The 72,089-nt window shown below is 39.3% G+C and overlaps 1 long non-coding RNA gene across 1 annotated transcript; it reads right to left on the bottom strand.

The window, feature by feature from the left end:
• Positions 1 to 22,440: 22,440 nt before the first annotated feature.
• Positions 22,441 to 42,722, bottom strand: LOC116764121. Its single transcript, XR_004352732.1, has 4 exons — positions 42,606 to 42,722; positions 36,009 to 36,013; positions 34,462 to 34,473; positions 22,441 to 22,455 (listed from the first exon to the last, which is right to left on the bottom strand). It is a non-coding gene; the product is annotated as an uncharacterized LOC116764121 (long non-coding RNA).
• Between the last annotated feature and the right edge of the window lie 29,367 nt (positions 42,723 to 72,089).

Genomic DNA, 72,089 nt, shown 5'->3' with positions numbered 1-72,089 from the left:
ATCCCAGGAATGCAAGGATTCTTCAATATACGCAACTCATTCAATGTGATAAACCATATTAACAAATTGAAGGAGAAAAACCATAAGATCATCTCAATAGATGCAGAAAAAACTTCTGACAAAATTCAACATCCATTAATGATAGAAACCGTCCAGAAAGTGGACATAGAGGGAACCTACCTCAACATGATAAAGGCCATATATGACAAACCCACAGCAAACATCATTCTCAATGGTGAAAAACTGAAAGCATTTCCTCTAAGATCAGGAACAAGACAAGGATGTCCACTCTTGCCACTATTATTCAACATAGTTTTGGAAGTCCTAGCCACGGCAATCAGAGAAGAAAAAGAAATAAAAGGAATACAAAAATCGGAAAAGAAGAAGCAAAACTGTCACTGTTAGCAGATGACATGATACTATACATAGAGAATCCTAAAGATGCCACCAGAAAACTACTAGAGCTAATCAATGAATTTGGTAAAGTTGCAGCATACAAAACTAATGCACGGAAGTCTCTTGCATTCCTATACACTAACAACAAAATATCAGAAAGAGAAATTAAGGAGACAATCGCATTCACCACTGCAACAAAAAGAATCAAATACCTAGGAATAAACCTACCTAAGGAGGTAGAAGACCTGTACTCAGAAAACTATAGGACACTCAAGAAAGAAATCAAAGATGACACAATCGGATGGAGAGATACACCATGTTCTTGGACTGGAAGAATCAATATTGTGAAAATGACTATATTACCCACAGCAATCTACAGATTCAATGCAATCCCTATCAAATTTCCAATGGCATTTTTTACAGAACTAGAAAAAAAAATCTTAAAATCTGTATGGAGACACAAAAGAGCCCAAATAGCCAAAGCAGTCTTAAGGGAAAAGCAGAGCTGGAGAAATCAGACTCCCTGACTTCAGACTATACTACAAAGCTACAGTAATCAAGACAATATGGTACTGGCACAGAAACTGAAATGTAGATCAATGGAACAGGATAGAAAGCCCAGAGATAAACCCACGAACCTATGGCCAACTAATCTATGACAAAGGAGGCAAGGATATACGATGGAGAAAAGACAGGCTCTTCAATAAGTAGTGCTGGGAAAACTGAACAGCTACATGTAAAAGAATGAAATTGGAACACTCCCTAACACGATACACAAAAATAAACTCAAAATGGATTAAAGACCTTAACGTAAGACTGGACACTATAAAACTCTAAGAGGAAAACATAGGAAGAACACTCTTTGACATAAATCACGGCAAGATCTTTTTTGACCCACATCCTAGAGTATTGGAAGTAAAAAGAAAAATAAACAAACAAAAAATAGCTAGTACAAAGAAACCAGGAGATTACCAAAGTAAACTCTGAATTATATAGCCTACTCTCTAAGAGCAGCAGAATTTGAGAGAATGTAACTTAATTATAATTCTCAAGTGTGAAAAGTGTTTGAATATAAAGAACAACCAAATGCTTTCTCTCTAACAGAACAGGAGATGCTTTTAAATTGCAGACAAGATCGTGTCTAGTTTAAGAAAGGGTTTCAACATTCATTTGGACTTAGGGGCATAGGTTGTCTTGAAGACTTTTAACATAGGGTGTTTTTTTAATATGATTCTACTCAAAGGCAGGCCATTGGACTGAGTGACACCCTCACGGCCTCTCTCAGGCCGGGAATTGTGTGACATGCATTGGAAGGCAGACAGCTCATCACTGTGAGGAAAACGAAACAGCTAATATGTTTTGCTAACTCAGACTGCTGGCCTCCTCCAGACCATCTCTACAAAGTTGCCCTAAGCCATTAGAGCACCTTTCAATTCTGGTCCCCAACAGCAAAATTCTGAAGAACAATAGTGCAGTATCTGAGAATAAGAACTCACTCTACCCAGTACTCACCACAGCGAAACCATCTGTCTAAGTATCCAACGTTATTACAAGTGTGCACCCCTTCAGAATAAGTAAGTTAGACAAATGAGGCTGAGTGAGCAGTGTCCCATAGATGGGTTTTAAATGAGTGGTAGGGATCCATGCATGTGGGGAAGTGTGTGCAGTCCAGTGGGAATGATGAATAAACCAAAGGAGGTGTTACTGTGGATGAAAACAAGGAGCACCCTGGGCATCTTGAATGTAAATGGTGAAACAGCAGAGTTTCAGGACGCTCCTCATTTTCACCAGCATTGCCCCTATTGTGAGAGTATGATTCCTAATCCATGCCACTCTCCTCTCACTCTCACTCTCACTGCTGTCCTCTCCCTTATAAGAGCTGGCCACCTAGTACCAAATGTGCTAAGAATACACAGGAAGGGCGGCAATGACTGCCAAAGGAAGGCGTGGGAGGCAAAAGATGAGGAATATGTATAGGAAATGACTGTAGACACATCTGATCAAAATGTAAAATCTGACATTTATCTGTTTGCAATGCTGCAGAAAGGTGGTCTTGCCAACCACGGATGGGCCAGGAGGCAGTGGTTTTTCTATTAAGGGTAAATAAAGTGAGGGTAAAATTTAAAGTTGAGAAATTTTTCTGTTGCGAGAAGGCAAATTACTACATGCAGTAGTACAAAAGAACAGGGGTAAACAATACAATATGCTGTGAATTGCGAACGCATGTGTGGTAATGTCATGAATATATTAACTTCCTTCATTGTCAAGGCGAGTGACAGAGGCTGCCTGAAATTCAGAGAGGAGCCGGCTGTCACTCTGCAGCTCAGACACTTGGAGTCACATCTCTCCTAATAACAAAGTCTATTCTGTTTACATTTGACATAGCGAGCAAGGGGTGGCAGGTGGCTTTTTCATAAGGAAATGAATGAAGGCATGAATGAATGAAGGAGTGAATGAGAAGATGGAGTCTCTCTACCCAGTCCATCCTGAAGCCATCAGTCCTCCTTGTTTGGATGAAAACAAATCATCTCTGACAGGAGCACATTTAGATGAATTTTTAAATATTTCTGGCAATGGGCTGTATTTATTTATTTTAACTATGTCAACATACTGCACATTTCTGAGTCTGGGTCCCAGTGGTGTTTAATAAAAGAAACCTGCAAAGCACTACAGTGTCAGAATCAGGGAAGGAGGAGACTATACAAACAAATGGAATTTGAGGGAATTTGAGGGTGATGCCAGTGAGGGCTGGTGACAGGTTAACATTAGTTCTACTTGGGTTGGGGGGTCTGGCTATCTGGCTGTTTCCCCCTCCTAAATGCATAACTGAGGTAGGAAGGTAAATATCCCATTGTGCTTAATAGCAGGATCCAGAGAAATGTTCTCAGAGTGAGGGAGGGAAAAGAGCCGGAGGCATATTATTAGGTTGGAATTAAAATGCAGACGAGATTCATTAAATTGTTGACCCTCCTCCCCACTCCAAAAAAAAAAAAAAAAATTCAGGTTGCCATCTTAAATTGACAGCATTAGAGAGGAATTATGTGCGCTGATTAATAAGTGAATGTTTTTACCATTATGATCGCGGCACCTGCTAGTTATGTCGACATTGAAGAGGCTCTCAAACTACAGTGTTTCCAGTAATAAAGGTACCATCAGCTGAAAGTTGTGCGCAAGTGTCAGTGCAGGGACACATCATTTTCTTATACGGTTGTGATGTTTAAAAATATTGCCACGATTTCTCTTGCTAGTTTCCTCCGCACCCTCCCCCCAACTCCTACCTTTGTATTGCGTGCAAAAGCACATCACTGACTCACATCGGTAAAGCAAAGGAAATTTAGGGTCCAATCAGAAGATGCCAAAGTGAGTGAATTCCAGAGCAAGACTAACATTCAGCTTACCATTTAGAGCCACACGATAGGAAGTGATTTCAAAACATGTGTTATTCTTTCCAGGTTCCAAGAAAAATGGCAATTTTATCCAGTTTGGGTGGTTGCCAAAGGTGCCATTTCACCAAATGTAGCTACGGTCATAAAAAAGGAAGCCTCAGAGCAGATTAACTGGTTTTGCTGTACTATAATGGTGCTTTAAATGAGCAATTTGAGACAATTAACCTGGAACAGGCACTTCTGAGCGCTTTATCCCTTTAACAGTTTTGGTTCTTCAAACAAGAACAGAGAAAATGAAAATTGGCTCCTTCCCATCGTAGAATCTTCTGTATAACTCTGTGAATATGCATATGATCCGTAAGGAGCGTGTAATGGGAAATCTAAACTATGTAATTTGGAGATGTAATACTCCATCAACCAAATAAAATCATTAAAAAAATTAATGGGTATTTATGTGGCTGACTTAAGATAAAAATGTTCTCCATCTTTTGGTAATACTTAATAGCTCTTTCCTTGGATACAAAACACGTATTTCTCATCTATGTGCTTATTATTTACTGTAAAGTATGGGAGGGAAAAGATCATTTCGAATTATATGGAATTATTAAAGTATTAAAATGCTTTCATACACTATCTAGAGATACTGTTCTCTCATTATATTTAAAAATAGCTAGGCAGAGAGAACAAAAATAAAATGAATCTTACTAATCAAAAGGAAGCGATTTAAGAATGCACTTTTTAAAATTACCTAATTTCAAACCACATGAGAAATATTTGGGTGCCTATTATGTGCATGAGATTAAGGAAGATAATATAGAGTAGATTAATTATAGCTATTACCATTATGAATGCATTGTTCTGGAAAGGTTAATCTAGAGATTGTGTACAGGATGGAGTAGAGTCAGAGTGATAAAAGACTTCTACCGTGATTGAAGGTCCCTGACTATGTTGTGGGGATGAGTCAAGCTAAAGAGAACTGTCTTAGGGAAAGCGAGTATTTAAAAATCATTGCTGGGAGATTTGGAATTCTTAATAGAAACTCCAGGAAGCCTGAGGCACCTTTGTAATATGGAAATGGGAGGGAAAAAATAACAATTTATGCCTGGGAACTGACCTTTCCTTAATGATGTGTGATCCTTGCTTCAGTTCCTTGAGGTTTAAGCCCCCACCAGAAACATGGGGAAGTCTCTTCACTGCACAGACTGAAAGGGTGGTACTCAAGGAAAAAGCACAACAGCTAGAAGGATGACTTATCAAAAAAAAAAGAAGTCAATTATTATGTATTCTGTAATAAGTAAACCATAGTCATCTAAATTTTGGAATTTTTCCACACTGCTCAATCCAGCATTTAATTCTCAGACCTTATCTCACTTGACAATTCTGCAGCATTTGACACAGCTGATCACTCCCTCCTTGGAACTTTCTACCTCAATATCACTCTCTCCTACCTTATTGATTAATACTTCTTAGATTCCTCTGATGGACTTTTCTCTTCCTCTCAACCTCTAAACTTTTTCAGTGCTCCAGTTCTCAGCCTTACACACCTCCTCTGTCTTCACGAAGTCCGTAGGTCATCACATCCAGTCCTATGGCTGCAAACGCCATGTTACTGACACCCTGATTGACATCTCTAAACTTGATGTCTCCCGTGAGCCCCAGATTCATGTAGCCATCTGTCTACTCAGTATCTCCCTTTGAATGTCTAACAGATGTCTCAGAATGAACATGGCCAAACTGAACTGAACCCCAACTATTCTTCTCCTCGTCTTTCCATTTTGGTAACTACCACCGTGTATGCTCGGTCATTCAGGATAAAAACCTCAGAGTTAGTTTCTCTTCCCATGGAGTTCTATTTCTGTTGTGAATTTGGGAAACGTAAGGACTCAAGATCATTCTTTGCATAAACAGAATCTGAAACACCATACCCACCCAACAGGTTATTTTCTCTCTTCTCAGTAATAGGTTACCTAACCCACACGTGCATTTGACAGTTGTTCGGCATGGTTCACATGGTAGATTCAAACCCAGATGAATTAGACATAGATCTTGGTTTCATGGAGCTTACAATCTCGTACCTGAAGAGACAACCGTATGCCCTGCTAATCCAAGGCCTGGCAAGACAGTTCTTGAGTTCTCTAACTTAATAAAATCTCTGAAAAGGCAATATCTCAAAGATAATGGTCTCTATCCACACCTTATCCCATCAGATTCTAAAGCATATAACTGTGAGGGCCCATCTACAGATCTCTAATTCAGTGGGAGAAAAGAAGGGACAAAGGAAAGGTTGTTACTCCAAATGCTTATTGTAGATAAACAAGGAGAGTGTCGTGGCTCAGTTACGTTTTTCAGCTGACTATTTAAGGCTGGGTGAGGTTTTCTATGTTCTTCTCCTGGGATCCTTTTAAAGACTTTTCTTTCTAATCTTTTACATTCACTCAACATTCACTGAGTGTTTATTTGCATGGATCTAGATGCTAGAGATAAAACAGCCATTAAGACAGATTTTCTATTGTAGAGGAGTTTAAAAGTCTAATAAAGGGAGAAAACCAAGGAAATAAATTGTGCAATACCGGAACTCAGATGTGTTGAGTGATGATGGCGGACACATGCTGATGGTGTGCACTGTGCCACCTGGTGGGCTTGAGGCAAGTCTGTAACGAAAATGATGTTTGCCCTTCGTCCTGGACATCCAGGAAGCAGGGACAAAGGCAAGAAGGTGTGAAGCAGCAGGGTCTGTTCACAGAACTGCAATTCTCAGCTTGAAAGTGAGGAAGGCATGTTCAGAGGTGAGGTGAGGATTAGATCACAGGGATCTGTTGTGCCAAAGCTAAAGGACTTGGCCTTTATCCTATACAAATGGGGAAGCCAGTGACAGCTTTGACGGAAGAGAGAATGTGATTAGATGGGCAACTTCTGCAGCTCACTGTGACAGCTGTGTGCATGTGAACTGGACATGATTAGTAGGGGGACGCCTTCCTCATAATGTGACTGAGCATATCCAAACCTAGAACTAGGTGTTGACGTTTCAACATATGTAGTAAGCCTAAGTCTTCGTCTATTTGCTTTTGGGCCTTTATATATTCTCATATTGTAAATGTGCTCACGAGAGTTAAAAATCTATGGTCTCTTATTTATGACTTGACTGCGACCAAGTTACATAGTGTCTGCTTTGATTTACTCATCTATAAAATGAATATTAACTCTTTTGTAAAGTTTTTGGGAGGACTAACGTTTTTACACGTAACAGGCTTAGCCATGGCATGTATACAGTGCACAGTTAAGTTCTTGTGGGTATTATTTTAAACAAACAATGAGGCTAATACACAAGGACATTTTTTTGCTCCACCCAGGGCTGGGGACATGACTGTGTTTATGTTTTTTAGGCCACTTCGTGACTTAGTACTATAGTAGATTGTCAATAATTTGAAGAAAAAGAAAATAAGACGTAATTAGCATTGATAAATCCCAATGTTAACTCTCAGCCCTGAGCTGGAAAGGAAATTCCCGATTGAAATTTTTAAATGCTGTTAATGGCGAAGTGCAGTTTTGGATTGGTCCAATCATGCCGTTAAATGAAGTAATCATGCTTTTTGGTGATGAGTTATGGAAAGACTGTGGACTCACCCAGAGATATTGAGTGACACTGGTGTCCTTGAAGTAGACGCCCTCTTACTAGACATTCACCTTTGCTTCCCTATTCCAGGATTTGAAAAACTCATTCCGAAGCCTGTTTTCCAGTAATAACAACACGTACTGCACTATCGTAAATACTTACTATAGCAATCACCATATCGCATGCTTTATATCTACTCTTTAAACCTCACTACAACTCAGTGGTAACAGTTATATAGGTATGGCCATTATTATTTCCATTTTACAGATGAGGAAACTGAGGCAGAACACGATTTTTGATGCCTATTCATCTGACTTCAAAGCGCTAGGGAGCTTAATCACTGTGTTATAAAGCCTTCATTAAAATAGTACTGGACATATACACTAGCTGCTCAAAAATTGTATATTATTTCATTTATGGGTTAGCTGATTGAAGAATGGTCATCTTTTATTTTAACATGGAGATACTCCTTTGCACCTTACAAAAATCCACTTTAAAAGATAGTATGCTTTGAAAGTACTAGAGTGTAGCCAAATATCAACATTAGAGGTATTAGCATGCTAAGTTGAACCACCCCTTAACCTACTGATAACTAAAACAGAAGAAAACAGCACCTTTTCCAGTTTTTTTTTTTTCTCTTTTCAGAGTAATTGGATTCAAATTCACATCTGTGGCATTAAACCAGTGTTTTCAACCTTTATTTTTTTCCCTCCCAATTGTTTAACCTCCATCTACATCTCTGGCATAAATTTCAGCCTTTATTTGTGAATATTCAGATAAGCACTTTGCCTCTAACGGTATTGTTCAGGGCCCGGCATCATTGTTACAGCTGTAATTGTAACTATCGAGACACAGTTCTTTGTAATTAGAAAGTCAAGATGGTATTCAGCAGGATGGCAGCACGGGCTTACATTTGTTAGGCTATTAGAAAAAAATGTTTACAGAGAAAACAGTGTCATTGTTTAGTGCTCTTAATTGACCATCTGCCTGGTAAAGAAATGTCCAAAGAAGGATAAATAAGACTATAGTACACTTATTTATTTATTTTCTTTGTGCAGTGAGGAAATTAGGAAAAGCAGCAGCAGAGGCAAACTAGAAACAACATTGCTAAATCAGGCTGCAAGTGAAATAATGTCATGCATCCATTTCTCGTTTTAATTTCTTTCAGTGTCAAGACAAAGACCTATGGCCTCCTCAAAGTTTATTTAAGAAAAATGTTTCAGATTGCCCCTAGAGTTCCTGGATAATATGGTTCCCACCTCAGTTTTCCCCATTTTCTCTTGCTAATCCTTTGGGCATGCCCACTCTGCTCTAACCACCCTGTCTTGTTCTCCAATGGACACATTCTGCAGATGGATGCCCCTCCTCTGTATTTTACTTAAGCCAATTCTATTCTACTTTCTCCTCTCTCTTCAATCTGTAGATATCTTACCCATTCCTTCAAGAGCTAGGTCAAGTATCTCTCCTCCATCCCAACCCCTGTATCTTTTTCTGACTGTATAATAAGACAAAAATCGCTCCCTCCTCTGAACTTCTACAGCACTTATTGTTTTCCCATTTACTTGGCAATAGAAGGTGACCTGTCTAGTGTTGTTCTTCTGTTGTGCTGGAACCATTACTCAAATCCAGCATTGCCATTTGCATCCTCATATGCTTCTGTTTTGACTCTCCCTGTAGATTGTGACGTGCTCTTCCTAGAATCACGTCTTCTTCTTCTTTGAATTCCCCCCAAAATGCCCATCATTTTTTCCTATTTTTTTTTAATTCCCAAAAACAGAGTAGTAGCTGGGATCCTGTGAAATGTCTATCATTTATCTTTTAACAAAACCAACCAAACTCAGGCTGATTTGACCCTCAAAACATATTTCAATTCTCTTCCATAAACATACTGAGTAGCTGTTATGTACCCAACTTTCTGCTAAGTAGTTGTGATGCAGAGAAGAATCCCATGTGCTTCTCCTCTCAGGAAGCTAACTTCTGGGAAATGGTATCTGGTAGAGTCATGGGTCTGGGAGAGAGGGGCATAGGGGAGAAACAGGAAATGCATGGAAATCAGAAGGTAAGCTTCTTGGAATTTGATTCTAATGAACAAGAGTTAACTTCAACAAGGGCTTTTCTGTAGTCACCAAAAACCCTGGTTCACATTCGATGGGCCTGTTCTTCTATTGTGTCATATGGGCACGACTGTTACAGAAAAGGCTACATCAATTGTTCTTGCCAGGAAGGAAAACAGTTTGTGGCACCCAGGACAGAGCTGGTCCCAAATTCTGTAATTTGGGTCCTTCCATGTCCAAACAACAAAGAGCAGCTGGTCTTGAGGAGATTATCTGTTGTGCTATATGGATGTCCTTCTGCCCAGGGTTTGAATTGAGTTTCCTCCCAAGGCAATGAGTGACCAACCAGGCTTATGCTCCAGGACCTGTCTCTTCCAGGATCACAGATGGAAGCCCCCATTACAGCCACGCACAGATTCATCACAATATGGGAACCCTTCAAGTAGGAAATGGAACAAAAACACAAAATATGACCTGACCCAATACCAAGGAGCTTTTTTTCTGCCTCAGATTCTAGTGGGTAACTCTGCTTGTTATTTCTTCTCTGTAGTTTATTCTAGAGGCAACAGAACCTGATTCACTAGCAGGTATTCTTCAAGACTCATGCAAACATTTTTTGTAATAACTTCTCTGACCCATTCTCTTTCCAACTCAGTTGTTCTTGGAGCATTTTATATACTTTATACCTTTTATAGTATTTCCTGATAATGCTTTCACCACTGACTAGCTGTAATTGAACTGACCACACACATTGAGTGTAAATTACTATTATAGTTTTTTTTCCTTAACAAATTTAATGTAGACATTTCATAGAATGGAATATCCTAGAAGCCTTATCCTAACTAACTGTGTATAGAAACTATTTTTTGTGATTTTGGTTTCTTTTCATTTTTATTTCATAATGGAATATAGTTGATTAACAATGTTGTGTTAGTTTCGGGTGTTCAGCAAAGTGATTCAGTTAGACATATACATGTATACATGTGCAGGTAGGTTTCTATTTTCCTGCTACTCTGTTGACCCAAGCTGTTAAAAGCCCCAGGGCTTTTTCTCTTGCTGTTGTGCCTCCCTAGAATTTTTTTCCCAGGATGGCCTCATAGCTCACTTCCTTTGTTTATATTAGATTTCTGTTCAAGTTCTGACTTATCATTGAACTCTTCCCAATTTCCCTATATAAAGAATAATCTTCACCCAAAACCTGGGTACATTCTGTATCCCCTACATGGCCTAATTTTTTCCATAGCTATTAGCATCATCATAACTATTAAACTGTCTCCCCTTTCTAGATTTCAGCTCAAGAAAGCAGAGGATTTATTTTTTTTTCTCCCAATGGTGTATCTCCAGGACATTCTGTAGGTGCTTAGTAAAGATTCACTTAATAAACTAACCCATCTTCAGAGATCCTTGGTCAGTGTCCTTACAGGGATTGCATAGAGTGCAGAGTTCTATAGAATTCCTGGGCTTTGGGGTCCCATATGGGTCATTTAGCCACCATGAGACCATGAGCAAGTTGATTCCCCTCTCTAAGGCTGCCTCCTTAACTGAGAATAGAGATAATGGCATCTCCCTCTTTGGAGTGGTGGTGAGGATATGATGAGAGAGGTCCAGGAAAGCATTGCCTACCACAGTGGGTATCCTGTACATGTGGATTGTTTTCTCACCTTTCCTTTGCTCTGTTGGCTGGCTTTCCTCTCCTATTAATTTCTTTCTCCCATCATCCTCCCTTTTCTCCTACCTTTCCTTTTTTTTGTTCTTTCTTCCCTTCTTTTCCTGCCTTTTTGTCCTTTCTTTTGCATGTGCCTCAGTAGTTCTCTCAAAGCATTCTCTCTCTTACACACACACACACACACACACACACAGCTTCTATTCCTTCCTTTTCAAAAGTGTTGCTCTGAACCATATCCCATTTATTCAACACACCTTGATGAATATGTTTGACTTTATTGTCACTTCTTTTTCAGCTGAAACTTTCTGCAGTCCCTTAATTTTTCTCAGCTATCTAAGAATCGCATTGTACAATCCTCTTTCTGAGGCATTCCTCGATAGGGCTGTTTTCCTCTTTATCCTTTTATGCAATGTCAAGAGCACGTAGTCTAAAGAGATATATGAAACACCAGAACCTACATGTGTATTCAGGTAGAGGTTATCATTGCTTTGGTCACAGGGAACATTTAACACAGAGGATTTCAGCATTGTGGTAATCTCAGTCGAGGTAGAAGCCCTTACTTTTTGGGGCTGGGGAAAGACATTATCTCCTATATTTTATTGTTAGAAAACAGAAACAAATTTAGGCAACAGATTGGCCCACAGTGAAATATAACTGCAGGATCTTTTTTTTTTTTTTTTTGTGGTACGCGGGCCTCTCACTGCTGTGGCCTCTCCCGTCGCGGAGCACAGGCTCCGGACGCGCAGGCCCAGCGGCCATGGCCCACGGGCCCAGCCGCTCCGCGGCATGCGGGATCCTCCCGGACCGGGGCACGAACCCGCATCCCCTGCATCGGCAGGCGGACTCTCAACCACCGCGCCACCAGGGAAGCCCTAACTGCAGGATCTTTAGTCCTTAGAAGAATGGCTGGAAACTAGCAGATACTGGCCTTAATTAGGGTTACACAGAAATTCACCTACATTGTTTTAACCAAATACAAGGGGGGTTGTTAGTCTCACGGAACAAGAGGTACAGTAAACAAATCATCTGGGTCTGGTACCGTGACTTAATGACATTTTAGTGATGGCTGTGGCATCTCCAAGAATTCTCTGTGTTCCAGGCAGGAAGAGGGAAGAAGTGGAAGACACAGTGCTGGCAGATTTCTGCTTATAACACACTGACCAGAATGGAGTCCCATGGCTACCCCTGTTGTGGCAGAAGCTGGGAATGAGGTGCTTTTTCTCCAGCCTCTGTGATAGAGGCTGACATAAAGGACGGTTGTTGGGATGGATAGTGGACTAGTTAATTGACAGTATCTACAACAAGAACATTTGTAAATAAATGAGACAGTTTTTTTTTTAAAAAGTGAGGTCAACATTTGAGAGCTAAAAGATTACGTATTTCAATCCCTCTCTCCTACCAGAAAGAAAACCACCATGATCAGTGTTTCGGCAGTTCTTTTTTTTTTTTTTTTTTTCGCAGTACGCAGGCCTCTCATTGTTGTGGCCTCTCCTGCTGTGGAGCACAGGCTCTGGACGTGCAGGCTCAGCGGCCATGGCTCACGGGCCCAGCCGCTCCGCGGTATGTGGGATCTTCCCAGAACGGGGCACGAACCCGTGTCCCCTGCCTCGGCAGGCAGACTCTCAACCACTGCGCCACCAGAGAAAACCTAATCCTGATTTTTATACACATCCCTTCCATCCTAAGTCATCTTCCTGCTAAACTCAAGAAGTCCTGAATTCCTTTACCGTTTACTATTAGATCCTCAGCTCCAGCACAGACCTAGATACATACATAGCAGGCACTGAATGAGTATCTGTGGAATAAATGAACGCCAAGGAAGTGTCATATTTTGGTATCTACAACATATGGACCCATTTACTCTTAATTCTCTGCTTTTACCTGTAAAGTCTTTTAATAAGTTGCAGAAACAAGAAATGAATTTAAAATCAAATGGATTCTGAATAACTGATCCAAATATATCACAGGAATAAATAAAAATTGAGGAACCCTTAAATTCTGTCTGTGCACTAACATAAAATTATTTCTTTTGTATTGGACATTATATTAACACATTAAAATCTTCTCATTTAACCCCTGCAAAAGTCCAATGAGATAGGTTCATAACACCATGATTATATGGTTAGGAAACTATAGGCTATACAGAGCCTGTTGACATTGGAACACAAATTCCAAACAAGTACTGTTTACATGCACTGTCCCGTGCATCTCCTCTAATACATTCCCACTGCTTAGTATCCCCCAGGGCACCTCACGTGCCAACCGCATTACACGTGTAGATAGATAATACTTGAAAGAGGAATGGAGGTAGAGAGGAAGAGAAGAGATGAATGGATAGCTTTCTAGAGGGCCAATGTATAAGTTCTCACTCACAGCTTATTACCTCATTAAGATCATCTATCCTGGTCACCTTGGGATTTCAACAGAAGTGGAATTTCTGTCCATTTAACCATAAGATGTTAACACATCCCTTAAGAGTTATCAGACCTAGTAGCCGTTGCAAATAGAGAGGCATTTTTGCCATCTCATATTTTTCTCTCTCTTCTGAGGAGATCCAGGGAACCTGAAACTGCCAGACATGAAACCGAAAGTGATACCTAAATTAGCAATGACCAAATTAGCTTTGATGTTCTCACAGATCTTTAATGTTCCTTTCTGGAAGCCTGGCTGGAGGACGGAGAACACAGCAACACCCCAACACTCAGCTCCCACATGGGGGCCTTTGCCTTTGCTGTTCCCTCTGCCAGGAATGCTCTTCCCTCAGTTACTCATAGGATCTGGATGGATCCCTCACTGCATTTGGGCCCCTGCTCAAATGTCACCTCATTCAACAAACCTTCCCTGACCTAAAAGAAGACTCCTTAGTCACTTTTCACCCTGTGACCCTGTTTTATTTTTTCCCTCAAAGCCCTCATTACTGTGTGGAATAACATAATGTTGATTTGTAAGCACCTGTGTCCTCCCCACTAGAATGTCAGATTTCTGAGGTAGCACCTGAATTGCTGTGTTCACTTCCGATTTCCAGCACCCAGGTGGAAATCCGTCTTTTCAGTGATGCCCCCAAAATATCCATTGACTAAATTAATTAATATGGAACAAATACTTTAAACAGAATACTTACATTCCAATAAGAAATATGGCCACTCCACCCACCTACTGAAGGCTAATAGCTTCTTCATTATTCTGTCCAAGATGTACTTGGCTTCCCAACAGGCCCTACCTCTCCTTCTCTCTACCTCACCCCATCCCATAATTACGTTAGACCAGATTCCCTTCAGTACCATCAGCATTTTCATGGGATGGATTCAGGAAGCTGTTCTGACTCACACGAAAGAGTGTCTTAAGATGGGGAAAGGCTCTTTCTGTCTTTGCCAAGTGATGGCATAAGATCTTTATTAGGTCAGTGAACCGCAAGCCTCTTAGGGAGGTAATCTGTCCAGCTCATCCTGTCACTCTTCAACTTAGTGCCACTCAGTAATGATACGCTCTAGCTGTCATCTCTATTATCCTTGTGCAATACAGCGGCCACCTCCTTCCATCTTTAGCTCATTTGGAGTCCAGTTTCGCATCTTCACTTGGATATGTTTGTAATTGCATCTAAGAACCCATAAAGGACAAACCATTCAAATAGTTATCAGGTGTATCTTTCATGAGAGAGAAAAGGAAGTTAATGGCAAATACTACTCTTCGTTTTCATGGAATGACAAAATCCAACAAACGTGATATCAAAACAACCACAATAAAATCTTGTTGGTGTCATTTGGGAAAGGTTGCAAGATTTATATACTTGCGTAGTCAAAGCCACATTCGCACAATGAAACACTGCCCCTCCCCCAAACCTCTTTTATCTTCAGGAGATCTTGTTTTAAAGGTACCTTCCCATTTATTGTGGATGACAGACTAATAAAATGAAGTCATTTTAATAAACGCTGTATCAGAATATCCTATCTTCTAATGTGGCAATGTGAAATTTCACCACTGGAGGAAACACTTCACATTCTGACTATTTTAATACTTTTAATAAGTATTTGCAATTCCTATGATAAAGCATCCCAGTAGAAAATGCATTTCCTCCAAAATTTATGTGGCTGCTGGCAGGTGGCCATTTTCTAATTTTCTGTCTCACTTACATACATTTATTACAGGTTTCTAACTACCCCTTTTTGCTCTTTGACTGGCTTTGAGCATGCTGTTTCCTCTGAGCAGGAATGTGTGTGGTTAAAATTGAGGACGGTAAACAAGAGCTTTCGGGTTTGCAAATGGGAGGGTTGGTTATATCCCCTTGGGGGGTTCCTTAACATCTATTTTATTCAGCTCTATAATATATTTGAATCAAGTCTTCAGATACACATGGAGCTTGAGAATCCTTTCGCAGTGCCTCAATACAGTTAAAGGTTGGGGACAGGCATGAAGGTGGGATTAGGAACGGGGCCTGGATCATTATTTCGCTCTATTAAGCTTTGCTCTTACTCAAGAAATGCAGTAGAATTTGTGAAATACTTGTTACAGTAATAAGGCTTAGAGACAGTAATATTCAGGTTAAGCAAACCATATTTTAAATACAAAGGGAAAGGAACTATTTAAGAAAATGTCCTGTAAATCCTCTTGAAGAAGAAAAAAATAACGTTTAAAATTTTGTCATCCCTCCTTCATGTGTATTTCAAATTTTTGTTAAACATCTCAATGGAAAATCCCAGGGTACACCTCAGACGAAAACACTGCAAAACAAAACTCAGGGTTCCTGCTACTTCCTATTCCCTACCTTCTGAGTACTCAAAATTGCATCCCTAATCTGCATACTGGATCTCACTTAAAGTTATCGCCATTCTCTAATCAGACAGAACAGAAACAGGAGCCTTATTCAGGCATTTCCTTTTTATATTATCCCAAGGCCTGCTTGTCCTACCTATTCAATGTTTCTTATTTCCTCCTTCAATTCCTACTGATGCTGCCCTGGCTTAAGTGCTTATTATTGCTAAAGGCCACTATGTTTTATGAATCATTGTCATCACCAAGGCATTATCTCATTTAAGCCTTCCAACAGTTCAAGAGTCATCCCCATTTTATAGACAAAGAGAAAGGCAGAAACTCTCAGTGACTTTCCCAAGGTTACTCAGCCAGGAGGTCTCAGAGCTGGGATTTAAACCCTGATAGTCTGATGCCAGAAATGAAGCTCTGAACCACTAGGCCACTCCCTGCTGTTATAAAAACTCAATAACTGTTCTCCCTGCTTCCTTCATCTTGTCTCTCCTATTCCTCTTTTACATTTCTGCCACAGACTATTTATAAAACCAGTGCTCATGTGATAACTTACAAGCCTCTGATGGTACCCTATGCCCATCATTTATTCACTCAATGGTTCATTCACCGTTCATTAATTTCATCCACACCACAAATATTTATGGACTACACATTATGTACAAAGCACAGTCTAGGAATTGGGGCTTTTATAAGGATAAAAAATTGTCCAAAGTTCTTGCCCAGTGGAGAGAAAGTAAGGAAATAGTGATACAACACAAGCTTGGGTAGTGGCTAGTGCCATGAAGAAAGAATATGGAGAGAAAATAATAGGGAGGGAGAGGATTTGTTGTTTTAGACAAGAGAGTTAGGAAAGCCCTCTGCAATGAGTACCATTTAAGTGTCGACTCAAATAATAGCAAGGAGGATGCATTCCAGGCCAAGGGGGGAGAGCATTCATGAAAAATGAAAAGCAAATGCACAGTCCTGAAGCAAGGCTACGCCGAGGCTGTTCACAAGCAGCGGGGAGGCCAGAGTGACGAGCCAGGATAGAGCGCTGAGAGAAGAGGGGTTTAAGGGAGGCAGAGGCCCTGTAGACCATGGTTGTTTCTTTAGAATAATACTCCTTTTCCTTTCACTCATGCACCTGTATTTCCAGCCTCTTTGAAAGGGGGCAACTTGTCACCACGCACTCCTTGCTGTCTTCAAAATAGAGCACGCACCTTACCACCGCTCTGATTTTATCCATAATAGAGTCCCGCTTCTCTGTCTTCTGAAATCTTCAGCCTTTAAGCTCAATTTCCAGTGCTACAGCCTAAGTTAATTCTTCTCTTCTGTCTGATCTTGCTTTAGCTGCCCACTCAATGAGGACGGGGGGGGGGGGGCAACTGTGGAAGACCTCCAGGGTCAGGCTACTTGAGGTTAAATCCCACTGAACACCTTGTTGGCCAGGGTCCTTCAGGGCAACTGAGAAAATCTTTCAAAGCCTCAATTTGGTTTTGACATTTTAAAAAGACAGCAGTAGAGGAACAATTTCATAAGCTTTTCAAAGGAATAAGTGATATTATCCTTGCATATAGTAAGAATCCAATAACTTTTAGCTTTAAATTATTTTAAAGGAGCCCTGGGATACCAGGGCCCTTCTCTTATAACCCTAATACCATGTGCTAGTGTTATGCTCCTATGCAATTGTTTTTCTGGGCTAGATTTTAAGCATCTTGAGAGCAAGGACCGTATCCAACTTATGTAATGTTTCTTTCAGTGCCTTTGCATGGAGTAGGTGTTAATAAAATGGGTTAAAGGAATTTATAATCCAAATCACCAATTTATGTGTTTCATCTAAAACATTTAGTACACACATTAGCAAAGGATTTTGTAAAGTCTAAAACCAAGTACTTTTTTTCTTTTTTTTTTTTTTACAATGAGGTTGAGATAAAGGGCTTAGGAAATAAAACAACACATGGAGAATATCTTTATGATCTTGCGACCAGGGGGGAATCTTGAACAAGACACAAAGAGTACTAAACTTAGAGGAAAATTGATGAATTAAACGGCATTAAAATTTAAAACTCAGGCTCAGCAAAAGTGAGTGATATGACAAAATGCAAAGGACACGAAGATATTTGCAACATATAATCAGCAAAGATTTTGTATCCAAAATGCACATAAAATGTCTACTAATAGATTTTAAAAAGATACAAGCCTACAGAGAAATGGAGAATAGGATAAGGTAGAAATTTAACAAAAAGTAGAACATGAATTCTCACAAGTAGAACACGTGAGTAAACAAATGAAAAAAACGATCAAAATCCTTTGTAATTAAAAAATAATATTAAAGACTTTAATAACATAACATTAATGCTCACTACATTGGTAAAAATTAATTGTTAATAACTACTGGCTGTAAGGATGTGGGCCCTTGGGAATACACAGACACTTCTGGTGGGAGCAGAACTTGATGCAACCGTGTTGGGAAGTGACTTGGTGCCAGCTTGTGACTTTGAACATTGGCAAGCCTTATGAGCCAGCAATTCCACTTCTATTTATGTGATTTAAAGAAACTCCTGCTTATGAGCCTCAGGAGATGTATACAAGAATGTTCACAGAAGCACTGATTATAAGAGCAAAACCCGGGGACCCATCCTAGGCTAGTATATATTATAGATGAAGTTGTGTCTCCCTCACCCCCCGAAAAATCCCTACATTGAAGCCCTAACCTCAATATGACTGTGCTTGGAGATAGAGCCTTTAAGGAAGTTATTAAGGTTAACTTAAGTCATACAGGTGAGGCCCTAATCCAAAAGGACTGGTGTCCTTAAAAGAAGAGGAAGAGATAACGGGAAATGCACATCCACAGAAGAAAGGCCACATGAGGACAAAGAGAGAAGGCAGGAGTCTGTAAGCTAGGAAGAGAGGTCTCACTAGAGACCAGCTCTGCCAGCACCTTTCCTTTGGATTTCCAGCCTTCCGCACTGTAAGAAAATAAATTTCTGTTGTTTAAGCCAATCAGTCTGTGGTATTTTGTAATGGCAGCCTAGCAGATCAATATAATAAATAAACCACTTGTGATATATGCATACAATGGAACATTATACAGCAATAAAAATGAATAAACAGCTACACTCTACAAGGGGATGATCTTCAAAATATATTTACTAATAAAATCAAGTCATAAAAGACCATATTCAACACTTTACTATTTTTATAAAGCTTGAAAACAAGAAATAGTTAATAATGTAGCATTTTATGCATATGGATTATAAAGACTATTTTTTAAGCAAGGTAATAATCAACACAGAATGCAGGATAGTGGGAAGACTAGGGAATGAGATGAAGACCCTTACATAAAGACAATGAAATTGTTAATAGTTTAGTTTTTAAGTCAGGTAATGAGTTTACAAATATTTCTTTTATTATTATGTTTTAAACTTGTTTATAGACAATATGAGATTGTTTTTAAGTATCAAATATTATGTAAAAGGGAACAATAACTGTTTTCTTTTTTGGAAAATGTGCCTTTCTGTCATATGCAAGGATATAGCCTTCAACAGTTTTTAAAAGTTGCAATTATTTTCCTCTCTCTTTCCTTCACCTTCTTTGCCTTTTTCCATATAACTGGATTCTCTATAAGCTTTAAAATCAAGAAAATGGCCAATTTTATTAATTCTTTGTAATGAAAAATACCCCACCACTATAACAGATATGTGAGAGTATTCAGAATTGATTCCAGCATAAAAGTAATTCTCAGCTACTTAATAATATTTAATTTGTGTATGTGAAGTACCCTAGTCACCACAAAGATAATTGACTTTGCTCTGAAGTCTCTCGATCTACATATTAATTTCAACTTCTTTCTCAGACCCACATCCTCACTGGAACTCTTTGGTATTATCCATGTGAACTTAGAGGAGTTGCAATATCCACAAGTTTGTCGGACATCATCATATCTGGTCTGTTGGGCAGAATTTGTTGATGTTATCCCAATTCTAACCGTACAGTGTTGAACAACTGCCTTCCAATACATTATGGATTCTTTCCTATTTTACAGGTCGCATTCACTATCGAAGGTTAAGTGTTGCTGTAGAATTTTAGCTATGTTAAAATACTTACAGCAAAAATCTCTAGCAGCTAAGGGAGCATATTTTCCAATCTCTAATGGGTAATCTAAAAAAATAATGTAAATTCTAAAAACATGTAGTAATAGCCCACTCTATTCCTCATGCAGCTATGGGGACACAGCACATGTCCAGAGTAGCAAAGTCATTATTTTTAAGGAATTTTCCATCTAATATATATAGATAAGAGGTGGGGATGTTGCTGGGATGGGTTGTGATAACTTCCCTCACTAAAACACTGCATTTTTGTGATATTTTATTGCCACTTGTCCTATCCTAAAATCTTCAAAACAAACTGTCAGTCTTACCACATGGAATGTCTTACGACAACCAGAGACACATTTGGTTCTAATCAGGAAGTTTCACACAAGACATCATCTAAAAAAGCAGGGTGGGCTGTTGAATTACTATTATTTTCTAATCTTTCTTCAGGAAATATGTTAAATGTGAAACCTTTCAGTGTTAATAATTCAGGGTGACACCCATCACCACCACCACCAGCTTGGAGAGTTTGATGATTGAAAAATAAGTTTCTTTTTACAAATATCAACCCATTTCATTGGCTGGCTGTGTCTGAGCAGGAAACACTGAAGAGATAATGGCATGTTCATTTCACCAGAAGGGTCATAATAAAAAGATTTGCTTCAGCAGGTGACTCAAAATCCTAGGCGGCATTCGTTGCTCTTTCAAAAATAAAGTTTCTTCTCTCATTCAGTGAAGTTCATTTTCCGTCAGATGCTAAATCTGTACATCCCAAAGGCACGAATACAAAAGCAGACTTCCTTGTTCCCTAATTATCTTTGGCGGAATTAGTATCATCAAAAGAAAATCCCTGCGAAATCAACTTACACAAGAAGGAGAACAGAAAACAGCATGTCATTTAAAAAGTCATCTGTTGCTATGGCCCACCCACAGGAGCACAGGGATTGAAGCCAGTATCCTCTACTAGACACATCACCAGAGCAGGCTGGGGAGGTAGAATAAGATGATATCAGGTCTCCTAACTATTGCAGTGGTTGTATTATTGTAAGAACCTAGAGGCTGGGGGAATAATGTGAGTGGTTCTTTACACTTTATTGTATCTACGCTCAAAGAACTACCACTTTCATTCTCTAGTTTAAAGATCTTGACATTTGGAGCAAATTTCTTGTGGAAGTGCGAAAGTTCCATTGTGTAACACTGGGTTAAGAGCTACTGGACTTGATACCTCCCTGAAAGTTGACCACCATCACTTTGGAGTTCCATCAGGACTTCTCTGTTCTCTGGTAATGAATTTCCGTTTAATTTTTACTTTTGTTGGTTGGACTGGAATCCATAAATATAAATGGGAGGGCTGCTGGCCATTACAGGAGCTGTAATTCAATCCACACAGCAGGCTCTGATAAAAATGTACACTGGATAGAGCCCTACTCTTACAGCTTACGTTTACCTGAAACTCTCTATTGAATCATAACCCAGTAATGTCTATTTTCTCATGTGTTATCATATCTGTAATGTTAACAAAATCATGCTAATCCATTCTGATCTTTTTCTTTTCTTTTTTTTTGGTGACACTGCAGTTGAATAGCCCCTCCAACCAGCCTCTTACATCAAAGGGCTTCTTTCCTATCGTGCCTCTTAAGAACAAAACTGTATTCCACTCTTCGGCACTCTCTAATCTTTCCATTCCTATTACAATACTTCATTAATTTGACTACCTAGTTGCTTTGTAGCTTTGAAGAAGGGCAGAAGTGGAAAACACTTGAATTCACAGTAACCTCTGGCAGGGAGGGTTTGTCCTTCCAAATATTTCAGCTATTTCCTCCCTGCTGGCTTACTATCATGTTTGAGTTCCTGTGAGGAGAAGGTATGAATCATGCTCTCCCACCCTAGGCATCATAAATATCTTTCAGATAATAGATAATCCACCTGATCTTATGCGTTCCGGTGCACTTAAGAGATTCTCAGTGTGAAGAGAAAAATGCATTTTGATTTGAGGCATTCCTAGGTTTTATAGGGGTGCTAAATTATACCCCTATAATAGTGGGGGGAACGACGCCTCTCATCACCAAACGCCAGCTTTATCTCTTTCTTTTCCCCTTCGCCAACCTCCAGAGAAACATCTGAACAGCCACACAACCTGATAAACAGCAAGATTCCCCTATATATAACCCCATGTTTGTGATATTAAATAAAAGTGTGTGGACAACATGGATTACAAGGGTCTAAAGGGTGTAGAGTACGGGAATTTAGTTACTTTAAATCTCTGAAAGGAAGTGCGAACGTCTGCACCAAGCAGACCCTTCTGTTCTAGTGTGCTCTAAAGATTAAAAGTGTGTTCTTATATTGAACCTACATCTGGCTGGGTCAAACTTCCCAGTCTTCATCTTGCCCTCTGCTGCTTAACTTGTTAGTTTTATCTCTTCTCATAAGACACTTGCCCCAAATTTGACTACAGGTATCAGACTTATTTTAAGTCTTCCCTGCACAATTACTACACTTTTTCCCTCTGTGGCATGGCTTCCAGAGTCCCCCCAGTCCTGATCAACCGTTCTCAGAGTGTGTAACTATCAGGATGCCCTCACAATAGAACACATTTAAATATTGTCTTAGGTTAGTTTCCCCTGAAAGCAGCCTGAGCCCAAGGCTTAGTGCTCATAGGTGATTTGAGAGGTGATCTCAGCTGTGAGTCTGCTGGAAACCGTCTACCTCAGCATCAGGGGAATTCCTGTGGGCTGCAGGAAAATGGGGCAGGACATCGGAAGGGCTGCTACCAATGCCAGGCTGGCGATATAAATATGTGAATCTGGCCAGGTATAGAATGGGAATTCTCAACATTCAATGGGAATGTTGAGCCTGTGGAAGTGCAGAGTTTAAATCCCGCCCCAAAGCATTACAATTAAAAAAACATATTATGGGCTTCCCTGGTGGCGCAGTGGTTGAGAGTCCGCCTGCCGATGCAGGGGACACAGGTTCGTGCGCAAGTCCGGGAAGATCCCACATGCCGCGGAGCGGCTGGGCCCGTGAGCCATGGCCGCTGCGCCTGAGCGTCCGGAGCCTGTGCTCCGCAACGGGAGAGGCCCGTTTACCGCAAAAAAAAAAAAAAAAAAAAAAAAAAAAAACATATTAGTAATAATGTAGATGCTACACAGGCCAAACAAAATATTTCAGCTTGTTTGTAATCTTTGCAGCAATGAGCAGTTGGGATGGTGACAAATTCAAATGCACATCCTGTCTGAAGGGGGCTGCCATTCTTCACCTCTAGCCAATTATTGCCATTCAAGAATATGGGCTCCCCTATGTTCACAGCAGCACTATTTACAATAGCCAAGATATGGAAGCAACCTAAATGTCCATTGACAGATGAATGGATAAAGAAAATGTGGTACGTATATTCAATGGAACATTACTCAGCCATAAAAAAGAATGAATAATGCCATTTGCAGCAACATGGATGGACCTAGAGATTATCATACTAAGTAAGCAGAAAGGGAAAGACAAATACCATATATCACTTATATGTGGAATCTAAAATATGATACAAATGAACATATCTGAAAAAGAGAAACAGACTCACAGACATAGAGAACAGACTTTTGGTTGCCAAGGGGGAGAGGAAGTGGGGGAGGGAACTATTGGGAGTTTGGGATTAGCAGATGAAAACTATTATACATAGGATGGATAAACAACAAGGTCCTACTGTATAGCACAGGGAACTATATTCAATATCCTGTGATAAACCATAATGGAAAAGAATACGAAGAAGAATACATATATGTATAACTGAGTCACTTTGCTGACAGCAGAAATTAACACAAAATTGAAAATCAACTATACTTCAATGAAATTAAAAACAAAACAAACAACAAACCAAACCAACAGATAGAAAAATAAGTTAAAAAATAAAAGAATATGGGCTGAACATTGTTAGATCTTTTGATTCCTTCCGTGAGTATCCAAAAATCTAGATTTTATGGGAAATATCTTGATTTTTAAACATTGCAGAAACTTAATGTGTTTGGGTGCCATGAAGCACATCTGGGGGTGTCCACCTCCCATTTACAGTCTCTGCTCCATCAGCAACAGCAACCACTGCACAGGAGCTATGGAAACTCAGGATCTCAGAAGATCCGAAGTGGCCCATTCTTGCATTTCTGGGCAAACTGGTTTTGCTAATGCAAGCTTATTTTCTATTGAGCTGAACCCTGTCTTTTGGGTGGAGGTGGGGGTGGGGCTCTAAAATGAGTAACCAGTTTTTCGCCGTTGTTAATATAACCCAGGTTAAAGCAGCGTTGCCTTGCTTCAGGAACATTTAAGGTAGAGCTTTGATCTCCTCTCTATTAAAATAAAGTAATGCATTATCCTGACCTAAAAAAAGTAGTCTTAATTAGGGGCCTTGGATGAAATAATTGACCTTGACACTGCCTTAAGCTCAGGGCACAAAGCTGTTATCAAAATGACTTATTGAGAAGTAAGACATGCTGTAGTAAAGACTATTTATTTAATAATTCTACAGTTTTAAGTTCCCAGAATGCTTATACCACAAGGACAAATACTAGCTTTGGAGTGGCCAGTAAGAACTGTTGTATTGGAATGAAATTTCTGTTGAGATTATGCATTGGTAAAAAATACAGTCTTCATTTAAACACTGGTATTGTTGATATCTTTTACCTACTTCATTTGCATTTTAACATAATTATTTGATTGTGAAAAGTCTTGTGTGTTGCAAGGGTGGGTATCTTTTTAAGCATTGGCACAGAGATTGGAAACAAACAAGTGTAGCAAAAGCACTGGACTAAATAAAAGGCAAGAGATTTCATTCTTGGTCCTCACTCTGTCGTTATCCGGTGTAGCCTTGGAGAATTTTTTATATGATCATCTTTACAATCCTTAAAGCTTTATTATCTCATACAGTTAAGATAATTATTGTCTAACTTCTTAATTTGACCTTTCTTTGTCCTATTTTGGTAAAAACCTAAAAATAAAACTATGATCAATTCTTCTCACCAAGGAAAACTTGGCAAAATGTAAAGATGACAAAACATGTCTTTGTAGTTCCCAAGACTTTCTTTCTGGTACTTTTTCTTCTTCTATGACCTACTTCCTCCCTTTAGGTCCCTTTGCTCACACCCACAAGATACTTTGTTACCACTAGTAAACTCTTAGTCTCTCACCAACCTGGGTTCTCACCCAAGACCTCCAATCAACCATTTACCCCATAGTGAGAAAGAGCCAACCAGTTGTTGTCCTTTCTTGCATTTGCACTTATTTCTCGTTACAGAGTTAAGATTTTACTTTCCTATAATAGGAATTCAAGAAATAAGTATCCAAATGGGAGAGGATTCAGGGTGCCAGTAAAGAATGCTTTCTACTCTCCCTCTAGACTTTTAGAGGGAAAATGGCTGTATACACAGTATGGAAACCTGAGGCTTCAATTTTACAGGTTACAGAGACAGACTATGGCGGGGAAAGGAGAGGAGCTCAGGTCTTCTAACTACGGACACTGAACGTTTATTAGGTGACTATCTACTAGGCATGGTGCTGAGGTCATAGAGCTGAATGTGACAGTGTTTGCCCTTCAGGAATTCACAGGCTAGCAGAGGAGATGGATAGAAGCACAGATCTACAGAACAACACAATGTTTGCACTCTTAGGCCCAGATAGGGCCTGGTAAGATGGGCTTTGGCACAGGCCAACAGACCCCATCATGCTTTTCAACCCTATTTAAGATAGTATCTGTCCACAATAATCCAATCAGACCACGCAGCATCTGTTTCCTTTATCATTGTCTCTTAATAAATCATCTATCCCCTCCATCTCTCAATTTCTTGTCCTTGCTGTCAAGTCACTGCTATTGTTCTGGTATCCTACCTCCCCCAACACATTTACCACACTCCTTCTTTCTGCTTTGGACCTGAAAGTCATTCCTGGCTCTTCCCTGTATTCCTAAGACAGCTAAAGTCATTCTCCAGTTGCTTTATTTATTTATTTATTTATTTTTGTGGTACACGGACCTCTCACTGTTGTGGCCTCTCCCATTGCAGAGCACAGGCTCCAGATGCGCAGGCTCAGTGGCCATGGCTCACGGGCCCAGCCGCTCCACGGCATGTGGGATCTTCCTGGACCGGGGCACAAACCCGTGTCCCCTGCATCGGCAGGTGGACTCTCAACCACTGCACCACCAGGGAAGCCCTCTCCAGTTGCTTTTTAGTCCTAGGTTTCATTTTGGTTCACCTGACATGGTGCCTCTTGCCCCAGTTACAAAGATTAAAAAAAAAAAAAATCCTCTGAGAACCCAGAAGAGAGAATATTTAATAGAAATAGAAGAGTGAGTAACATGCTCATCAAGAAGGCACACTTCCTCTGGTCTAGAAGCATAAGCTAGAATTTGACAGGAGAGGGAGAGGAAGCCATTTAGACTGAGGGTTCAGTGCACATAAAAGCAGGGAGTCATGACAAGATTGGTGTGTTTGGAGAATGAGAGGCTCCATGAGGAAGTCATATCTGTACCTCCCTGACCTGTCATAAATGTCTGTTTCCTAAGAGAGGAGCACTGATACACAATCAAAAAGGACAGAGTTGGAGAGATATACCATGTTTCTGGATTTGAAGAATCAACATTGTGAAAATGACTATACTATACGAAGCAATCTACAGATTCAAGGCAATCCCTATCAAACTACCAATGGCATTTTTCACACAACTAGAACAAAAAATTTCACAATTTGTATGGAAACACAAAAGACCCCGAATAGCCAAAGCAATCTTGAGAAACAAAAACAGAGCTGGAGGAATCAGGCTCTTGGACTTCAGACTATACTGCAAAGCTACAGTAATCAAGACAGTATGGTACTGGCACAAAAACAGAAATATAGATTAACAGAACTGGATAGAAAGCCCAGAGATAAACCCAGGCACGTACAGTCACCTTATCTTTGATAAAGGAGGCAAGAATATACAGTGGAGAAAAGACAGCCTCTTCAATAAGTGGTGCTGGGAAAACTGGACAGCTACATGTAAAAGAATGAAATTAGAAAACTTCCTAACACCATACACAAAAATAAACTCAAAATGGATTAAAGAGCTTGCCTGGTGGCGCAGTGGTTGAGAGTCCACCTGCCGATGCAGGGGACACGGGTTCGTGCCCCGGTCCAGGAAGATCCCACATGCCGCGGAGTGGCTAGGCCCGTGAGCCATGGCCACTGAGCCTGTGCGTCCGGAGCCTGTGCTCCTCAACGGGACAGGCTGCAACAGTGAGAGGCCCACGTACTGCAAAAAAAAAAAAAGTATTAAAGATCTAAATGTAAGGCCAGACACTACAAAACTCTTAGAGGAAAATGCAGAACACCCTTTGACATAAATCACAGCAAGATCCTTTTTGACCCACCTCGTACAGAAATGGAAATAAAAACAAAAATAAACAAATGGGACCTAATGAAACTTAAAAGCTTTTGCACAGCAAAGGAAACCATAAACAAGACAAAAAGACAACCCTCAGAATGGGAGAAAATATGTGCAAACGAAGCAACTGACAAAGGATTAATCTGTTTTTTTGATATTGAGCTGTATGAGCTGCTTGTATATTTTGCAAACAGTCCAAAAATGGGCAGAAGACCTAAACAGACATTTCTCCAAAGAAGATATACAGATTGCCAACAAACACATGAAAGGATGCTCAACTACACTAATCATTAGAGAAATGCAAATCAAAACTACAATGAGGTATCACCTCACACCAGTCAGATTGGCCATCACTAAAAAATCTACAAACAATAAATGCTGGAGAGGGTGTGGAGAAAAGGGAACCCTCCTGCACTGTTGGTGGGAATGTAAATTGATACAGCCACTATGGAGAACGGTATGGAGATTCCTTAAAAAACTAAAAATGGAATTACCATATGATCCAGCAATCCCACTACTGGACATATACCCTGAGAAAACCGTAATTCAAAAAGTGTCATGTACCACAATGCTCATTGCAGCACTATTTACAATAGCCAGGACATGGAAGCAACCTAAGTGTCCATCGACAGATGAATGGATAAAGAAGATGTGGCACATATATACAATGGAATATTACTCAGCCATAAAAAGAGACGAAATTGAGTTATTTGTAGTGAGGTGGATGGACCTAGAGTCTGTCATACAGAGTGAAGTAAGTCAGAAAGAGAAAAACAAATACCATGTGCTAACACATATATATGGAATCTAAAAAAAAATGGTTCTGATGAACTTAAGGGCAGGACGGGAATAAAGATGCAGATGTAGAGAATGTACTTGAGGACATGGGGAGGGGGAAGGGTTAACTGGGACAAAGTGAGAGAGTAGTATTGACATATATACACTACCAAATGTAAAATAGATAGCTAGTGGGAAGAAGCTGCATCGCATGGGGAGATCAGCTCGGTGCTTTTTGACCACCTAGAGGGGTGGGATAGGGAGGGTGGGAGGGAGGGAGATGCAAGAGGGAGGGGATATGGGGATATATGTATACATATAGCTGATTGACTTTCTTATACAGCAGAAACTAACACAGCATTGTAAAGCAATTATACTCCAATAAAGATGTTAAAAAAAAAAAAAAAGGACAGGGTTTATCTCTTTAGGCAACAGGGTCCACACCACACAATTTATATATGGTTATGACAGAAACGGCCTTGGGAGAGAAAATTTCAGAAAAAACCTTGCTGTTAAGCTAACTTCATATTACTGACTCTATGAGTTATTGGTAGAAATAACTATATCTTGGCCCCCAAAACTTTTCATTCTACCCGGCACACGCGCGCGCGCGCACACATGCACGCACACACACGCACGCACACACACACACACACAATCCCTCTCCACTCTCCACTCTCCAAACCACCTCCTCTCATTGTGCATTTTGTCCTGAGATTTTTCCTTTAATGATAGGTGGGGCCCATCTTTCTGATTTTAACTTCTTCCCACCAGGAGGTAGAGATTTATCTTGACAAACCATTTGGAATTGCTGGGGGAATATTAATAAAATTTGAACGTGCGTCCTACAGCAGTGAGGAGAATACCTGAGAAGTTTGAAAGCTTTCGTGGGAGATTAGAGGCGGCTGTGAGGAAATGTGCTACCCGGTGGTGAGCTCCCAGCACAGATATTTCACTATCCAGGGATCTCTAATTACTAATACAGTATATGAACAGTATGATATGTCCTTACAATTGCAGACGCCTTTTCAAAGATAATCTTTAATAGTTTATTTGACAACCTGTAAAATTATAGAAAATTATTAGTCTTGGGAATTACAGAAATCCCTGTAGTACAAACAATAAAATTATAATTACCTGTGGGTAATTGAAATTTAACTGTTTTTTTATTGTATATTACACATCAATAGCAACGTAAGTTCAAGAGGTTTTTTTCTTCTTTCCTTTTTTCTTACAGAACCTGAGAAAATGGACAGCACTGTTGGGGGCTTGTAAGTTCCTGTCACAGTACTGAGCTTGAACAATTTTGATTAAAGCCCCATGTTTGAGACTGTCATTAGACCTGCATTAAATTACATATCTGGAGTGTTAAAAATAAAGAGTACAGTAGCTTTTTCTCAGCTACCTAAGGTAGGTAGTTAAGGCCTTGATTATCTTTAAAGATCTGATTTTTTTTCCCCTCCACTGAAAGTCACTGTTTCTTTCATTAAACATAAAACACATTTAAGAACACTAAAGTGTGTAGACAGGAACATTAGGATGGCATATTCCAAAGTACCTTTGTTCTGTATTCATTGCTGTAGGCTGACTTCTGCCTTGTATAATGTGATTTTGTTTAGCTTTCATTCAGGTGAGCTGAACAGGATTGGCATCGCTCAGGACCTTTAAATCCCTGGGCTTCGGACAAAGTGGGTACTTGCCTTCTTCTTCCTCATTCAGCCTCCACTTCCACCACCCACAAAAAATTTTTTTAAAGCCACGTAAGTATTTTCAAACCAAAGCAAGGTACTGGAATTCCAATTACTCCCATCACTTCTCCTTTGAATGATGGCCTTTATCACAGCACCTCCAAGCTCCACCCCTTTGGTTTCCTTTGTTTAAAGGAATCTTTTGGTCCTTTGATTCTTCTCAGCTGAACAGTGGTTTAAAATGAACGGAAGGAAAGTATGAAGCTGAAAAAAGTCATAGGTAAAGGGGCTGGTTCCTTTGCAGAAATTGTCTCTACCCTTTGCTGCCCCTCCCTGTTCAGCTCCATCCCACAAACCCTGTCTCAGGGCCCTGCCATTGCTTGTGTGTAAACGTCATCAGGGCAGCAAGGCCTTTGGGGAACCATGGGCACACAGGGTAGCCCTTTGAAGCTTTTATCCAGAAGCAGCAGCCACAGGCCAAGTGGTCTGACCCAGCTCCTCCTCTGTGGTTTGGAGAGTAATGGGAATTGAAATCTGCTTTTGTTTTATCCAGGGCTGATTTTCACCTCATTTTCTAGGTATTAGGAAATAGGGTCAAAGAATGTGGAAGGTTCCAGACTGATATTAGAAATTAGTCAGCAGGCTAGTGCCATCCTCTCTTCTGTAAGAGGTCTGAGGGGTCCAGAGTGGGAAGACGGGGGCCTTCACCTTCCTTGATCACCACTGGGTAGTTCATGACACATGAGGCAGACAAAGGAGGGGCTACCTCATCCAGACCTTTACGTTAATTATATTAAGTGAACCAACAGAAAGAGGAAAAAAAAAATTGAAATTCAGCAACAGCAGCATAAGATCATTTCTTCCTTTGTCCTCCTTCATTAATTCACTTACAAACATGATGGCATGTTTGTAAATGAATGCAAACATGCCTGTGCGCGCGCACGCACACACACACCTCATCTTTTAGACAGAATATCATCAGTATCTCTCATTGGATAACCTAAGTCATAACTTCATCAGTCTTAAGATCCAATGTTGGCAAGAAGCATACATACATAAAGCATTTCTTTGGGAAGAGTTAGTCCTCTTAGAATTAGTTCTATATAATGATTTAATGAGGTTCCTTAAGACACCAAATCTTGTTTTCTTTCCAAAGGTAGGTTAGAAAATACGTGTACCATCCTGAGCATTGAATCCAGGCTGCAAAGTGATGAAAAGCTGATGTATTATTACCCTCATGTAGATGAAAGTTCAAGGTGGATAATGTCCCTCTACAGACTGGGCTAAAACTCAGCAGTTTGTGGCTCCATAAAATCACGATTTTGTTAAATATCAATTTGGTGTGATCTTTTCGAGCAGGAACCAGCTCACATCCGGTTTACTCATGACTCAAGCCTCTTCTCCCGCTAGAGCATAAGCTCCATGAGGACGGACACTTTGTCATGCTCATCACTCCCACTTTCACAACTCTCCACTGACTTCACTTAAATGAAAATCCAACCCTACATGTCCGGCCCTGCCTGCCTCTCTGACCTTGTCCCCCACCATTCTTTCCCTCATTTCCCTCCAGCCACCAGGCCCCTCTCTATTCACGAATGCACTGATTTCTGCCCACTTTTCTTTCTGTTTCGTTTTCATTTAATTCTCGTCTCACCTCCTCAGAGAGGTCTTCTGACCACTCTTCTAAACTTCACCTCCCTCTAATCCTGGAATTCTTCTTCCCCTTGATCTGGTTTGTTTTTCCCCATAGTACGTATCACCATCCAAAAAGAGTTTTTTAGCAGTGATAGTAACTCAGTAATATTCATTGAATGGGTAGAATTTTGGCACGTGAAGAACATCTAGATTGGGAATTGGGTATAAAGATCAAAGAGATCCCAAGCTAGGCACCAGGGTCCTTAGGGCCATTAGTAGAAACAGACGGCAGGAGGGGTCTGTATAGAGGAAAATAACTCATCACTGATTATTTTGATTTTTATATAGAAATATGTCCTTTCTGGTTTCTAAAACGGAACTTGGTGATCTCTGCAGATTTAAAGGCTCTGCGTTGTGCCCAACAGTTCAGCATTACACTAGGGAGATAGATGTAGAAACGATCAAATCTGTGATAAGGTAAAACCTGGTTTCCACCAATTTAATCTCTATTCAAAGCCTCATAAACCACATTTTGGTAAAAGGGACTAATATCTATCTCACAGCTATGCCCAGCTTCTAACCCAACTGGCATATGTTTCTTCATATTCCTCTTTAAAAAGTCAATGGTTTATGAAATTATCCAAATACCTGAATCCTACCCTAGCCAGAAAAAGTCAATAAATGCAAAAGAATTTAAACTGCACTCACTCCGTGATCCCCCCCCCCCCAGGCTTTTTTTCCCCCTTAAGTGCAAGCGTGAATTTCAAGAAAAGGAACGCTGTAAAGTTCAGTAGATTTGGGGAGGATTGCTCTATGATTTTGACTCAATGCCCTGATTTTAATCCAAGCCGTTGAAAGATAAGGCTTAAAACTAGCCAGCTGAGATTTTTCCTACCCTGTCCCATGCCTTCATCTATCCCTCTGCTTCAGGAGGAGTAAAGCCTTTTCCTCAGCAGGGTCTCAGCTCAGCAGAACCCCGACTCGTGGAGTCCTGTGGAGTACCCTGGCGGGGTGTACCTCCAAGACAGTACTCTAGAAAGGCATTCCTTTCCGGAACACTCTTCAGAATCCTTAATTTGTGCGAAATGCAGGCCTCATAGCTACATGGTGGTCTGACAGTGAAGGGTCACTTGGAGGCACGATAAATCTCTCCGTCTGGACAGTGTCCTTTGCTCCATTCAGCTGACGGCTCTTTGAATCTTACTTTCTAGAAGGTTTGAAAGGTGTGGAAAGCAAGACAAAATTCCAAACTCTGGCTTTCTGGAAGAGTCTCACATCTTGCTGTCTATTTTTAAATGGCCATCCTCTTCCAACATCCCCAGGCCATTTGGGAACCACGACAAGGGCTTCACAATGTGTATGATGCGGAGGAGGTCAATGTTGCTTCCTCAGCATCCACATCCCATGGGTCCTAAATTCCTACAGATTCAAGGTTGTCAAGGGAATGGATTTCTCTCAGGTCTGGAGGGGGCCTTCCACTGCTCCAAGTTTCATAAGCGTTTTAAGTCTTTCCGACTAAAACCAGAGGCCTGGTTGACAGACTCTTTTCACATCCCTTCCAGCTCTAGGAGTCCAGATTTTAGCTCAGGCCCAGATAATTCTTTAGTGAAAAAGTGAAACTTCTGTTCTAGCTAATTCAGTCTTCGGCACATTTGCTACTGTTTTTTAGAAGCCAGAGGCGATTTACAAGGGAACTTGCAAAGCCATTTTGCCTGAACAAATTCTCCATCTGGTGATTCACTGAACATTATCTCATATTTCTTAAAGGAAGAAACAAGGGATGGACTTAGAAGGCCTCATGTTGATGTTTACCTGCCAAGACTTCTTACTCTGCTGCCTCTCCAGACCCATTTGTAAATCTACATAGAAAAACATTCTTTTGGTACAATTTCCCTTTGCTTCTAGCTGTCTTAGGTCAATGAAGCTGCAAGTTGGGGCCCTGTCCACATATAAATACCAGAATAGCTGAAATTCGAGGATAATTTTGTAAAAAGAATTTGTTTTATATTTCATGGGACCCATGACTGAGTCTGAGTATTTTTCAGTCAGTTGCTATGTGGTACCTGAGAACAACACAGCTTCTAGGGCAGTTAACATCACCTCCTGCAGAAAGCATGACGATAGACAGAGGTCCTTGAAATAGGAAGGGGAGAAACAGGGCCTGTCAGGGTCGAGGGGTGACTATGACCTCACACAGTCTCTGTTGTTCTTTTGGGGATACTCTCAACTCCCCAAACTACCTTCTCCCCCAACGTTAGCCCTTTATCTTCTCCTCCTCCTGACTGCTGGGACACCCTTGGTGGTCTGCTGGTGTCCCTGCAGCCTTTGTGATGAACCTGTTGATTTCTGTGTTTTTCTAAAGCCAGATGTTCCTTCCTGTTTGACAACCCGGTGTTTCCTCACGCACTAATCGCACCACTTCTGCTTCTGCCCTCAAGACATAGTATCTCTCCAACAAGTTGGATTGCTTTCTAGCCAGCTTGTGCCTAGGAAAAGAGACTGCCCGCGGCTCCCACCCCTTCCCTAATGCTGCTTTCTTAAGGCCACATACTGATTCTCATTCAGCTGATTTTCTTTGTGTTTCTACTCTTTAATCCATAATTCTCTCTCTGTGACCCTTGCTGCTCTTTGGCTTTGGATCTTTCTTTTTATGTCTCCTATACTGTTAACTCCGGAGGACAGAATCTGGGCCAGATATATGTAGAAAGAGGGCTAGGAAAAAGATAAGAGGAATTGACTGGGCCAAGAAGGGGTGCAAGTTCACAGGACATAGGGAAATGGGAATCTTGCACATTAAGATCTTACATAAGGAAACACACCAGAATCGTACTCATTCACTCATAAATGCAAACATTCATTCATCAACTCAACGCTTGTCTGTAACAAATATTCTACCTCTCAGTTGTCTGTTTTATAAGATTGCTCAAGATTATTTCTTTTCTTTGTGCAGGAATCCTAGACTTATACAACCATCTTCCAACACAGATATGAAATGACCATTTTCTGAGCCAGACACACTTCGCTCTCTTTTAATTACTTAGGCCCTGTCCGATCTAGGCACCGCGTGACAAATTTGAGGTTTTCGCCTAGACTATCATATAACGATTCATCCATTCATTTATTCCTTCACGCAATTAATTAATCATTGAACTGACATTTATTGATCAAGAACGTATATGTGCCAAGCATTGTTCTCAGTACTCCAGAAATGACAGTGAATAAAACAAAGTCCCTGTTCTCCTTCAACTTATTTATTAGAGACGTAGGTTGAGGGGAGACCTACATATTCTTTCAGGGGTTGATGAATTCTGTGAAGAAAAATCAGGTGGCTAACTAGACAAAGCAATGGGGAGCAATGTTGCGTCATTAAGTAGAATGGCAGGTAAAGGCTCCTACTTATTAAGGTATTATTTGAGTGAATAAAATGTGGGAGTGAGCCACTTGGATATTTAGAAGAAGAAAGCCTTAGGTAATGGGAGCAGGAAATCAATAACCCTCAAGCAGAAGAGTGCCTGGTATATTCAGAAAACAGCAAAATTTGGAGTCATTTAGTAGGTCCATCTCCCGTGAGCACTGAAAGACCTTGCATTTTTCAAAAGATACCCACTTCATCGTGATCACCTGTTTAGTGCTTACTTTTCTCTCTAGGCTACACGTAACTTGAAGCAGGAAATACGATTGCTTGGTTTACCCCTACATCCTAATGCTTACTGGATATCTGGTACATCAGAGGTGCACCATAAATAGTAACCAAATAAATGAGTGCATGTCTGAATAAACTGCCCTATAAAATGAGATAATGCACATAAATCTTTTAGCTCAGTGACAGAGATACACCACACATTTAGTGGATTTCAGGGACAATGTGCTACTGATGGTACAGGTGATGCAGGTGATGATGGTACATCCCAGGAGAAGATGACCTTCTTCCCGAAGATGGAGAGGCTGCTCCTGGTCCATGGGTAGACCTGCGCAGCAGGAAGTTTGCTTTAAGCGCTTCTTGCTGAAATCTGTCCATTTGGTTTGTGCCCTGTCTAACCCCAATGATAGCTGTAGCAGCAGCAAATGCATCTATAATGATATAAACATATAATAAATCCAACTATACAGTCAATAACAAGAAAGCAGAACTATTCAACTCTTAATCTTCTATGGCCTTCTAAACAAGGAATAACGTCTTCAGAGAGAAAACAATTAAATGATGTCAAATGGAGGGTGTCATTCAAGTGAGGGATTAGTAAAGAAGAACATAGCTACTTGAAGTGAGTTCCAGGCGTAGAATTAGCAGATGTTGTTGCAAATATCTAGTCCTCACAACTTTTGAAGCATCACATAAAGCAGAGGAAGTCTCAATTTTGAAACAAGGGAGCAGTGTATACCTCAGAAACTGAAGAAAGATCACACTGAAAGATCATGGAGTCAAGAAACATTCTGGGTTTGACAGTAAATAAATCATATAGTGATGATTAAATTGCCTATGTATGGAATGTTAGAGCTGGCAGATTCTGTCAAGGTTGTTTCACAAAGCTCCTTTAATCCTTCATTTCATAGATAATGGAACTCAGACTATTTGGCTGGAACGTCTCTGCCAAACTCATACCATCAGTGGCAGAACCAGGAGAACGTATCTTCTGGTCCAGAGGTAAGTGTTCCTTCAATTAATCTCTATAGCCCCACAACTGGTCTCCCTATGTGCATTCTTGCTCTTCTACAATCTATTCTATACACAGTATCAAAGTGATGCTTTAAACCGGAAGCTCAGATCACGTTATTATGCCTAGTAAGTTCTTTAATGGTTTCTCATTGCAATTAAAGTCCAATTCCTTACAACGGTCTACAGCACTTCTCTAACATACAATAATGCCTGGCACAGAGTAGGCAATAATGAACAAATAAACTTCTTTTTTCTCGGAATAATATAAAGTTGGCCAATCAAGGTAAATCTGTAGGAACAGCTTGTTTAAATAAAATATTCAACAATATTTCCTCTACAAGTACTGTACATGATGAAATGCAAGCTGGGTGAAAGTTGGGTTAACTGAATTTAACAATCAGACCCGAATAATTTATCTTAGCCTCCCTCAGCTCGTGGATGACCACTTGTTCCCTGTTTGGCCCAGCCTTGTTAAGCCTGTTTACCGATGATTTTGATGACAACACAAAAAGGAAGCTTATGAAATCTGAATGGCACAAAGCTGGAAAGGATACTAAATATAACAATCAACATTCAAACTTGTTCTGACAGGCTGGAATTCTGAGTAAATTCCAATAAGATGAAATTTAGTAGCGATAGATACAATGTTCTGCATAAAAGTTCAAATATTAACTGTATAAGTACAGGATGGAGAAACTTGGCTTGGCAGAAATTCATGTGAAAAAGATCTGGAGGATTGAGCTGACCACAACTTTAATAAGACCCATCAGTATGTGGCAGATGCCTTTAAAAATTCACATTCACAGGTTGCATTAATATTGTACAAGCTCTTTTTCTAAATTATGGCCAGTAATAGTTTTCCTACTCTCTGTAGCTCAAACCACATCCAGACTATGCTGTTCAGTTCTGGGTGCCATATTTTAAGAGGGACACTTAATCCAGGGGAAGAAAACCAAGATGGAGAAAGTTGGAAAAGCAAGCCATGGTTGAAAGAATTAAAATCCAAAATCATACCAAATTTTAAGTTCTATGAGATATTATAAAAGCTTCATTTTTTACTGTTCTGTAAATCAGAATGTGAAATATTGGCTTTAAGTGGGTATTAAATATATTCTGACAGCAAAATTTTGAATCAATGAATAAGGGACTTACAGGAACAAGGAAACTTTCATTGCACACGGGGGAAATTTATGTGTATCTGGAGTATTTTTACAATAGCCACCTGAATGAGTTGGGATACATAAACTATTTGTCCCTGGAGGTTGTCAAAGCGACACAGGAACAAGTAACTAAACCTCAAAGGTTAGAAACACTGAGTGACGATATAGGTTCTGCATCTAGCATCTAGCATCTCTAGAAGCACAGGGCTTCTTCCTCACCTTGCTAACTATGCAAGGTGGTCAACTCAAGAGACCCTTTCACTTCCACAGCCAACATATATGGAATACTGTATATGGAAGCATCCACCCTAAAACCGAAATCATTTCCCAAGAAACTTGACTTACTGTCCACACACACAAACAACAACAACAAAACTTTGTCATTTTGTCACTAATATATAAAGCTTAACAACCCAAAATAAGAATAAAAATGTTAAGGTATTGGGACTTCCCTGGCGGTCTAGTGGTTAGGACTCAGCGCTTTCACTGGGTTTGATCCCTGGCTGGGGAGCTAAGATCCCACAAGCTACACTGGCAAAAAAAAAAAAAGTTAAGGTATTGCAGGAGGGTGCAGTCTTAGGATGTCCTCATGACTCACCATTACAATCTCCTTTTTCTGAAGAATTGCAAGAATCAAAAAGTAGCTGATGAGGAAAGAGATCAAGATGGCAGAGTAGGAGGATACTGGGCTCCCCTCCCCTCACAAACACATCAAAATTGCAACTACAGCAGCTCTCACTGAAACTGACCTGGGGACTAGCAGGACAGCTGTAAAAAAGATTTATGCGGAATCTGGTAGAAGGGAGAAGAGATCTGGTCAGGACACGTACTCCTAGTGGGGGACACAGAAGAGGAAGGGCATATCCCAGGCTCAGGGATCCTCCCTGGGGAGGATGGGATTTGATCCATATATTAGGCACACCAGCTCTAGGGTCCAACACCAGGAAGATGAGCCCCCCTTAGTTGGTTTGAAAACCAGTGGGGGTAACCAGAGGGCTGTTAGAACCTGAGATCCTGCTCTTGAAGAACGTGTGCACAGACTTGCTTGCTTCAAGTCACAGCGTGGAGGCAGCACATTGGAAACTGCCTGGGGCTCTGACCAGATGCCAGGACCACCCCAGCGCACCGTGTGGCCCTCCTGCTCTAGCCCCTCTTTCTCCAGCGATGGTCCCCACTAAGGTGGAGGCTGCCACTGCCAATGAGAAGTGCACATACTTGGAGGGAACAGAGCCGACTTGGGCTCTGGACCTGCCTCTGACCAGAGCAGAGGCAGCCATTGCCAGCGCATGCATCATCGCACACGTTCAGGAGGGAGTGAAACTAGCTCAATAGTGTGGCACCAACCCCACCTCTAACCAAGGCACACACACATGGAGAAAAATGAAACCAGCACCGAGCCCCAAGCTCTCAGGTCCTGGCTGTGCCCCAAACCAAGGTGGAGACTGCCATCACACCCAGGAGAAACCCATCTCCCTCAGGACTCCTGTTCCAGCTCCTGGGGTCCTGCCTCACCTCCAATAAGGTTGTGATGGCCTTGAGCATAGAAGCCCTGGTTTGCACCTGGCTCTGGTCTAGCCTCTTATACCAAGGCCATGGTTGCCAGCATTCCCCCAGTGAAAGATATGGCCCTCGCTCACTTTAGATCCAGCTCTTCCACCACACGTGGACTGAATAGGGATGCTCCCACACAAGTACATGCCTTCAAGACTGTGACAGGCAACTGCTTCACCTAATTTCATAGAAAAAGAGAAAGTTAAATAAAATGAGAAGAAAGATAAATGTTTCAAATGAAAGAACAAGAAAAAACCCTGGGAAGAAAACCCTAATGAAACAGAGATAAATAATTTACCTGATGAAGAGTTCAAAGCAATAATAATAATGTTAACTGAACTGAGAGAAAAAAATAGATGGACACAGTAAGAATTTTAACAAGAAAATATAAAGAAAGAAACAGAGCTGAAGAATACAACAACTGAAATGAAAAATACTTCGAGGGAGGGAATTAGCAGCAGGTTAGGTGATACAGAACGCATAAGCCAATCTGGAAGATAGAATAATGGAAATCATCCAATCAGAACAGCAAAAAGAAAAACATATAAAAAAATGAGAATAGTTTAAGGAACTTCTAGGTTGACATCAAGTGTAGTAACATTCATAGGGGTCCCAGGAGGATAGGAAAGAAAGCGATAGAAATATTTTTGATGAAATTATGGCTGAAAAATTCCCAAAGCTGAAGAAGGAAACAGATATCCAGGCACCGAAAGCACAGAGAGTCCCAGTCATATGGTCAGCATTGTTCAAGGCCCTGAAGCTGACTATAGACTCTTTGCTCCAAGTCACAAAAGGGTAGTCACAAAAGAATGAGAATAAATTTCTAACGGGTTCATACATGAGTGTATAATAAGGTCTACAACTGCATGAGGGATTTCTCTTCTTTCTGGTCTCTTTTAGAGTTAAGATATCATTCCAGTGATACTGCATTTATTTTGTGATTCTCATTTTTTTAAAGATCCTCAGATTCTACTTCAGTATGCTGCATATACTTGAAGGTAACACATGCTTGTCTCCTCAGAGTAGACATAATAGGATAAAAACGGTGAACATAACAGAAACTCATTCAAGCTTGTTTTGTTTAAAAGGGGAACTATTACAAAGATACAAGAGCCAATTTTTGAACCTACTGTCTGAGTTTTTGGATTTTTAAGGTTTCTTCCCTATATCAGGTGACAAAGTTAGTGTATTACATTTTTCCCAATAACTTTGTTTTACCTTTAATGTATATTCTTTAATTCATCGGGAGTCCAAAGGATGAGGATTATATCCAAGACCTTCTACTCCACAACTGTCCTACATTCATTGATTTGTGTTGGCCCTCATATAATTATCAAATCCCCATATATATATATGAGTCTGCCTCTGAACAATGAATTCTGTTCCATAATTATATTTGTCTGTTCCTTTAGGACTACAAAACTATTTTTTATTGCAATTTATTTTTTATTTCTATTGTTTTATTAAGGCATTGTCTACAGGTGGGTTGTCGAACCAATCCATTCTGACTTCAGTTCATTTGTTTTAAAAATCCATCCATATTGCTTGTCCTCCTAGCATCACAGTCCTTCGGACAATCTGACTATAGCTTCTCTATTTCTCTGCTGCTTCCTCTTTCTCCTACTTTTTTTTTTTTAAAACATCTTTATTGGAGTATAATTGCCTTACAGTGTTGTGTTAGTTTCTGCTATATAACAAAGTGAATCAGCTATATGTATACAGCTCGGTGCTTTGTGACCACCTAGAGAGGTGGGATAGGGAGGGTGGGAGGAAAATGCAAGAGGGAGAGGATATGGGGATATTGCAATGGCTTTTAAGTCCTAATATCTAGTGTGAAAGTCCCCATGTTTTACTTTTCTCTTTCAATGTTGACTTACTATTAAGGAACTCATTTTTTATTTTTGTATTTAATTTTCTAATATTTGTCAAGTTTCTCCAAAAATCCAGCTGATATTTTGATAAGAATTATTTTGAAATTGTAAGATAATTTGACCTGAATTGATAACGTTATAGAGTTAAGCCTTCTCACCTATGGTGATGGAATGAACTTAAATTGGTTCTTCTTTTATGTCCTTTAATATGCTTTAAAAATTTTCTCCTTCCTAAGTCAATATCCAAATAATTTAGAGTTTTCCTTTGCATTGTCAATTGAACCTTATTTTTTTTTTTTTGTCGTTCTTCCAAGTGATTTCTTATATAGTCAATGAACACTATTAGTTCTGGGATGAAATCATCTCCTGTCAGGCAACCTAACTGAATTTTCTCATTTTTAATAATATGCCTTATTTTGTTTAATTTTCTAGAAAGATTAATGAAATGTTGCCTTTTTTCTTCTAATCTTACACCTCATAGTCCTTTTATGGCTTTATGGAGTTTCTAAAAACCTACAGTATTATATTATACAATAGATACTGGGAGTATTTTATTCCTTCCTAATCTTAAAGTGAATTCACTTAAACCTTTCCTTTAAATACGTGTTTTCTGTAGGTTTTTTTTAATTTTAAAATCCTGTGATATTTCTCCTTTGATATATAAATTATAAATTATCTTATATTGAACTATCCTTGACTTCCTTTAATAAACCATTGATCATTTTATTTTTACTACATACTAGGTAAAGTTAACTACTATTGCATTTAGTAATTTCTAATCTATGTGTACAAGTGGAACTATACTTTTTTGTAATAATCTTACTTGATTATTTAAATTAAGGTTTCTATAATCCCAAATTATTTTGGCTTTCTCTTTCTCTATTGTCTGAAACAACTGTTACACAACAAAATAATGTATTTCCTGAAGGTTGTTCTAACAACTTTCAACAACTTGCAACATAACAACAGCTAAATTTAGTTACATCAATATTATAAATATCTGCTCATTAAAACACACTACATAGTGAAATAATAGTTTAAAGGTAAGGAAGATACTGCAAAAGGGAATGATTATCTTAACTGTGTAAGGAATTTATGCAAATTAATGATACAGAGAAATGACCCAATTGTGAAAAAAAGGAATGAATATGAACATACAATTTTTGGAAGGGATAATGAAAGTGAATGGTAGCAACCAAAGGATAAGATGTTCAAATTGTTTTGTGTGTAATTAGAAAAGTGAAAGTCAAGGGCTTCCCTGGTGGCGCAGTGGTTGGGAGTCCGCCTGCTGATGCAGGGGACACGGGTTCGTGCCCTGGTCCGGGAAGATCCCGCATGCCGCGGAGCGGCTGGACCCGTGAGCCATAGCCGCTGAACCTGCGTGTCCGGAGCCTGTGCTCCGTCCGCAATGGGAGAGGTCACAACAGTGAGAGGCCCGCGTACCAAAAAAGAAAAAAAAGAAAGAAAAGTGAAAGTCAAAAAGGAATATGATATCATTTAATACCCATGAGATTTACAAAAGTTAGAGCTATGTAATGCCAAATATTAGTGGAGTTGGAGACAAGAAGGCATTGTCTACTCCTGATGATACTGAAGCTATTCTAATTTTCCAGTGAGTCCTTTAGCAGTACTTTGTATAAAGTATTCACACCTGTGATCCAGTAATACAGCACAGTAAAATTCCATATTGGGACATGTTCTGTGATGGTTACTGTGGGATTTATGCGTGTTAGTATAAAATGGAAGACTAGTTATATACCAAGGAGGTAGATATGCAAAATGTAGTAGATTTACACTATGGAACTAGTCATGTTTACTGAATGTTTTTCTTGTGTAAGAATGTAACCTGGAGCTTTAACAAACCAATTTGGACAATTCAGCCTGGATAAACGCTTGTCTGCACACAAGTCATCAATTACCACTCTCTGGCCTGGCCTCCATGTAAATCCAATTGGTCTTAAAGCCTATCTAAACAGACAGCAAGCAGACCACATCATCTTATTTCTAGTTTAAACTTTAAACCTCAAACTCACCCCCATCCCAAGACCCACACCCTCCCCCACACACAAAAGAAAATTTTTAAAAGAAATGGCCATTAGGAACTGAGTCAGTTGCATAAGAATTGGCTTAATCCTGAAGCCAGCACTCCAAAGTAGCTCTAGGCCTCACAGCAGGTCCCCTGGAACTCTTGAAGCAGGACAGGTCGAGAATGGATAGAAGATGCTCTAAGAACAGGGCCAAGTTCTGGGGCTGCGAGGCTTCCACACATGCTTACACTCCAACATAAATACATTTCCACCTTCCTCCTCTAAGCGATGCTTTCCTATAGCACTTTAGAGCTTGTAACACTCTAAATTTTTTAGTGCAGAGATGGACAGAAACTTATTCTAAATATGCAAGGTATAATCTTATTTCTAACAACATAGGCCAAAGTTAACAGAGAAGTACTCTATGTAGCAGTTAGAAGGAACCAAATGGATAGATACACACATAGGAACATGCACGCATCTTTAAAGCACAGAGACAAAAGAAAATTATATATAAAATTAAGGCTATAACGCAATGCTACTCATGTAAACCAAAAAATACACACAGAAAAGAATAATGCCATATATTTTACGATGTTAAATTTAACTTCAAGTATGTACTAATTGTACAACAGTGGTTGTTATGGGAGTAAGGAGAAGGGGAATAGAGAATAAGAATAAAATGAATATGTGCTTTGCGTACATTCTTACATACACAAATACATTCATAAAATGAGTCTGGGCCTGACATCAGCTTGTAAGAGAGTGCCATGAACTGGGAAATAGGACTAGTCACACCTTTTGCACCTGGGATAACACAAAAGAAAAACTACAAAGGTATCTCTTAGAACTCAAGGGACTTCAGGGAAGAGGAAAGGGAGAGTTGTCAGAAATCCAGGAGAGAACGTCCCTCCACCTGCATCTCTCCTTGGCCTTCCTGCTCAGTAGATCCACTTGTTTTCCTTTGCAGCACACAGGGCAAGAATTCCATGTATACCCCCATGTGGTTACACTGCCTCCCTTCAAAAGACCAGACTAGATTGAGTTTTAGATAAAGAACGTAATTCACAATTACGACTGATGAACAGGGGGCTTCCCTGGTGGTCCAGTGGTAAAGAATTCACCTTCCAATGCAGGGGTCCCAGGTCGATCCCTGAGAACTAAGATCCCACGTGCCGCACGGCAACTAAGCCCACGCGCCACAACTACTGAGCTCCTGTGCCTCAGCTAGAGAGCCTGCGTGTCGCAAACTACAGAGCCCATGTGCTCTGGAGCCTGCACGCCACAACTAGAGAGCGAAAACCTGCACGCCACAGCTAGAGAGAAGCCCGTGCACCACAGCGAAAGATCCCACATGCCTCAACGAAGATCCTGCGTGCTGCAAGTAAGACCCGACGCAGCCAAAGATAAAAATAAATATATAATTTTTAAAAAGGCATTAGATGTTTAAAAAAAAGACTGATGAACATGGTGGATAACAGATTTTTGTTATTATACGACAGCATACAATGTGATAAGACTGTTTTTCTTTTATGAGAAATAAAATGATGGTTTCCAAAGAGGAATTCCAATTATCAATTTATTCAAATATATGCATAAGCTCCTGAAAGCTTCTGAAAGTCATATTTGTTTAATTGTAAAAGTTCTAGACTTCATTTTTTCCTTCATTCTTTCTTTCCTTCCATCTTTTAATTCCTTTCTTTTGCTTTATCCTTTGCTCTCTTTTTTCTTTTCCTTCTCCTTTTTCTTCTCCTCCTCCCCCTCCCTTCTGCCTCTTCTCCTTCTCTCTCTCCCTTTCTCCTTCTCTCTCTCTCTCTCTCATCCATAGCTTCAACACCAAAACAGTTCAAAAAGGCATTGCCTGATTGAATCACAAAGTCCACCAGTTGACTTTTAGGGAAGAGGAATTTTCAGAATGATTTCATTTCAGGAACATGACACTGTACTTTCACTGTTTTCATAAAGCTTTTACTTAGTCTTCCCTTTGAATGGAATACCACCAAGTTGGATAGATATGGTTCTGTCTACTGAAAGTTTACAACATATCCAGAAACTTAAAACTCCCCATCTTGGTTAACCAAAGAAGATTAATTGAATATTTTTCAACCAACATTTCTTAATCTCCTGATTTGAAACGCAAGTTTTGAGCTAGGCATGACATTTGACTAGAAATATGGCAACCTTGTCGCCACAATGCTGATCATTCCACTGTCCTGCTCAGGGATGAAATGAACAAAGATATTAGGGTTGGAAGCATGATGCTTCCTGGCTATTTGTTGCACCCATCTCACTCCATTGGGTACTTCAAGCGAGGAAGTCTTGTGGAGTGTGGAAATAACAGAGACATATCATGGGCACTTTACAATTCAGAAAGCCATTCAAAAACACCCACCATGCAATTAAGCTGTTTATTTTTATTTTCAGTCTATTAGAATTGGTAGAATATTTTCATTCTAGCAGCACTGTGTCAGTGAGGCCACAGGGTAGAGTGAGAGGGTTTTTACAGCCACCAGCTTCTGAAAAGGATTTACTTTCTCCCCTGCCCACTCCACATCCATGAAATTAAATGATTATTTACATGTTTGTTTTCACAAAGATAATGAATTGTTCACTGACTACTGCCTTATCCTTCTGCCTCCATCCTCTTAGCAAGTATTTTAAAAGTTAAGCTTTGTTTCCTATAAATGGTGTTATTAAATCACAGAAAAAGCTCTTTTTCAAGAGCTTGTTGGGTAGTTGTAAAGACAGCCCTAGGGCTCTCTCTGTGAGCTCCAGAAAAGATGTGGTGAGAGGTTTCACAGCTAGTTGCTTTTTCTCTCCTAAAATATATATCATTGTTTTTAAAACTAAATTTGTTTAGTTACATATGTATTTGCTCCAAAGGAGACTCTGTCATGTTGAAAATCCATCCAAATATCTTCTACTTCATCTGATGGTTCAAGGTATAGCTTCAAGGTATAGCTTCTTATCTCTGCTGATAAGAGAATAAAATTTCTGGTTCTCCTCTTTGAAGATTCAAACCAAAGCTACTTCCTAGTAACAGCCTTCTCAGAATCAACTATCAGAAGTCACTCTTGAAGAATTCCCCTTCAACTGTCATAAAGAAAAATTCTAATATTAATGGCAGGCACCTTGCTTATCTAACCCCCTATTCCTATTCTCTCCTGCTCCCTGGGTTAAACCCACTGTTTCCAACAAGCAGATAGTCTCCCCTCCAGGTCAAGTTCAACTTGCTTCTGAGCTTTTATTCTCTGCTGTACCACTCTTTCCTTCACTCCCTCTTCCTGATTTCTCAGCTTATAGAAATCTCACTTTCCTCAAAAACAAATTCTATTTTCACTTAAATTCAAACAAACAAAAGAAACAAACCAATCAATGAACAACCAACTTCCCTGATTACTCCAAGGGCCAAACTGCCCTTTCTCTCAATGGCTTACTCTAGTACATGGGGTCATAAAATATCACATTTATGGAATTCTTTGCCTTGTTCTCTGATTATTTCCTTTGTGAACACATTCTGTATGTCAGTAAGGACAGGGAATCTGTTGACTCTTGCCTGATGTTTTTTAACTTGCCTGCTGCCTAAGGTAGAGCTGGACAAACAGAAGACATTTAACAAATACTTTTCAACTCAATAAGTGGCTATTTGCCTTAATTGTTAGAATATTTACCCCGCGATTAATTTTATTTTTTAGAAATTAAAATAATCTGAATTATATAGCAGGGGTTGTTCACCTTACATCAAATGTGTCCCTGTGGATAGCTCCTCTTTGCCTTTTCTTCCCATTAAAGTCTGGTATAATTTTTAAAATAATAGTATTTTTATTATGAGATAATTCAAACACGCAGAATAGAAAAATAAATACTGAGACTTAATTATGCAGTTTTAACAAATAAAAATATTAAACACTCACTACACGCTAAGCATTCTTCTATGAATTTTTACATATATTGATACATCATATTCTCAGAACACCCCTAAGATGTGCTACTGTTATTACCATTCCACATTTTCTGAGTGAGCATGGAGTTGTTAAATACTTTGCATAAAGTCACACAGATTGTAGGTTGCAGGGGGCAAATTTGAACCAAAGCATTCTGGTTCAGAACCTGTGCCCATGATTCCATCCTATACTACCTTTTCACCTTGCCTTTCCATTAAATCCTAACATTATGGAACATTTACTTTGGACTTTAAAAAAATAATATTCCCACTATGAACACCTTTCCAATCCTATTTCACTGACTTTCTCTGCTGTGATGACAGTAATTATTAATTCAATGTTTATCAATCCCATGTGTTTTTGTGCTTTTGCTTGTGGACTTATATTTACTTTTGTGCTTATATTTATAGACTATTATTTTGGAATGGTTTTATAGTTTATGTAAATATGTGGCAATTGCCTCGATTTTATTCAATGTGTTTTTAAAAGTTTATCTTCATTGGCATATATACCCTTGTTCCTCATTTTAACTGTTTTCTAGTGCTCCATGATAAATATACCATGAATTTCCTGTTCATGGACATTTGTATTGTTGCTAGATTTCTGAAGAAAGAAACAGTGCTACAACGAACATTCTTATATATGTCTCCTTTAGTTCATGTGCTTGACTTATTTTAGGGAATATAACTAGTGTATACTGTCACTCAGTGCAGGGCATGAGATTTGGTCAAGTGGCTTTCCAAATTATTGTACCAGCTTGTATGCTTGTATGCCCACTAGATTACATGAGAGTTCCTGTTTCTCTACTTTATTGCCAACATAGATGCTCTTAGGCCTTTTACTTTTCTTGGTCTCAGGAGTGTGAAATTGTCTCATTATTTAATATTTACATTTCAGGATTACCTGTTGAAGCTCAGGTTCTTTTCATAAGACCTACATTCAGATTTCTTCTCCTGTCAAACGCCATTTCAGTTCTCTGCTCATTTGTCTTTTTTATTAAATCGCAGAAGTTATAGGTTGTTAATAATAAACTCTGATTTCTATTAAATTTTTAAAATATCTCTTCAGCTTGGCTGCTTTTAACTTTGTATTTGGCTTCTTTCATAATACAGATATTTAAAAATTATGTGTGGTCGATTTATCAGTTGTTTTTGTTACAGTGTGTACAATTCAGTGGGCTTTGGTATATTCACAAACACGTGCAACCGTCACCACAGTCAATTTCAGTACTTTTTATCACCTCAAAAAGAAACCCTATACCATTTAGCTACCAATTCCTATGCCTCAGTCTCCCATCACTAAGAAACTTTCTATAGATTTCCCTGTTCTGGACTTTTAGGTGACCTGAATGATATAACATGTGGTCTTTTGTGACTTGCTTCTTTCACTTAGCATATAGTTTTCAAGGTTTATCCATATTATAGCAAATATAATTTATTCATTCCTTTTTATAGTAATAGTCCATGGTATAAATATACTAAATTTTGTTAATCCATTTGTCCATTGATGGGCATTTGGGGTGTTTCCACATTTTGGCTATCATGAATGACGCTGCTATAGACATTCATGTATAAGTTTCAGTGTGAACATGTTTTAATTTCACATATTTGGGAATGGAATTTCTGAGTCACTTGGTAATTGTAGACTGAGTTGGGAAGTATTCTCTCCTCTTTACTTTTTGAATGAGGTTACGAAAAATTGGCATTAATTCTTTAAATGTTTGGTAGAATGTAGTGGTGAAGCCATCTGGGCCTGAGTTTTTCTTTGTGGGTAGGTTTTTGACTACTGCTTTAATATCTCACTTGTTATAAATCTATTCACATTGTCTATTTCTTAAGTCAGTTTTGGTGTTTCTTTTTTAGGAATCTGTCCAATTCATCTAATTTGTTGGTGTACAATTGTTTTGTTTTAGTTTATTTATTTATTTTTGGCTGCACTGGGTCTTCGTTGCTGCTTGCAGCCTTTCTCTAGTTGCAGCAAGCAGGGTCTACTCTTCGTTGCGGTGCACGGGCTCTCGGTGCACAGGCTTCAGTAGTTGTGGCACATTGGCTCAGTAGCTGTGGCTCGCAGGCTCTAGAGTGCAGGCTCAGTAGTTGTGGCACACGGGCTTAGCTGCTCCGCTGCATGTGGGAATCTTCCCGGACCAGGGCTCGAACCTGTGTCCCCTGCATTGGCAGGCAGATTCCTAATCACTGCGCCACCAGGGAAGTCCTGTACAATTGTTAATAGTAGTTCTTTGTAATCCTTTATAAATTTCTGTAGGGTCAGTAGTAATGTCTTCTCTTTCATTTCTAATAATTTGATTCTTATCTCTTTTGTTCTTGGCAATCTATCTAAATATTTGTAACTTTTTTTTATCTTTTAAAAGAACCAGCTTTGGTTTTATCAATTTTCTCTATTTTTCCTAGCCTTTATTTCATTACTTTTTGCTATTTTCTTTTTTATTTCATTCCTTCTGCTTTCTTTTGGTTCAATTTGCTCTTTCCAGTGTTTGAGGATGGAAGTCTACGGTATTCATTGGATGTATTTCTTCTTAATATAGACATTTACAGCTAAATATTTCCCTCCATGCCCTGCTTTAGCTGCATCCCATATGTTTTCATATGCTGTATCTTCATTTTCACTACTCTCAAGGTATTTTCTAATTTCCCTTCTGATTTCCTCTTCAATTCATTGGTTGTTTAGGAGAATGTTGTACAATTTCCACATTTTGTGAGTTTCCCAAATCTTCCTGCTATTGATTTCTAATTTTATTACATTGTGGTTGTAGAACATACTTTGTATTATTTCTATCCTTTTAATTTTACTGAAGTTTGATTTATTGCTAGTTTATCCTGCAGAATGTTCTGTGTGCACGTGGGATGACATATACCCTGTTGTTGTTAGGGTTGGTGTTCTATAGGTGTCTATTAGGTCTAGTTGGTTTACAGTGTTCAAGTCTTCTATTTCTTTTGTTGATCTTCTGTTTGTTCTCTCCATTAGTGAGAGTTGGGTATGGAAGTCTCCAACTATTTTGCATTTTGGTGTTCCGTTGTTAGATGGCATATATATTTATAATTATTATATCTTTTTTAATGGAGTGACTCTTATCACTATAGAATATCTCTATTTCTGGTAATATTTTTGTTTGAAAGTCTATTTTTTTCTGATATCATCATAAGCACTTCAGTTTTCAATCACTATTTCTTCTAATATTTTTTCTATTCCTTTCTCTCTCTCCATCCGATACCTCCATTATGTGTACACTGGTGTGCTTAAAGATGTTCCACATTTCTCTGAGATGGTCTTCACTTTTTTCAATTCTTTTTTCTCTTGTTTTTCAGCTTGCATAATCTCTATCAATCTATCTTCAAAATCACTTATTCTGGGCTTCCCTGGTGGCGCAGTGGTTGAGAGTCCGCCTGCCGATGCAGGGGACGCGGGTTCGTGCCCCGATCCGGGAAGATCCCACATGCCGCGGAGCGGCTGGGCCCGTGAGCCATGGCCGCTGAGCCTGCGCGTCCAGAGCCTGTGCTCTGCAATGGGAGAGGCCACAGCAGTGAGAGGCCCGTGTACCACAAAAAAAAAAAAAAAAAAAAAAAAAAAAATCACTTATTCTTTTCTCTGCCAGTACAAATCTACCATTAAGCCACTCTAACGAAGTCTGTAATTTCTCTTTCTGTATTTTAAAAATTTCTGCCTCTTTACTGGTAATCTCTTTTTGGTGCAATATTGTAATCATACCTTCCTTTACTTCTTTAATGATTTCCCTTAATTCCATGAACATGTTTATAATGGCTAAAGTCCTTTTCTCATAAATTCAGAATCTGATCTGTCTCACAACTAGTTTCAGTTGCTTTCATTGTTTCCTTTATATGAGTCATAGTTTTCTATTTCTTTACATACTCATAATATTTTGTTGAAAGTTGGCATTTTAGATAATATATTGTAGAAATTCTGGGTACTGCCTTCTACTGCCCCCTCCCCCACATCCCGCTGGGGTTATTGTTATTTGCTTGTTTATGTGTTTAGCAACTGATTAGAGTATTTCAGTGTCATCTCCTCTACCTCCCCTCCAGTGTTCAGCCTCTGATGTTGTTCCTTGAGGATGCTCAGGTTTGGATATGCCCACAGTCACCCAGGGATGACAGTGGCATTGGTTGGAGTCTCTCCCTTTCTTTCCCTGACCACATTCAGCAGGTAAACTCCACTAACTGACAGCTGATTATTGCATTTAATAATACCTGGGGGGCTTCCCTGGTGGCGCAGTGGTTGAGAGTCCGCCTGCTGGTGCAAGGGACATGGGTTCATGCCCCGGTCCGGGAAGATCCCACATGCCGCAGAGCAGCTGGGCCCGTGAGCCATGGCCGCTAAGCCTGCGCGTCCGGAGCCTGTGCTCCGCAACGGAAGAGGCCACAACAGTGAGAGGCCCACGTACAGCAAAAAAAATAATAATAATAATAATACCTGGGGTATAAATTGCTCTATAAACTAATGTATTCAAATTCTGGCTCCTTTGAATGAATAATTTCTGAAGTTAGTGTTTGATTTTTGTTCTGATCATTGGAGGGCTCTTCCAGCTTTACTACTCCCTGGTTCTCTTCTGCAAACTAGTTGGCCTACAGTTTAGCCTGTGTCTTGAATCTCCTCTCAATTGCCTTTCACCACTTCTACTGTTTTTGAGAGTACTATTAGGCTTGAATTCCTTCACTCTAGTTTGCAAAAGAAAGTTCCTTAGGAAGAGATGAAGAGCTATTTGTTTTATGGCAGGTTTGTCGTCTCTCCCCAGGTAAAAATCTCTGAGCCAGGGCTATGGATTTGAATATAGGGAAGATTGCAAGTTTCTCTCTGAGGTCACCTTCATTCTAAGAACCAAGAATGCCATGAAGGAGGGGGCAGAAATATGAGATTCTTTCAGCTGGCCTTTCCTGGTGTGGAACCATGGCCTCGTGAGCCAGGGAAAGAGTGATCATGGTCTCAGTGGAGCCTCCTTTCCACGGTGGAGGCTGGACATAAGGAAGAGTCCCTACTTCTCAATTGCACTGGCCTAGAACTTAGCCTCAGCAATAAGAAACTTGGAGTAGGATGAAAAATTATGAAATCCTGCCCCTCCCAGGAAGAAAGCCTTTCCTCTGAGTGCTGAGGAGAGAGAGTATCCTGTATTCTTGGCATCACCAGTCTGGAGTGGAATCTCCATCTCACTGAACTAAGAATAGGGGAGATAGAGACCAATTTTGGTTCAGGTATCACACATTCTCATTTTTCTTACCAAATTTGGTAGATATTATTGAATAGATGCTTTGTCATATGCCATTCACTCATAACAATTTCTAGAGGCTTTATTATTTTTTTTAATAGCTTTCAACAGTTTCACTGGGAGTCAGCCAACATAATTCCTCATAAATCACACTGGAGGTTGACCTCCTAGCCCATGTTAATATTTGTGTTTTACAGATTTCTCAGATACTTCAGAGTTTGAATTGCAGATGGTTAGTAGGAAAAATAAATGCTTAACAACTAGATGCACACACACAGACAATTGAGTGAATTGACCTGGTTGATAATCAGTCAATTAAATCAAACTAGTTTTGCTGTATTTGCCTCTTTAAGAAAATCATTTTCCAAACTAGGCAGTTATCTTGTGACATATTTTATAGTATATTTCAATAATATCTCATTTATCTAGTAGCTATTCATCCAATAAGTTCTTTCCGGTATACACCTGAGAAACAGGAAATACTGGTCTTAAGTAGTCAAATGAGATGCTATAAAATTAGTGTACTAAATGTTATGCCATTTTCATAGACAACATGTCAGACACTAGCTGCTATTTTAGAATAAATTTTACCAAATGTGGTTTTCCAGTCCAAAGGTGAGAGGCACATTAAAGGAGTAGAGCTACTAGAGGAAGCACACTGACAGAAGTGATGAACAAGAGTAGATTAAAAAATTATAAAGCACAAATAAAAAAACCCAAACAGACTGCCATCTATACATTGAAATGTCCTGAGTACATCACAGAATTAATTAAAACACAGTGAGTGATTGACTTTATGAGTGATTAAAGAACATTTAGTATACTCTAAGGAAATGAGGATACTTTAGAAATATTTCAATCAAAAATAGTTAAAATAAGACATGTAAGTGTTTAAGAGGGAGCTTTAGTTGTATGGAAGAGTAGAAAGAGGAGTTTATGTTTCCATAACAGCTGTAACATGAGGCACTTCTATGTATAATGGAAAAGCCAACATGGGCTTGTTTTGGAACATACCAGTTAGGCTTTTGGACAGACGCTAGATGAATATTTGTACAGTGAGTGAATTAAAGGATAAACCGATTAATTAACCTAAGCTGTTAAGATACTTAGAAATTTAAACTATTAAGATTTTTAGAGTCTAACAGACTTGACTTATGGTAGACCTTGATATTCACAAGGGTTGCAGCACATGGCGATTGCACGCGCCGTGGACCTGTGCAGCTCAAACATCTCAGCCATCACCAATATTGTCACTTCAAGCTTTAATGCTTTCAAAAGTTTTTGGCTAAGTACATTCACTTTTTTCCTGACTTCTTTACATCTGTCATCAAGACAAACAATCGACGTTCTTGACGTTCTTTCTGAGAACTTTTATTTTCTTTCTTTTTCTTTTCATACTAAGAAAGGGTTTATCATACACTGTAACAGACGGAGAACAACTGAGCCTTCGGGCAACTGGCTAATCCCAGTCCCTGAGGATGTAACCAGATCTCATACAAACCTCATCTGAGTCTGAGACTTTTAAGCAAGGAGGTGGAATGCACCTGGGTTCAGACATTAGGGACACAAAACTATGAAGGTAGTAAGACAGCATTCAGAGAGAAGACAAGTGCAGAGACCAAACCAGTGGTCCAAACAACTAGTCCACTCTCCTAAATTCGGGCTGAGAGTGTAAACAGTTCAGAAGTGAGGGAGAATACGGGGTGGCTCAACAGGAGAAAGAGCCTGGATTTCTTGAGGAATGGCAGTTTGAATCAAACCCATTTCCTATGTGCCCGTGACTGTATCCAGGATTACTCCTAAACTTTGTGAGGCAAGTACAAGAATAAATATGGAGACCCACACAGGAAACATCTAATATTTAAAAGTCATAAATCAAGCCAACAAACTGTCAAGTAACATATGTTCTATCCTCTTACCTTGAGAAATATACCTTCACGATGATCTAAAATCCTAAATCTGAATTTAGGGTTCTTGAGTTCCTGGAAGTTCCACAGACCATGACGGGGTAGGGATGTGAGCCAGTCCACAGCTCATGGCCCTGACCAGCTCCTTTTTTTCTCTCTCTGACCCCTGCTTTCTCCTACACTATTAGAAGCCCCAGTGTACTTGGTGGGACATCCCAATGCATGCAGCTAAGTTCCAACCATATTCCATACCAACAATGCCTCACTGGCCATCCCTCAGGCCTAGAAGTATATACACCAGTGGTTGGGGACTTCAGAATCCTGGTAACTGGAGCCCTCAATAAAAAGGGGGCTTGTTGCCTTAGCCTCAAAACCTCCTCCCGCTCAGGGGAAATGCATGAGCTGAGAGAGCTAGAGCAAGACCCTCTCAAGCCCAGGGTGAGGCAAGGGCCCTCTCTCCCATACCCAAGGGTAGTACTGGCTGTGATTGCTAATCCAGATAACATAGGAGTCCTTCATTCTTCATGTCTTTTTAAGTGCATCACTATGGACCTAGGTTGGATACCGCAACTCTGCATAAGTTGAAAATGAGAGCAGAATTAGGAAAACCTTAACACGATGGTAAATATTTCTCCCTTCATTCTTTAAACTTGCTCCTGGGAGAATTATTAGGACTCATAGAAAACTTTAATTTCTTTTGATTTTCTCGGTATCTGTTTTCCAAACATCTCTTACCAGCAATTTCATTATATTTTAATGAGCTTCAACAACTATAGAATGATTGTTTACAGAAAACTCTTTGAAGGCAAGAGCTGTCTTATTCATCTTTTGCAGCCCCATCTCATTGCTCGGGTCCTCACACGAGAGATGCTCAGTAAATATCTGTTGAACACGGTGGCAGCTCTGAGCCAAAGATCAAAATGTGAGCAAGGATGCATTTCTGTATTTCCTTGTTTTTGTGGCAAGAGAGTGTCTACTTGGAATAAAGTGAAACATTCAATTATATATTGCTTGAGAACCTCATTTTTTTTGGAAGGAAGCATGCTTGGTGCACTGAGAGTAGTTGGGAATCGATATCAGGGTGTAGACGGCTGGTCATCACAATTGTAAAGGTATATACAGGGGCCATTCCACAATTAGACCATGTCCACCTGTATAGGTAAACCAAGGAGGACAAGCAGGCTGAGTAGTCATTGAGCCTGGGCCTCTCCTTTATGGAGAAGAGAGAACTAAGGAGGTCAGTTCTCCCCTGGGCAAGCAGGGAAACAAGGTATCATTTTGAATGTCTGCTCTTTTGCAGTCTAATTATTCGGAACATCGTAGAGGCCGCAGCCGTCAGGGACATTTCCGAAGCGAGTGTTTTCAATGCCTATGTGCTTCCCAAGCTGTATGTGAGACTGCATTACCGCGTGAGCCGTGCCATTCACAGCAAGGTAGTCAGGAATCGTTCTTCGGAAGCCGGGAAGGCCTGAACACTTCCACCCCTACTTAGACCTGCAGGTGCTGCCCCACGACCACCACCAAAGCCCATGTAAGGAGCTAAGTCCGTAAAGACTAAAGAAATACTGTCCCCTGGAAAGACAATAAAGTGGAAATTATACTAAAAAAAAAAAAAAAAGCACTTTCTATGTGTCTAGCACCACAAGAATTATGCTTTACACCATAAGCAATTTTGTTTTTCAGAAAAAAACAGAGCCATTGTAGACCCCAGTTGATGAGAGCTGATTTGTGAAGAAAATTGAATCTAGGCCTTGAAAGTTAGGTAAAATTTAATGAGGTAGTGGAGAGAGAAAGGAATAGTCCAAGTGAAGGGAGTACACGACATGAGAATGAGGTTCAAGTGCGTATTTCAGGTGTAGGAAGGAGCTAATAGACTAGTCTGTCTATAGCAGAGGGTGTTGTAGGAAGTACCTACAGATGAAGGGATTGGAATCATATCGTGAAACTTCATAGTCTGAACTCAGGGTTTAAATTTAACACATTTCATTCTAACACCCTGACAGATCAGAATGCCTATTTTTATTTAATGATTAGACACTTACATACTATTTGTTTCCTAAGCATTTAACAAATACTAAGCCATTTACACCTCATAACAACCCTATAAGGGCTTTCATAATCCCTATTTCACTAACGAGGGAACTGAAATACAGAGAGATTAAGTAATTAGCCTTACACAACATGTTGCCTTGCAAACTAGACGGTGTACTTGGTCCTCACATTTTCCTTTACCTGCTGGCTGGTAACTGAAATCCTTCCACTTGTAGTATGTTTAGTTTGAAAGTGACTCCTCTAGAAGGCTGTAAATTCCACTAGTAAAGTAGCAGAACTCTAGATTAAGTGTCATGAATCAGGGCAGAAGGCATAGGGGAACTCTGAAAGGGTGTTGGGGAGAGGTGGTATCAAGGACAGAAGGATGCAAACGGACAGGTCTAGAGTGATATAAACTAACTTAGCTCCCTTCATAGCTGTGCTGGGCACTGACTTGGGTACAAGAAATTAGAAATGACTGTAGGTTTCCAAACACAAGAGGGACCTAATGAAAGTGACAGTTTAGGAAAATCAATGAATTTGTGCATTTCATGAAGAAACGAGGCTTTAGGTATAGTAACCTTGAATCAGCCAAGATTATGGCAGCATTCTGCATGAGAATCAAGCAAAGGTGACAGGAAACCATAGGAAGTGATTTACTACCTAATATAGGAGTTAATCTAACTTGAACTAGCTCTACACTAAGAGAGACAATACTGAATCAGTACATCTTGAACCAGAATGTGTATTTCTTCTCTTACATAGACTCTCTGGTCTTATCCTACTGTCTTCACAACCATGTAAATCGACAGGATTACTCCTTGACAGAACTCTACGATTCTCTCTAGGGTGAAGGCTGACTTTTCAAGTCACACTGTAAAAAGGTGGTGGTTATTTCAAACTTGCTTAAAAACTTCCTTAACTAGCTTAGAGTAACACTTAATTCTAATACAGTATTATTCAACATTTTGTAAATTCATTGGACCAGTTAAAATGCTCCAATTCATTTGGAAAGCCTGAGGGTTTTTTCTGCATGTTTTCAATTAGTCTTTAATATTTCCTTTTTTTTTTTTTCCCCTCCTCTGTGCCCTGTTGCCCACCAAAGCTCCCTCTTACAGATCCTAAATATTGGAAATTCTGACTTTGTTGGTCTTAGGTCACGTCTTTCCAAACAACCCAGCAACTCCAAATGAAGGGAAACCTTAGCTTTTATGTTTCCAAAGTACCTTCTAGATCTTAGCTAGTGCTCCTGGCATTAGTTTATGTGTAAGATAAGAAAAAAAAAATTAGAGATAAAACTTTTCATTCCATGTAGGTTTCTTGCTTGACTTCTTAGCTGCAAATCCTATTCTAAAATGAACTCCTGAATGTTCAGTCTCTCCACTCTTCAGCATCGATACTACAAAAGGGTCATCTCGCGTGCACATAATAAGGCTCATGCCTCCTCACACATGCCCCAGTGTCATGACTGCATTGTCAGTTTCGCATAAAATTGTGAACTACATCTTGGCCAGAACAAAGAATCACTTCTATGGGAGGAGGGTTATGCAGCATTTTCTGCCTGCCCACTTCCCCCAAGCTCGTCCCAGTAACGCCACCTTGTCTGAGGAATGGAAGCAGAAAAACAAGGTCAAGGGGCCTTGACTCCCTGCACAAAACCTGCCTAAAGTCTAGGATGGAGAAGCCTGGGAGGTTTCTTTCTGCAGCACTGAGAGATGATTAACAAAAAGGGCTAGTTGACTGCAGGTCATGTTTCCCCAGGAATTCTGCAGAGGGCGATTAAGCTAATAATTGCCAGGGGCATCTTTGTGCAGATGGGGCATCTTTGTGCAAAACTGTTTTGCTGGAATCCTGTTTTTAAACTGGTTAAAAATCAATTGGCTAACCATTTCATCAGGACTGAAAGTTACCAGAAATTTGGTTGACGAGAAATTTCCATTTTGAAGTTGAGAGGGTACATATTCTGAATAGTTAATTGGCTTACTTGCTCACACTTTTGGAATAAATACAAAATAATACCTAAAATTTAGCTTTGGTTTCTAGAAGTCATCAAACTGACGGTGAAGCTACCTCCAAGCTAGGGAAGATACGCCATGTTTGATACACTGAACTATTATTATGAGTTATAATTGTTAAAATACCATGAACATTAGTTCTACCCAATGATGCCAAGAGTTTTTCTTTAACAGATACAATTATTCCTACATGAGAAGCAAGGTATCTTCAAAGAAATAAATCTCTTTAAGATTTTTTAAAGTACATCTAGAATGCCTGCTTTTGGAGACAAGGTCTTGAAAGACTCCTTATCTCATTTAAATATTCGGTGACATAGGTTTGAAGGGCAACCAACGTCACATAAAGACACTCTCAGAGTTAAACATTAGTCTCTCTATGGGAACTCTAAAATTTGAAACTTTAATTTCCCAAAACAATAACAGTTCTAAGAGGTATTACATCTTATGCCTAAAAAAGGGGTCACGCATCACAATTAAACAGGTCACTTTCCTCTGGAGCCACTCAAAGTCTCTAACATGTTCATGTGCTCTGTGACTCTCAGAAATAAAGACTTTTCCCAGAATCCTATTATCATAGGACTTTTTGATGTATCGTATCCCCGGAAACATACTTTGGCAAATGTTGACTTCAAGTGATTTTTTTCTTCTCCATAGGCAAAAAGTGGTGCATGAGAAAAGGGATCAGAGAAAGACATTCAGGATGTCAGAGAAACGCATCAGAAAGTGTTAGTGAAGAACTTGGGAAACTAATTACTCTTGTTTTATATTTCTATCCCAAGCCAGTTCTGCAGTTATGCCCAAAGAGTTATCCACAAAGGCTACCTCTTATCATCAGAGCTCATGAGAACCAGATATTCTTTACAGAGGTTCTGTTCGATCTGTAGTAGAGGAAGCAATGGGATGTGGGCCAGATTCCATTTCCCCGCACTGATAAGCTATTTTCCCTAAGGCCTGCAAAAGCAGCTCATGAGTAGCTGGCTTGGCCCATTTAAGATATTATTGCATTGTCCACTATAATGATAGTAATAACCTTGTAATGAGTGTGCATAGAGCTAGGCCCAGTACAAAAACCCAGAACAAACCACACTCTGCCTGTGCATAGTGAATAACAAAGAGGCCTTCCATCCCCATGGGGTAGTCACTGTTGAAAAAGTAGGTGATCACTTTCTTTCTGACATTCTGGCCTCTGGCCATGAATATTGAGAGCTGTTATCCTCTGAGGCTACCCATTTCCTTCTCCAAAAGCCTTTAATGCTTATGGTAAGTATACTGCCTTGTAACCCATGCGACGGAAAGTAATGTCAACTGTCCGTTCCATAAAGTATTCCTCAAAAAAGGTCATATTCAATACCTAATATTGATGTAAGAGCTTTAGCTAATTCCACTGAATATAGAAATCCATCTACAGATTTCTTTCTCCATATATAGATTTGCATTCACTCATCTGAACTCTGTCATCTGGCACTTTTACACCTCAACAGCTATTTTCTGCAATTTTGAAACTCTTTCATTTTTTAAAAATTGGCAAGCAGACAATTTATTGATCATCCTCATTTTGTAAGAAGTATTAAGAAGGGTTTCAAGAAGTTAAACCAGCACAAAATAATATCTAGCAAAAAAAATTGAGAGATGAAAGTAAAAGAAGGATGGGCAGAGAGGAAAGGGACAGACATTAAATAGTATGAGAGAGATAGAATAGTTAACTTTGGAGCAAGAGAAGCTAACTATTGAGCTGTTGTCTACAAATGATGCTATTCTGTGATATGATAGCTTTTAACATAATTACACGAAGTAGTAAGAGACGCAGAGCAGCTATGAATAAGTTCATTGGTTCTATTTAAATTTCATAGGCATGATTACCACCCCGAGTATCTCATAATGCTGTGTCACTGGGAATGCCATTCTACAATAATGGCGATCCTTCACCCAATCACCAAATAAGGCCAGAAAAGAGTTGAGCTGTTACAGTAAAGGTTAGCCAAATCACTGAACGCGTTTTTCTTTTTCAATTGTTGTTGTCGTTGTTTGGTTGCAGAACTGAAATGACTGAAAAGCAATGCGACAGATACAAAATCAATCACTTAGACATTTCCTTATGTCTCCAAATTTGCTTCAGAACGCCTTGTTTGTTCAGAAAAAAATGAGGAATTGGGATTTGGTGACTTTTCAAATGCATGGTTCATGAAAGCCCCGAATTCCTGAAACCTTTTCACCCACTCAGGCCCATGAGGAAGAGGTACATGCCACACCCCAGCTTTTGAACAGTGTGCCGAAAGCCTAGATCTTAAGGTCATCTAAAAATTACTAGTGATCCTAAAAACGATGTGATTTCAAAAGTTTAAACATGTATGTTGCTTTTTAATTTTTGCTGGACAATTCAGCCATTCAGCAGTCAGTAGTTTACCCTGGCTGACTGAGTTCTTACCATATTGCTTTGTGGATTTTTGGAAGAATATTTGGGTTACAAATGAGATATAGGCTGAGTCATACTGCAGAGGGACTGTGTGAGATGCAGGTTTTCTCTTCATTCATTGCCTCGCTGATCTGCAGCATTATTTCAGCTGGGAGCTGCAGTATGTGACCAGTTAGCCAATGGAAATCTGCTCTCTGGACTCCCTGGAGGTAGGTTGTTACTGAAGTCCAGGCTGATAATAAGGACATTGCAAAATGTAACAACATGACACACCCAGAGTAAAGGAGAAGCTATGAAGTAATGAACCTCTTCCATCAGCTCTAAACTCTTTATTTATTTGCAAGTTTCACAATGTTTCAAACAGGGGGAAGAAAAAAAGAAAAAAAAAAGGACTGAATGAATGCAAATCAGAAGGTTTTTTGGAGGACTGATTTTTCACCTCTTTCCTCAGGAAAGAATAGTATGAATCTGCCTCTCAGTATTTTTTTTTTTTAACATGACGTGCTGATTTCTGGTGCTTTTGAGGAGCTTGTTTGTCCTCATGGATGTTTTAGGAAGTTACCTCTTTGAGCTCACCTAGAGTTGATCTCATTAATAAAAGAATGACTTTACAGTGTTTCTAAAATTATACTCCAACTCAGAATTGCAAGAGTTGGCTTTTAAGCCAGAAGATAAATTTCTTAAGCATTAAGCTTACTTTATCAAGCATTACACCTGACATTCTCTCATAAATTTTGCATATCTTTTAACTTATTTTAATATTGTGTGGGCTTGGTTTATAATATTCTCACACAGTTACTAAAATTGAGTCTTCTCAGCAGTATATTAGTTGTAGGAATGCTTAACCCTCCCAAAATATCACTCGACTTAAAATAACATCAGCTAAGTTTTCTTTTGAGTTTGTTTGCTTTTTTGCTTATTTATCATGTGCTTTGTGTATGTTGGAACCAGCCATGCAGTTGCTGTATGGCTTTTATCAGAGTGCAAAAATATTTAGACAAGGTTGCTATTGGAAACACTTTTGAAATACCTCACGTGTCACATTCCCAGGTATAATCAACATTGTAGTATGGTTGGGTAGGTTGGTTTCAGGAGGCTTCAGAAGGCAGCAGGGTGCATTGCTTACAGGGGTCAGGGACATTCAAGTCGGGGCAGAGCCGTCACAGACATCACTTTGCAAAGGCACAAAGAGCAGTGTGATTGGAGAGAACAGTCTTCAACTGGCTACATTTTCTAGTGGCACCCCCCCCCCCCCCACTAAGCCTCACAACACAGGCGTCAGCCTCAGCGCTAAATCTGCACAAACACCTGGCTCAACTGTTATGACTGAATTGGCAGGTCAATTGGTTCAAACAAATGATCAATTCAGTGAGAAAGCATGAGCTTGAGTGTTGGACTAAACCAACCCGCCTCTTCAATTGAAATCGCAGGTCTGTTCAGAAAGACAAAAAGTAGAAATTAAGATATCTGTACAATGATTCTATTTAATGGATACATAATGGGTCCTACAATAAATTGATATTGTTGGTTGGGCGCTTACAAATCAACAGAACTAAGGAGAATTAAGGAATAATACCAGCATATTGAAGATTACCTCACAAAGGCCTAAAACCAAAGGGTTAAAAATCTATGGTCCATATGCCTTTGACTGTATTTAAAACAATTTTAATAACAACACTACTGAGCATTAAGTAAGTGTCAGGCACGGTTCTAAGGGCTTGACATTAATTATTTCATTTCATTCTCATGGTAACATATGAGATAGGATTGAGAGGTGGGTGCATAAAATCAGTAATCAAGATAAACAGCATTTTAATGAAATATTTTTTAAAATAAAAATTAATGCAAAAAATCCATGATGAGCAAAATATCAAAATTTTAAATACAGTCTTCTGTTTGTTGTTTTATGACCCTGCATTATGGGTGATGGGAACAGTAATTTCCAATCAGCCTGAGGTTCTGGGGCCGTGAGGCCAATGTGTTCTCCCCTGGGTGGGTTTATGAGGGTTGACAATGGTGAGCTAACAGACTGGATGACTTGGAGCTTTAAATATCATGCTTTTTTTTTTTCCTTTTTTAAAACTGAAGTATAGTTGTACAATATTACACAAGCTACAAGTGTACAACATAGTGATTCACAAATTTTAAAGGTTACGTTCCATTAATAGTTACTACAAGAGACTGTCTATATTCCCTGTGTTATATCCTTGTAGCTTATTTATTTTGTACATAGTAGTTTGTACCTCTTAGTCCCCTACCACTATCTTGCCCCTTCCCCATTCCCTCTCCCCACTGGTAACCACAAGTTTGTTCTCTGTATCTGTGAGTCTGTTTCTTTTCTGTTGTATTTACTAGTTTAATTTTTTAGATTCCACATGTGATATCATACAGTAATTATCTTTCTCTGTCAGACTTATTTCACGTAGCATAATACCCTCCAAGTCCATCCATCTTGTTGCAAAGAGCAAAAAAAAATTTTTTTAATGGCTGAGTAGTACTCCATTGTATATATATACCACATCTTCTTTATCCATTCATCTGCTGAATTTTCCACTTGGTTCAAAATATGGGAGGCTAGTTTATAAGTATATATAAAGGCACATGGTTTTGTTTTATGTTTCAGGCTGTAATATTACAGGTGCCACAATGGAGATAGATGTTCATTATCTTCTTTTTAAAATGAAGACTCTGAAGTTACAGAGAGGTTAATACAGTTGTCCAAGCTCACACAGTGAGGAAGTGGCATAGCCCATTTTTGAACCCAAGCAGTCTAACTCCCAGGTCCATTCTCCTAATCCCTGCTCTCTTGGAAATCACAACACTTAACCAGAAAATCTGAGTATCCAGCACACTTTACTCTCTGAGTACTCCAACTGTTAATATAATGTTGCTCAACCATATCTTCAACATAGAACAATTTGTGTTAAAAATTTTCAGAGAAAGAAATCAGAGCCTTTATAAATAGCGGTTTTACATATCTACCAATATTACTGTGAGGTAGGTGTGAAAACTGCGTCTGAGGGTACTGCCATTAAATAGCGATTTAAATCAATCCTCTTTCAAAATGAGGACCATGAATAATCTATGATAACGCCAAAAGGGCATTAGGAAGCACTGATATCTTCCGATCATCTTGCTATAGATTGCACTGCCTAGGTCAGACACAGTTCTCTTCAAAGGATGTAATCTAAGGGACTCAAACATTAAGCCATCATGTTGAAACAGTACTTTATTTTTAAAGGCTGACGAAAGCATGTATTTGGACATGCAGATTTCTTTGGCTCTGCCAAAAGACTCATTTATTTTGCTTCTGCAAGCTGGTTCTCCTTGAGAACTGGGGAAAAATGGTTTTCTTTGAGTCATGAACTTACTTGTATAAAAGTTTCTTTTACTTTCTCTTAGTGAGGAGGCAGAGTCTGAACTAAAGAAGAGTATAATGTTGATGACATAGTGATGATGATGAGGAGGAGGAGGAGGAGGATGCCATTGTACCTCTGAGAAAATTTAAGCATGGTTCACAGCGTTGAGGAAGAGCGTCACACCAGCGGCTCTGGGAATTGGCTCTAAGCCTCCCTAAACTACACAGCAAGTCACTGAAAGAGGAAATTAGGTACTTGCCTTATCTTCATCTCTATCTATATTTTGCTGCTTTGTGTTTAAAACTACAAATTTATTCTCTCTACAGCTACTGTCATTGATTCATTCACACATTCAAAAAACTTTTTGAGAACTTGTATATACCAGACACTGTACTAAGTGCTGAAGAAACAAAAATGAGAAGACATGGTTCCTGCCCTCAGGAAGTTTATAATCTAGTTGGGAAGCAGATATATCCACAAGTATTTGTAATGACATATGTGTATGTACAAAATGCAGTGGGGTTACATCATGGTTGAAGGAGAGTCTGCTGGGAAAACAAGGGAAAGCTTCCAGAGGGAGACTATATTTACACTCAGGCTTAAAAGAATAAATAGAAGTTTTTCCACTGAGTAATGGGAAGGCCTTCTAGACAAATGCAAAAACACAAAGGCCAAGGAAGACACGGCATGTCTCTAGACTGATAGTTCAGTGTTGCTGGATCATCTAGGGAAAGATCTAGAAAAGAGGTGGCAAGTTAGACAGAAACCAGACCCTAACAGGTATGCAAGGTTACCATTCAAAGGAGATTAGCTTTAATCCTGAAGGAAGTGGGCAACAATTGAAGAGTTTTGCCAGGAGAGTACTATGATCAGATCTCAATGATGAAAGACCACTTAGATGTTACGTAGAGCATAAATTAGAGGGATAAATACAATTGATGTTCTAGGCATTTTTTCCCTCTTTTTTTCTTTTTTCCAGGACTTTCACCTTCTTCCTTAACATAAAGTTTCATAACTAATGAATGTGGATTTTTCAAAATTGATACATTTGCTATAATTTGATATACTAAAACACCTACTTGCAAATCAGGTCTCTGATAATTTTACAAACATCTGTAAATTGTAATCTATTTTGAAAGAGGCAGATCAGTTCAGTAGAATAAAGCTCTTTCTGGTGCTTCAGAGGTATCAAGGAAAAAAATATGATCACACTGCCAAAAGACCAGGCGTGTGCATTTGTGGCCATAGAGAAGGGATATGAGCATACTCTAGTGTCTTCATAATTCTATTAGGACCCCACATAGGCATGCATACACTCAAAAAGAAGCTTATTTTTAGGCGGAAGCACTCAGTGGGCAGTAAATAACCCTTGATCTTTCTCTAGCCAGCAATTAGTCCTGTTTGCTGACTACCTGAATCATCTCATAGTGTTTTGGCACAATTCTGGTAGTTTTCAACATACTTATTATCATAGCTTCAAAGCACGATTTCTCAAGATTAATATACCGTATAGTTAAGGTGAAAAAGCACAGCAACGACGATTCATTTCTACTCTGGTCACTATAGAATTTTACTTAAAAGAAAAATGTCTCCTCTCTTTTCAGAGCAATGCTATTCTAGGAGCCTGTACTGTAATACAATCCTAATGTAAAGCCTGTCTTAAAATGCTGAACCCAGAAGAATCTGGCATAAATAAGACATGGAGTTAGCTGACATGAGATATTGCATTTATTCCATTGTTGGAGAGGACAAAACTGGGCCGCTGTTGTCACAGGCGAAAAGTGTTTTCAGAAGTCTGCTCTGGCGCTTGTTAGATAAGGGGCTGCCTTAGTCTGAATAACCTGAACGAGATTTATACACATCACTGAAATGGACTTGTGTTTACAGCATGCCCTTGCTCCCCGGGATTAACAGTGCAAGGGCAGTGTGAGAGACATCAAGCAAGGGAACCTCAAACAACCTTCCAGGAAGTGCTAGGAAGCTGCTCAGAAGAAAACAGATTTTCTGAATCTTCTCTTTGACTAGTGGCAGGCAGCAAGCTCGTTCCTGCACCAAGAATAGACCCCAAGCTGCTGTTATGACCTGAGTAGGGAACTTATTTCAGCTGTAAAAATGGTTAAACTATATTAAATAAACCAGAGTTCTGCTGCCATTTTCTCTAGAAAGAGTAAGATGCTTTGCAAGAAATCATCACAGAAGCAAATGATGGTCCCCAGTGTGGGGTTTTAAAAATACGCTAATGTACCACAATCAGGATGAAAGAAAGCCTTTATGGAAAGCTGGGATTCATACTCGCTTCGTGTATTTTTTTTTTTTTTTTTTTTTTTACTGCACAGGGATCCTCTCTTACATGCTCTCACTCAGGGACAATTCAGCTCTTGCCTGTGCTCCTAGGGACTGAGCTATTTTCAACTCCCTTTATGATCTATGCAGAAATTATCTCTACTTCCAAACCATCAAATATAGTGCGTGGGTGCAATGGCAGCCTTCCAGTGAGCTGAAAAGCTCTCATGACTTGGCATACGGTCTTCCCCTGGGCCCTTCAGTAATGGCATTTCACTTAATACAATATGCCCCTAACTGAGTTATAGTGATTTCAAATGAATTTAGTCTCCTTATCAATATCCTCTATTTGGCGGTGTGCTTGCTCTTCAGTGTGCCGTGCCAATAAATCCAGCACAAGTGCTGCCTCCTTCCCTCTCAATTGTTTGGCCTTTCTCCTATGAAAGCAAACACCCCGCGGCAGAAAAGGAGGCTCTCAAAAAACATGTTTGTATCATAAATGTAAATATCAATAAACTTGGAAAGTTGACAAGGGCATGCTCTCAGTAGATTTGGGCATGTTGCTGTCTGTTTTACAAGTGAGATGCTGGAGTAGCAGGAAGCCCAAGTAGCCTGCTCAGAGTCCTAAAGGGACATGTCAAAATTTGAATCCAGAAAAACTGTTAACCCGAAACGAACTCAATGAGTGCCATCTCAGGGTGAGGCAGCACGACCCTAAAAGGAACGAATATAAGTCTGGCCAGGGGTATCTGAATTCTACATGACCTGCACACAGAAATCAGGATCAGAATGCAACTGATGAAGTGTTTTAGTATTTTCCAAACTGCAAGTCTCTTAGGAAAACTTTTCTGCTGTTTTTTGTTTTGTCTTTGTTTCTTTAGTATGCTTTCCTCTCTTTTTTTAAGTAAACTTTTTATTTTGAGATGACTATAGATTCACATGTAGCTTAAGAAATCATATAAGAAGATACATGTACTCCTGAACCAGATTTCTCCAATAAGCTATGTCTTGCAAAACTACAGTACAATATGATAGCCAGAATATTGACACTGATTTAAGAAAGACATAGATGTTTCCATCAACACAGGATCCCTCAGATTGCCCTTTTATAGCCACACCCACACACTTACTTTCCATCCCTACCCCTCCTTAGCCCCCGGAAATACTAATCTTTTCCATTTCTCTGATTCTGTGATTTCAAGAATGTTACATATGTGGAATCACGGGATTGGGTTTTTCCATTCAGAATAATTTTCTGGAGATTCATCTGGGTATGTTTGTTTAAGAGCAATAGTTTGTTCTTTTCCATTGCTGAGTAATGGAATGGTATGGATGTACCACAATTTGTTTAACCATTCACCTGATGAAGGATATCAAGGATGTGTCCAGTTTGGGGCTATTACAAATAACATTACTATAAATATTTCTGTATAGATTTCTGAGTGAACGTAAGTTTTCATTTCTCTGGGATAAATTTCCAGAAGTGTAATTGCTGGGTCATATGGTAGTTGCATGCTTAGTTTTTTAAGAAACTTCCAAAATATTTTTCACTGTTGACTGTACCACTATTCATTTCTACCAGCAGTGTATGACTGATCTGATTTCTCCATATCCTCTCCAGCATTTGGTGTTGTCACTATTTTTTGTTTCAGCTACTCTGATAAGTGTAGAGCAGTATCTTGTTGTGGTTTAATTTGCATTTCTTTAATGGCTAATGATGTTGAACATCTTTTCCTGTGTTTACTTGTCATCTGTATATTCTTTTCTTCTGTTTTTTCCCATTTTCTAATAGAATTTTTTAATGTTGAATTTTGAGAGTTTGCTAAATATTCTAGATATTAGTCTTTTGTCATTTAGGTTGTTTGCAAAATTCTCCTCCTTATCTGTAGCTTGTCTTTTCATCCTTTTAAAAGACCTTTCACAGAAGTTTTCATTTCTATAAAGTCTAATTAGTTGATTTTTGCTTATGTGGTTAAGTGATTTTGCTATCAAGTCAAAAAACTCTTCACTTGTTCCCAGATTCTGAAGATTTTCTGCCATGTTTTTTCTAAAATTTTATTATTTTAAATAAAATTCTGTGACCCATTTTCTGTTATTTTTATGTTAGGTGTGAGACTTAGGTTAAGGCTCATTTTTTGACGGTTGTTCAATTGCCTCAGCACCATTTGTTGAAAAGTCTATCTTGCTCCTGTTGAAGGCTTTTGCACCTCTGTGAAAAATCAGTTGGGACTTCCAGGTTCCACGCATTCTATAAGGAACTTAAAAGTCCCCACTCCATCCTAACGAATCTGAACAAACCGAAAATCAATAACTTAGATTCATCAGAAGAGTGAGGTTACAGGGCAAATTTCTACTCCCCAAATTGGAGAGACAGAAAGCAGATACAGAAAAATCACAATTTACTGGAACAGAAACTCTAAGCAGAACCCTCTGTGGGAGCCAGTGCCAGTGTAGGACAACCTAAACTGTAATTGACAATTTGCTGGAAGCTCACTGTGGACAAATCTGAGAGTTAAAAACTCCAGGGAGACCCAGTCATGGGGGAGCTCCACACATTTGTGAGTTTTGCCTTCAAGGCCTCTACTAGTCCTAGTAAATCTCAGAAAAAAACCCTCTCAAGTTTCCAGAAGGGGCAGAGGAAAAGGAACCACTTTGAAATGTATCAAAGCATTCTGTTCTTCTCAACAGCCTACCTTCAGCAGAAACTATTTTATCAGATACTATCGGGGTTCTATCTGAGCTTACCAGACCAGAGGGAAGGGAAATACCCAGGTCCAGCTCTCTAGTTTTCCATGTGGGGAAAGGGAAATACCTAATTCAGCCTCCCCCTAGCCATATGGTGCCATGTAAGGAGAGAAGAAAAAAAAAAAGGAAAAGAAAAAAAAAACCCAAAATAACAAAAACAAAAAAACTGAAAAGAACTGGTGAAACTGACAGTTCAGGAGCACAGTCTTACAAAAGACTGATACCTAATCATAGACCAATAGCACTCTTCCCCCACCCACCGTACCACTACATTACTAAAGGCTTATTCATTGCAGTTTCTTTGAGCCAGTATATCATGTCCACTTTCCAATTAAAAATTACAAGACATGCTAAAAGGCAAAAGCCAGTTTGAAGAGACTGAATGAGCATCAGAACCAAAGTCAGCTATGGCAGAAATGTTGGAATTATCAGACCAGAATTTCTTTAAAACTATAATTAATATACTAATGGCTTTAATGAAAAAGGTAGGCAACATTCAAGAACTGATGGACAATATAAACAGAGAGATGAAAATTCTAAGAGAGAAGGAAGAAGAAATGCTAGAGATAAGAAAACACTGTCAACAGAAATGAAGAATGCCTTCGATGGGCTCATTAGCAGACCAGACATGTCTGAGGAAAGAATCTGAGCTTGAAGATATGACAATAGGAACTTCCAGATTGTGGAAGAATGGGGAGGTAGGAGAACCCTGTTTCTCCATCTCACCACAAAGGTCAATGACTGAACAGCTATCCATGAACAAAAACATCTCTAGGAGACCTCTAGAATCCACTTAGGAAGTTTCAGCAACACCATGGAACAACAGGAAAAAAAAAAAAAACCACTGAGAATAATCACATAATACATTAATATTGTAATATAATGATGTGTTAATTTCTTAACCCTAGTGTAAAAGTTAAAAAAAAATGGAAGTATTAAAACTAGCTCTAGCTTCAACAATTTGTTAATGGATACACAATATTAAAAGATGTAACTGGTGACATAAAAACATAAAAGGGGGGAATAAAAGGATAGAGTTTTTATATGTGATTGAAGTTAAGTTGTTACCAGTGTGAAATAGATGCTATATATCTAAGACATTTTATGTAAGCCTCATGGGAGCCACAAAGCAAAAATCTACCATAGATACACAGAGGAAAAGCAGCACGGAATCAAAGCATATCACTACAGAAAATCACCAATTTATAAAGGAAGGCAGCAAGAAAGGAAGAAAACAAAAGTGGAACTACAAATATCCAGAATAAGATGGTATTATTATTAGTAACTCCTTACATATCAATAATTACTTAATGTTAATGGACTGAATTTTCCAGTCAAAAGGTATAGAGTGGCTAGATGGATTAAAAGAAATAAAAAGGCCCAACTATATGCAGCCTACAAGAGACTCACTTTAGCTTTCAGGACACACATAGGCTCAAAATGAAGAGATGGCAAAAGATATTCTACGCAAGTAGAAACCAAAAGAGAGCAGTGATAGATATACTTATATCAGACAAAATGGACTTTAAGCCAAAAACGACAACAAGAGACAAAGATGGTCATTATATAATAACTGGGTCGATTAATTAAGATGTAACAATTGTAAATATATATGTACCCTCCATGACATCTAAATATTTTGAACAAATACTCACAGATCTGAAGGAAGAAACAGACAATACAATAATAGTAGGGGAGAGTTCAATACCACACTTTCAACAATGCGTAGATCATCCAGACAGAAAACCAACAAGGAAATGTTGGATTTGAACTTTAGATCAAGCATGACTAAGAGACACATTCAGAACGCTCCATCCAAAGCAACAGAATACACATTCTTCTCAAGCACACATGGAATATTCTCAAGGATGTCTATATGGGGTGGTTATGCATGTGTGGAGACAGGGGATATATGGGGACTCCATACTTTCTGCTCAATTTTCTGTGAACCTAGAACTGCCATAGAAAATAAAGTTTATTCATTTAAAAATAAAATAAAATAAACCTAGAAAAAATTAGTTGGGTATATTTGTGTAGGTCTATTTCTTGGTTTTCTATTTTGGTCCACTGATCTGTGTCTAACCTTCTGCCAACGCTCTAAGTCTTGAATACTGTAGCCGTATAATAAGTCTTGAAATCAGGCAGAGAAATTTCTTTCAGGCAGAGTAATTTCTTGCACTATATTCTTAAAAAAATGTTTTAGTGGTTCTAGCTGGGCAACTTCCTCCTGGCCTCTGGTTTTTGATGGTAAATCCTGTCACAAGAATATATATTACTGTGTAGGTAAGCTGTCATTTTTCTTCTGATACTTTCAAGCTTTCTCCTTTGTCCTTAGTTTTCAGAAGTTTCATTATCATGTATTTTGATGTGGGATCCCTTGGGTTTATCCTATGTGAAATTTGCTTTGTTTTTTAAATCTGCAGGTGTACATCTTTTGCCAAATTTGTGAAATCTTTAGTTATTAATTCTTTGAGAAGTTTTTAGCCCTACTCTCTTTCTCCTCTCCTTCTGGATATCTGACGACATGAATGTTAAGATCTTTTGTTATAGTCCTACAGGTCCCGGAGGCTCTATTCATTTTAAAATTTCAGTTTACTTTCTCTCTGTTCAGACTGAGTCATTTGTATTGTCCTATCTTTAAGTTCAGTGATTCTTTACTCTGTTCCTTCCATTCTATTCTTGAGTCCATCACTGAGATTTTTATTTCAGTTACCATATTTTTTAGTTTTAAAATTTTCATCTGATTCTTCTTCATATCTTTTATTTTTGGCCAAGACATTCTGATAATTTGCCGTGTCTGTATATTTTCATTGTGTTTTTGGTTGTTTGTTTGTAATTGCTCATTGAAGCATTTTTATGATGATTGCTTTGTCAAATAATTCTAAAGTCTCCATCATCACTGTGTTGGCATCTATTCATAGTCTTTTTAATCTAATTTGATATCCTCTAGGTTCTTGATATGATGAGTGATTTTCAGTGGAATCTTTGACATTTTGGTTATTATATTCTGACAGTCTACATTTAAAACTTCTCTTTTAGCTGACTTCCTCTGGCACTCCTCGAGCAGGGGAATGAGAGTGGCATCTCATTGCTGTTAGGCTTGGATAGAAATTCAGGTTCACTGCTCGCCTTTCTTTGACACCCAAGTGGGCTGTGTGTGGGTAGGAGTTCTGGCTCTCCACCAGGCCTTCACTGTTAACTTCCTGGCTGGGAGGGTTGGAGTGCCTCATCCTGCCTCCCACATGGCTTCCACTGACTCAGAGTGGGTACTGGGGGAAGGGAACTCATTATTGCTTGATAAAAGTCATGACTTTCCACTATGTCTGCTCTGACATCTCTCCATTGGGGAAATGAGGAGTGGTTGGATGTTTCCTTATTTTCAAGTAGGTATGGAATTCTAGACCATGTGGTCTCCACTGATATCACTTTGGTGGGGGGTTGTAACT

Source organism: Phocoena sinus, chromosome 13 (genome assembly GCF_008692025.1).
Source record: "Phocoena sinus isolate mPhoSin1 chromosome 13, mPhoSin1.pri, whole genome shotgun sequence".
Classification (NCBI taxonomy): domain Eukaryota; kingdom Metazoa; phylum Chordata; class Mammalia; order Artiodactyla; family Phocoenidae; genus Phocoena; species Phocoena sinus.
Note: the sequence above shows the minus strand (reverse complement) of the source record. Positions and strands in the feature narration are given on the sequence as shown.